The sequence below is a fragment of the Schistocerca cancellata genome, chromosome 7, assembly GCF_023864275.1.
Source record: "Schistocerca cancellata isolate TAMUIC-IGC-003103 chromosome 7, iqSchCanc2.1, whole genome shotgun sequence".
Lineage (NCBI taxonomy): Eukaryota > Metazoa > Arthropoda > Insecta > Orthoptera > Acrididae > Schistocerca > Schistocerca cancellata.
In genome coordinates this window covers 120,038,744-120,110,832 of record NC_064632.1, presented here as the reverse complement: position 1 = coordinate 120,110,832, position 72,089 = coordinate 120,038,744, and the positions used below count along the sequence as shown (strand labels likewise).

Sequence of the window (72,089 nt, the reverse complement as noted above, 5' to 3'; positions counted from 1 at the left end):
TTGCAAGCCACTTATCATTAAGGCGGAATTTTATTTGCACATTCCTTAGACCGGTCGCAAACTAGTCTGACGTTTATCTGGTAATAAATATGCAACCAGTCGCTTTTTTACTATTTATTCGACCTTGAACATGTTTTCGAACCACTGCAGGTTCATCTTCAGATGGAGGTGCTTCAGAAACATCTTGTGGACTAAGAGTAGCTATATGCAGAGCTGGTGTCGAGTGCACTGCCTTGTGGTATTCACATAAGATTGTTTCTTCTAACGTGCGTTATTACGCTATGTACACAAATAAACACAGTATGTAGCTACTCTTGGTTTAGTCTTAACCTGTATTCAGCATTATCGTTTCTTTTAGCTCCCAGTATTGTCCTTAAAATTCTTCTTTCGACATTCTCTAGTTTCTCATGATCTCCATTTCTTGTTAGCACAGCTTCAGGTCTGGCCACTGTTTGGTAGTGTCTTAATTTCGTGTTCCAGGACAACGATTTTTTGTTATAAACGTTTTTGGTCATACGAAACACTCTTTCCATTTTGTGCACTCTAGTTTCTATAGCCGTCTTTTCTTTTGCATTGTATGTAATCCACTCTCCTAGATATTTAAAGGAATCTGTTTTGTGTGTTGTATTGATGTCTACTGCAATGTTTTGAGGAGCATCATAGATGTTTGTCATGAACTTTGTTTTTTCAAAGGATATTTGTTGTCCAACTTTGGCTGCTTGTTTTTGCAGTTCTCTTCTTTGTTCTTGGGCATTATCTGGCGATCATAGAATGAAGGCTTCCACGACCGGATGACATAGCTGCCGGTAAACCTGTCGTGATGTGAGGTCGTGGTCCACGGAACTCTTTCGTTTCTGACGTTTTGTCCAGGACTGCGCTGGACATCTTCAGAGGAACTCTTCCGCTGAGTCTTGCCGACTCTGAAGATGTCCAGCGCAGTCCTGGACGAAACGTCAGAAGCGGAAGAGTTTCTTGGACCACGACCTCACATCCCGAAAGGTTTACCAGCAGCAAATCTAGCAAATCTGTAATCAATGCCATGTCATCTGCGAAGGCGAAACAGTCGACAGTGATCTTGTTTGGATTTCTTCCTAGTTGATGGCCTTCCTCCTTTCTCGAACTACCTTCTCTAACACACAATTTAAAAGACGATTGTTCAAGCTTGTGCCGGCCGGGGTGGCCGAGCGGTTCTAGGCGCTACAGTCTGGAACCGCGCGACTGCTACGGTCGCAGGTTCGAATCCTGCCTCGGGCATGGATGTGGGTGATGTCCTTAGGTTAGTTAGGTTTAAGTAGACCTGCAGAGTCCTAACTAAGGTACGAGCATATGGGATTGGTTCCCAAGTATGTGAGTGGCTCGAAGACTTCTTAAGTAATAGAACCCAGTACGTTGTCCTCGATTGTGAGTGTTCATCGGAGGTGAGGGTATCATCTGGAGCGCCCCAGGGAAGTGTGGTAGGTCCGCTGCTGTTTTCTATCTACATAAATGATGTTTTGAATAGGGTGGATAGCAATGTGCGGCTGTTTGCTGATGATGCTGAGGTGTACGGGAAGGTGTCGTCGTTGAGAGACTCTAGGAGGATACAAGATGACTTGGACAGGATTTGCGATTGGTGTAAAGAATGGCAGCTAAGTCCAAATATAGATAAATGTAAATTAATGCAGATGAATAGGATAAAGAATCCCGTAATGTTTGAATACTCCATTAGTAGTGTAGCGCCTGACACAGTCACGTCGATTAAATATTTGGGCGTAACATTGCAGAGCGATATGAAGTGGAACAAGCATGTAATGGCAGTTGTGAGGAAGGCGGATGGTCGTCTTCCGTTCATCGGTAGAATTTTGGGAAAATGTGGTTCCTCTGTAAAGGAGACCGCTTACAAAACACTAATACGACCTATTCTTGAGTACTGCTCGAGCGTTTGGGATCTCTATCAGGTCGGATTGAGGGAGGACATGGAAGCAATTCAGAGGCGGGCTGCTAGATTTGTTCAATGGTTCAAATGGCTCTGAGCACTATGGGACTTAACTTCTGAGGTCATCAGTCCCCTAGAACTTAGAACTACTGAAATCTAACTAACCTACGGACATCACACACATCCATGCCCGAAGCAGGACCGTAGCGGTCGCGCGGTTCCAAACTGTAGCGCCTAGAACCGCTCGGCGACTCCGACCAGCGCTAGATTTGTTACTGGTAGGTTTGATCATTGCGCGAGTGTTACGGAAATGCTTCAGGAACTCGGGTGGGAGTATCTAGAGGAAAGAAGGCGTTCTTTTCGTGAATCGCTACTGAGGAAATTTAGAGAACCAGCTGACTGCAGTACAATTTTACTGCCGCACAACCTATATTTCGCGGAAGGACCACAAAGATAAGATAAGAGAGGTTAGTGCTCATACAGAGGCATATAGGCATTCATTTTTCCTTCGTTCTGTTTGGGAGTGGAACAGGGAGAGAAGATGCTAGTTGTGGTACGAGGTACCCTCCGCCACGCACCGTATGGTGGATTGCGGAGTATGTATGTAGATGTAGATGTAGTTCTAAGTTCTAGGGGACTGATGATCTCAGATGTTGAGTCCCATAGTGCTTAGAGCCATTTCAACCATACTTTTGGTCAGAGAGTGTATACCGCGGATATTCAACACTGGACATGTCTATGGACCTCCGTTTCTCGATGGTGTATGTTATAGCCCTGTCTCCACGTCCCTGTCTCTAGCTGCCTTCTCTTACGTCGATTAGGACTAAAGTGTAGTCGTTTTCTAACTCCTCTCTGTCTTCGTGTTCTACAGTTTTGACTTGGGCGCGTATGACCAGAGTTGGTTTCGCGCCCTACAACAAAACAGACCAACTGCACAGGTCCACATCCATGCAGACCTCGTCAGTCCATTAGGCTATGTGTTCGGCTCGGCTCTAGCTGGAACAGAGGCGGCGCCATCGGGACGCGCCGGGTCTACGCGGATAGTCACGTCGGCAGGGAGGGAGAAAGGTGCCTCCCCACATGGGCCCCGCCGGCCTTGAACTGGTGGCCGCGAGGCGTCGCTCGCGTAATTATAGCCTGCGCGCCTTTATGCCTGTCGGCCGCTCGCCTAGGTGCCGCTATTTTGAGACGACGGCGCCTTCGTGCGACGTCATCTCGGCCAAGGGGCACTAGCCGCACTTCACACACCTACTCTCTCTCTCTGCCACTCTCCTGTAACACACTGTTGCAGCGCGAGCAAACGGCCCCTCTCTGGAGAAGCGTAAATACAGACCACGAGCCCTCTGATCCCTCGTGCTGAGGCCTTCTCAAGTGAAAAACCAGCTACACGATGTTCGCGCTTCTGCCACAACGAGGGAGTTAATGGTGCTGTTGCCCCTGGCAGCGGTAGTGGTGGAGGGGGGCGGTGGCCGCTGGGATGAGCATGGGTGGATTGCAAGATAGGGAAGGGCAGGCGCGTAGAAGACCCTTATTTCACACTGGACATAACCACAAGAAATCAAACGTTGTAATTTAAGGTAAGTGAAACTGGGCAAGTGCGAATAGGTCTCCGAACAAACTTACTTACGTGTATGTATCCATCCTGGGAATCTAGAATCTCAACTATTTTTGCCTGTTAGCGATATCGAACAAAGTCAAAACATTGGTCCAGGAAATGGAAATGTCGTGTGACTAGGGCCTCCCGTCGGGTTGACCGTTCGCCGGGTGCAAGTCTTTCGATTTGACGCCACTTCGGCGACTTGCGCATCGGTGGGGATGAAATGATGATGATTAGGACAACACCCAGTCCCTGAGCGCAGAAAATCTCCGACCCAGCCGGGAATCGAACCCGGGCCCTTAGGATTGACATTCTGTCGCACTGACCACTCAGCTACCGGGGCGGTCCTGGAAATGGCAAGACTGTATCAAAAATCTCAACAGTAGTTCCTCAGACTAGCGCCCCGCCTTCCCCCCCACCCCCACCCCCCACCCCGACGTAGAAAAAGTAGTGGGCAGGTGACTTCAGTTTATACATGTAGGGAAAGAAGATTTAAGAACACATTTTTTATTTACTTACTGAAACATGACTACACCTCATATTCTATAATGGCATGCAGTAATGTTCGTCTATCATACTTTCTGTTGTGGGTTGGCAGGAGAGCCAACATCGTGTTACTAGAGGAAGCCGAAAGGCACACGTTTTAGCTAACGCAGGCTGGCGTGAGGTCTGGAACAGATCAAGGAAATCAGAATTTAGAGAAAACGGACGTAGCTGGTGGAATACTTAACTTTAATCCATAAATGGTGAACGTCGCTCTTGACGGTACATGATTCAGTATAAATAGTAACTGGTAATGGCGCCTTGCTAGGTCGTAGCAAATGACGTAGCTGAAGGCTATGCTAACTATCGTCTCGAGAGTATTTTGTCAGTGAACCATCGCTAGCAAAGTCGGTTGTACAATTGGGGCGAGTGCTAGGAAGTCTCTCTGGACCTGCCGTGTGGCAGCGCTCGGTCTGCAATCACTGATAGTGGCGACACGCGGGTCCGACGTATACTAATGGACCGCGGCCGATTTAAAAGCTACCACCGAGCAAGTGTGATGTCTGGCGGTGATACCACTTTCCTCCCCCGCAAATCGGCGTACAGTTGTGGCATAAGGCTTCCGCCCGCCGTGGGGAGGACCCCATGTTGACGTATGCGACGAGGTGGGGAGCCTAACAACAGGCAAGGCTGTGCCACCCGCACCCTGCCATTCGTACCGCGGGGAACTAGGAAACGCCTGAAAATCTGCGCCAGGGTGCACGCCAACATGCGGTGTATGCGCCCGTAGAGAGACAGGAGGGGCCGAAGGGTCGACCTCCATCGGGCCGGGGCACCCGACGGGCGAAGACGACACATGGTCGGGAGCGGGCCAGAGTTCCATGTCGGAGGACAACTGGTCACGGGAAGCGATAGGCGGCGCGTGACCCAGGGAGGCGCCCGGCGTTTGCAGCGACGCGTCCACTGCGGGCGTCGCCGGCGGGAGAACAGGCGGCGGCTGCGGCGGCGGCGGCGGCGGCGGCGGCGGCGACGGCGGCGCGTCGCCATGGGGCAAAATGGAAGGCAGCGTCGGTAACACCTGGGGCCGAGGCGAGCCAGTAGATGGGTCCCCAGGGCGCTGACCGGACGGCACCGTCGCTGAAAGCGGCAGATCCCGGGGAGCGGCAGATCCCGTGCGACGACAGAGGCGCAGCTGATTGAGATGCCGACGCACCTCACCAGAGGCCCCCAAAACTAGATACATTGCGCGGCCGAGGCAGCGAAGAATGCGCCATTCGAGCCAACGCCGTGAACCTCGATAGTGGCGGTAGTAGACAACGTCGCCTGGAGCAAAAGCAGGTGTCTGCCGCTGTACAGGAACCTGATGCGGCGGATGTAGCAAAGACATCGAAGTTCGATGAGGGCAACTCAGCTGGCGAGCGACCATCTCGGGGCTGAGAGCGATACGAGGATAAAAAGAGCAATAACGCGTCCTCCCGAGAATGAGACGCTTTCAACTTCAACATCTGTGACTTGAAAGTCCTGACCAATCGTTCAGCGGCACCGTTTGACTGTGGCGAAAACGGCGCGGACGTCAGATGTTGAATACCATTGGCCTTGCAGAATGACTGAAATTCTGCGGACATGAATTGTGGGCCATTGTCGGAAACAATAGTCTGTGGAAGACCTTCAATGCAAAAGATAGCGGATAACGCTTGGATGGTGGCAGATGACGTCGTGGAAGACATCCGGAAAACAAAAGGAAAATTACTGAATGAATCTATAACAACCAACCATCGAGCATTCCTGAATGGACCAGCAAAATCGATGTGTAAGCGTTGCCAAGGGGAAGTGGCTTGTGGCAATGCAAAGAATTTCCGCGGTGGTGCTGATTGTTGTTCTGCACACACCATGCAAGAAGAGCACATATTCGTAATCGCGGCATCGATTCCGAACCAAGTATAGTGCTGACGAGCAAGTTGTTTCGTCCGCACTATACCCCAATGTCCTTGGTGGAGAAGTTGTAAGACAGAGGACTGTAACGAACGTGGGACCACGACCCTGGACTGATCATTATCAGAACGCAACAGCAAAACACCACGTGGTACAAAAAGTCTCTCCTGGTGAGCAAAAAATCGGCGAACCAACGGATCCCCGATCCGTGACTTTGACAAGGGCCATTGCGTAGTAACAAAACGCAGAACGGTAGCAAGGACAGGGTCGGCAGCTGTGGCTGTAGCTACACGACGAAAATCAATCGGAAACGATTCGACCACGTCATCGGTTTCCGACTCAATGAACATGTAAGCAAGTTCGGAGGAATCGAATGCTCTATCCTCAGCAACAGGCAAACGGGACAACGCATCGGCGTTTCCGTGCTTAGCTGTAGACCGATACAAGATATCGTAGCGGTACTGCGAGAGGAAATTAGACCAGCGATTGAATTTCTGCGCTGTACGTGGAGGTACAGGCTTGGTCGGATGAAAAAGCGATGTCAAAGGTTTGTGGTCTGTGATGATGGTAAAGTGACGACCATACAAGAAATCATGAAACTTTGTAACACCAAATACGAGAGCCAATGCTTCTTTCTCGATCTGTGAATAATTTCTTTGCGCAGACGAGAGTAATTTAGACGCAGAGGCAATAGGGCGATCGTGCGAACCATCTTTGTGCGCAAGCACAGCACCGATCCCGAAATCCGATGCATCCACCATCAACAAAAGGGGCTTCTGGGGATCGAATGGCGTAAGGCAAGTATTGGAAAGCAACGCCGATTTCAACTGGCGAAAGGCGCGTTCGCATTCCGTCGTCCAGACGAACGGAACACCTTTACGGCGTAAGTGATGAAGCGGAGCTGAAATGGAAGAGGCATGTGAAACATATCGGTGATAATAGTTAATTTTTCCCGGCACACTCTGTAGCTGCTTCAAATTCTGCGGCGAAGGCAGGTCTTGTATGGCACGGAGGTGCTCGGGACTGGGATGTATGCCTTGGGCATTGAGTACATGTCCCAGATAGGGCAAGTCACGAGCAAAAAACACACATTTGTCTTTCCGCAAGCGAAGACCATTTTGTCGCAAGACCTGAAAGAATGTTCTGAGATTGGCTAAATGTTCTTCTTCCGTCTTTCCGGAGATCACAATATCGTCCAGATAGTTTGCTGCCGTAGGGACCGACGCACAAACAATTTGTTGATATTGCTGAAACAATGCAGGGGCGGATGCACACCCGAATGGCAGTCGTTTGAATCGATACAAACCAAGATGCGTGTTAACCACCAAAACGCGCTGGGATTCTTCGTCCACCGGTATTTGCAAGTACGCATCTGCTAGGTCCAACTTCGAAAAATATTTACCGGGGCACAGTTTGTCAAAAAGATCTTCCGGGCGGGGTACAGGAAAAGTTGCAGTCACTAGTTGTGGATTCACTGTTGCCTTGAAGTCCACACAAAGTCTCAATTTTCCGGAAGGTTTTGGCAAAATTGCTAAGGGTGATGCCCAAAGAGAAGCCTGCACACGTTCAATTGTGATTCCAAATCGTGTAATGTTTTTGCGACCTCATCACGCAATGCGTGGGGAACATTGCGCGCTCTGAAAAATTTCGGTTTCGCGTTTACTTTCAGTTCCAAATGTGCTTTATAGTTCTTAGCGCAATCGAGGCCCGGTGCAAAAAGTCTGCAAATTCTTCAGATAGACGAGAAACGCTGTCGGAAGGCACGGTCTGGTTCACTGATAGGACCTGATTTACTATAGACAAGTTAAAAAACTGAAATAAATAGAAACCAAACAAGTTCACTGCAGAAGAAAAACGAAGGACGTAAAATGACACAAGTTTTGTTTGTCCCTTGTATGTTGCAAGAAGGCTGCACTGTCCTAACACAGGGATCTCATGACCTGAATAGGTAGTTAACTTAACAGTCGCGGCACGCAACAGTGGTGTGCCCAGCAGATTGTAAGTGTCTTGATTGATCAGTGAAACTGCAGCCCAGGTATCGAGCTGGAATAGTATCACTTTGCCGTTAATATCCAAGTCCACAAAAATTTTATTGTCCTGCTGATGACAAGAGCGACTGTCTCGTGCAACGTAAACTGACACTGGTACCAAATCACTTGTGACTTGACGGGAGTTCCAGCGATGTCGACGCACACTATTTGTGGGACGAACACAGTCACTGTTAGAGAGAGTGGCACTGGGTGGAGTGGCATGAACTATATGAATTTCCATGGGCGAAGTGTCGTGGGCCTGAGTATCCTTGGTTCGATTCCAATTCCGGCGTGAAGCAAAGGGCCTGGAATGATTTTGGGTTTCCGATCAGAGCTTTTTCTGGCAAACACTTTGAACATGTCCTTTTTTATTACAGTAAAAGCAAATAGCTTGTCGTGACGGGCAATTCTCACGCGAATGTCTAGTAGCACACCGCGGGCATGATTTTAGCACTGCATTTGCTTGCCGGCGCGGTACACGTGGCTGAGAGCCTGGCGGCAGCGGCGCGGCCAGGCGTGATGGACTGTTTACTGTTCCGTGCAGCTCGCCCGGCGGGCCGGTTAACCTGACACACGGGTGGCGAAGTTTCAAATGATTCCTGAGCAAAGTCAAGTGTGTCCTGCCGACCCAATATGTCCATCACTTGTTGAAGGGAGGGATTGACTAGTTTCAAAATCTGTTCCCTTATACGAACATCAGAAACGTTCTGTGCAATTGCATCACGCACCATAGTATCTGAATAAGGGAGTCCACATTGACACTCAAAAGCACAATCCCTAGTAAGGCCTTGCAAGGTTGCAACCCAATCCCGATTAGTCTGACCTGCCGTACGTTTTGTACGAAAGAAGGTATACCGTTTGGCAACTACATTGACTGATTCTTTGAAATATGCATTTAATGCAGACAAAATTACGTCATAGGACAGAGTTGCTACGTCGCGTCGGGGAAATAATTTGACTGTCACACGGTACGTGTTCACCCCTACTGAGGACAACAAAGAAGGCTGCCGCTCGTTACCTTGAATTCTGTAGGCAGCGAGATAGAATCCAAATTGGCGTGACCACTCCGTCCAGCTTTCCAGTGCAGCATCAAAAGGACGAAAAGTAGGTGCAACTGCGTGTTGTGGCTGCGTTAGTGGTGGGGCGGCAGCTGCCGCATCGTTTTGCATTCCATGTTGACCCTGGACGAGCTGTCCAAGGGCATCCAGTAAGGCCTGCGTCTGCTGATTCTGTAAGCGATAAAATTTGGACAGTACATCTGGAGATGGTGGCGAAGCCATTACACAAGTAAATCAGGGCAGTATAGTTATGAACGCGGTATTGTCTCGTCGCCAATGTTGTGGGTTGGCAGGAGAGCCAACATCGTGTTACTAAAGGATGCCAAAAGGCACACCCACCCACCTTATAGTCCTGACTTGGCGGCCAGTGACTATCAGCTGTTCCCTAGGTTAAAAGAACATTTGGCCGGAAAGCGATTCAGCTCCGACGACGAGGTGAAAGAAGAGGTTCATAACTTTCTGAACAGCACGGCGGCGAGCTGATATGACATGGGCATACAAAAACTGCCACAGTGTCTACAGAAGTGCATCGACAGAAATGGTGATTATGTTGAAAAATAGCTAAATGTTCAAGCTGTAAACTGATGTAAACCATTGTAGAAATAAACAGGTCTATGTACTTATAAAAAAAAATAGGAGACCTTACTTTGGGATTACCCTCGTAAAAAGAAAGTCTACATTATGAAAACTGTTCTCAGTAGTACCAGAGGAAGCTTATGGTCATTTAAATGGGAAAATGTAAGAGTATATGTTAATGGATTAATTCTGAACTAACTGCATTCAGATGACATTTCACTGTTTCTAGCGTTAGTATGCTGAAGGACGTTCAATGGTGCTACAACTTTCATCACACGTCATCAATGTAGAGAGTAGTCTGAAACCTTACCGAATCAGTGTCTTGTTCCTCAATAGCAGGCAGTACAATTCTTGTTGGAACTGAGACAAAAAGTTTCTCAGAATCCATGCCAGTGAAACCATCTTGTTCCTTTGGTTGACGAACGTATGTTCTTCCTTCCCTGTGCAGTTGGTGAGGATGTTTGCTAATACGGTAAGGGTAGGAGGCTGATAGAGTTATAATGTTATGACTTTTCTTTCTAGTGAATGATAATAATTACTGCATTCTATAAAACAGCACTTTTTCAGTTCGTCATATTTGTATTACAACATAATTTCAGGTTCCGTTTCGGCAACGTATTGTCATTAACGAATGGCTAATTGTTATTTATACATTATATTGTCACGTACCTATGAAATGCGAAAGAATTATTTTCTGGTTGGGCCAGTGACTCTGTGTGCAGTAATATTGATTCCACTGTCCATAAAGATTAATTAATGCGCGCAATATTCTTTGTGTCGTATTATTTACAAAATTGCAAAGATACCTTTATTTATATGCTGTGGCAACATATCCTTGTTTGAAACTCAGCACGGGGAGAACAGAAACAAAACTATCGTTCCCCAACCCCTCCCCCCCCCCCCCCCCCCACACACACACACCACGCACATACACGGGGAGAGAGAGAGCGCGCGAGAGCGCGCGGCAACGATTCCGTAACTGCTGCGGTAATACAGTATTCAGCTGCTGAGATTTCTATCGAATTATTCAGTAGCAAGCAATAGCTAAATACAAGTCTTCTTACTTTCCCTGCGGGTTTGTTCAGTATATGACTCGCGCATATGTTGCTGGGTCACGTTGTGTATGTCCCACATGATTCTCTCGTTTTAAAACAAATTACATTTTCTACAAATGTCAGTGGGAAGCTTGTTTGCCTGATACGTTAGGTAACAACAGCCTAATGTTCTTCAAAAATCCTCCAGTTTCGGATGCTTGTTCCATTAATAAAAAGAGAGAATGCTTGTGGGAAAAGAGTCAATTAGTGAGGGCTTGTGGCGTTAAAACTGATTAATACTGAATAATTAAATAAATATTGAAAATCACATTGTATAAGATGTGTCGTGATGTAAATATGGTTGTATAAGAAAGTACTCTGCTCTTTGTGTTTATAGTATCTTAGCAGTCGAAGCATGTATTATCTCAGCAGTTGAAGTATGCTCTAGCCACTCTTCTGTAAACAGCTGTATGAGAAAATGCGAAGTGATCTGTTACAGTGCTCTGTGTGCCACATACAGGGTGTTTAAAAAATGACCGGTATATTTGAAACGGCAATACAAACTAAACGAGCAGCGATAGAAATACACCGTTTGTTGCAATATGCTTGGGACAACAGTACATTTTCAGGCAGACAAACTTTCGAAATTACAGTAGTTACAATTGTCAACAACAGATGGCGCTGCGGTCTGGGAAACTCTGTAGTACGATATTTTACACATATCCACCATGCGTAGCAATAATATGGCGTAGTCTCTGAGTGAAATTACCCGAAACCTTTGACAACGTGTCTGGCGGAATGGCTTCACATGCAGATGAGATGTACTGCTTCAGCTGTTCAATTGTTTCTGGATTCTGGCGGTACACCTGGTCTTTCAAGTGTCCCCACAGAAAGAAGTCACAGGGGTTCATGTCTGGCGAATAGGGAGGCCAATCCACGCCGCCTCCTGTATGTTTCGGATAGCCCAAAGCAATCACACGATCATCGAAATATTCATTCAGGAAATTAAAGACGTCGGCCGTGCGATGTGGCCGGGCACCATCTTGCATAAACCACGAGGTGTTCGCAGTGTCGTCTAAGGCAGTTTGTACCGCCACAAATTCACGAAGAATGTCCAGATAGCGTGATGCAGTAATCGTTTCGGATCTGAAAAATGGGCCAATGATTCCTTTGGAAGAAATGGCGGCCCAGACCAGTACTTTTTGAGGATGTAGGGACGATGGGACTTCAACATGGGGCTTTTCGGTTCCCCATATGCGCCAGTTCTGTTTATTGACGAATAAGCTTCGTCAGTAAACCAAATGCTGCCCACATGCATATCGCTGTCCTCAATCCTGTGCACTATATCGTTAGCGAATGTCTCTCGTGCAGCAATGGTAGTGGCGCCGAGGGGTTGCTGCGTTTGAATTTTGTATGGATAGAGGTGTAAACTCTGGCGCATGAGACGATACGTGGACGTTGGCGTCATTTGGACCGCAGCTGCAACACGGCGAACGGAAACCCGAGGCCGCTGTTGGATCACCTGCTGCACTAGCTGCGCGTTGCCCTCTGTGGTTGCCGTACGCGGTCGCCCTACCTTTCCAGCACGTTCATCCGTCACGTTCCCAGTCCGTTGAAATTTTTCAAACAGATCCTTTATTGTATCGCTTTTCGGTCCTTTGGTTACATTAAACCTCCGTTGAAAACTTCGTCTTGTTGCAACAACACTGTGTTCTAGGCGGTGGAATTCCAACACCAGAAAAATCCTCTGTTCTAAGGAATAAACCATGTTGTCCACAGCACACTTGCACGTTGTGAACAGCACACGCTTACAGCAGAAAGACGACGTACAGAATGGCGCACCCACAGACTGCGTTGTCTTCTATATCTTTCACATCACTTGCAGCGCCATCTGTTGTTGAAAATTGTAGCTACTGTAATTTCGAAAGTTTGTCTGGCTGAAAATGTACTGTTGTCCCAAGCATATTGCAACAAACGGTGTATTTCTATCGCTGCTCGTTTAGTTTTTATTGCCGTTTCAAATATACCGGTCATTTTTGAAACACCCTGTAAGTTTACATATCCTCTACATGGGCAACAAAGTTTTAGAACAGAAACGTCACCGGCAGAAACAGTAAAAAAAAAAAATCTTTCGCATTTCACGGGAATGTGGCAGTGGAACAATCAGTGTGTAAATGACTGTTAGCACCTCACGACAGCAGCAAGCTCCCGAAACACGCTGCGCCAATAAATACTGGAATAAAAACATGACTCAAGCGGAAAAACTTTTATTTTATAAATTACGCAATACGGTCGCAGACTAGAACCAGTTGCAAGTAACATGGACAAATTTAAAATTACAGCATGATTCTAGTTTTAGGGTATTGTCTTTCGTAAACATTTGGTAAAAAATTTTGCGAGCAATAATGTTTATTTAAACAAGACACGGATCAGGCTAAAAGCTGCTAAAACATGCAATTAATAAAATATATGTAACACATCACAATTCACCAACAATCTTCGTAACTAATTTTGAAGAAAAGTTAGTAACGGCCTGTATCATGTTTCCAAAATGACTGATCGCCAGAAGTATCACCTCCAAATAAATGCCACTTCAGCAACGCGTATCCGTAATCCAACCCCTGTGATTTAAAAGTGGAAAGGGGACCTACAGTTTAGATTCCGAAGCACGTGTCGTTTTTGGTGAATTTCCACATCACTGAAAGGGGAGGGCTTGGTTAAATGCAGATCGAAAAATCAGTGGTCCGACTGGAATTCGATTCTCTATGTTTGGTTTCTAATGACGCGGTTTACTATTAGACACCAGACCGAACAGAGAAATAACGCTATCAGGCACATTCTTTAACACACCGAGCACAGTGGTTCACTCCAGCGACAGCCTGACACATGCACGGTCAACAGTATGTTGAATGACCTAACGACTTGCTGCGCTGTACTGAGCTAACCAGGCAGTGTCGCTCAACGTATACGTATACGTCGTGTTTGACATCTGTCGAGTGCGATATGTCGATTGCAGGATATTACAATCGCTTCAAACAAATGCAGTGACCTTGAGCGTGAGAGTATAATCTAATAAATACGCGCCGATAAAAGCTCAGCTTAAAAGCAAAATGTAAATTCGTTTGACATATTATTTACGCCATGAACGCGTAAACAAAATTTTTAGATGAACGTATTACAACGATGACAGTCCAGCGTAAAGGATACCAACCATTTATTCGAATATTTGCAAAAATTGCATACAATGATGTAACTTCCCCACAAAAATATTATAAAAATGAATCAAGTGTAACATCCCCTCGGAAATAAGAATTAAATGAATTTTAAATATTGTAACCTCTGAACAAAATTGGTTCCCATTTATAATCTCCGTGCAGAAATGCATTCACGTTTAATGTACCCACAAAATTCTTTTCTCATTTAATGTTAAGTTCGAAACAGAAAAATTTCTAAACACCAAAATAATAGAAAAAATTCAGTAACCTGGTAAATTTTATGACGACAGCAGCGCTGCGCCACGGGCCCGTACTCTGAATAAAAAAACAAAAAAAATTCCTACCTCAATAAAAACTGCGAATATATCTGCTCTTACCTAAAAATTTTTCGGCACAGCTTCGTGCAATGCTGGCCTATATTTTTTGTGATTCTTGAAGGGAATGATCATGCGTTAGATATATTCTTTAAATTGAAATGAGTGCTTTTTTTTTAAATTACTTTATATTATAAAAATTATTATTGGGGCATTTTTTTTTAAAGAAATTGAATGGCAGTTAACATACATTACTAGATATGCGGCATTACTAGAGAGGCTGCTTCTTTACCTTCTACAATAATACTCATCCTCCAGAGTCCCGACCAGGGCAGACCGCAGACACGCGCCGACTGCTGCCGACTACCGCAGACTCACGCAGACTACTGCAGACTACTGAAGACTATTGTCGACTAGCGACAAGCAACAATTAACTACATACTGCTCTCTGGTCAGAGACTTTCCTATGCCTTGCATATTGCAGGCAGCGCATATAGCGCATACCTCTTACAATGAATAGTAGAATAGAAGAATTGTGCACAATACAGGAGGGACAAAAACAGTGATTACAAAATGTCAGATCGTCCTTGCATATAGAAAACGGTAAGTAGCTACATTTACACAAAACGATCGTGTCTGATAGATGTCTGTTGACGGACGTTCGATGTGAGGTACATATAATTCACACAGAGGTGGCAAAAGGCATGGGATACCTCCCGATTTTCTGTCGGACCTTCTTTTGCCGCGCGTAGTGCAGCTGGGAGTTTGTGCATAAACACTCGATTATGCCCCATAAATGTTCAAATGGCTCTGAGCACTATGGGACTTAACCCCATAAATGCTTGATGAGATTCGTTTCGGCGATCTGGGTGGCCAATCATTCGCTCGAAATAGTCCAGAATGTTCATCAAACGAAACGAGAACAACTGCGGTCCAGTGGCATGACATCGTAGTTTGGGAACATGAGGTCCATGAATGACTCCGAATGCTCTCCAAGTAGCCAAATATAACCATTTGCAGTCAATGATCAGTTCAGCCGGAACAGAGGACCCAGTGCCTTCCATGTAAACACAGCCCGCACCATTACGGGGTCACCACCAGCTTGCACAGTGCCTTGTTGACGACTTGGGTTCATGGCTTCGTGGAGCCTCAAAAAAAAATCAAATGTGTGTGAAATTTTATGGGACCTAACTGCTAAGGTCATCAGTCCCTCACCTTACACACTACACAACCTAAATTATCCTAAGGACAAACACAGACACCCATGCCCGAGGGAGGACTCGAACCTCCGCCAGGACCAGTCGCACAGTCCATGACTGCAGCGCCTAAGACCGATGGCTAATCCCGCGCGGCTTTCGTGGAGTCTGAGCCACCCTCGATCCTCACCATCAGCTCTTATCGACTGAAATCGGGACTGACTTGAACTGACCACGGTTTTCCAGTCGTCATGATCCCAGGAGAGGCGATGAAGGCGACGTCGTGCTGTTGGCAGAAGCACTGCACTCGGTCGTCTGCTGCCATTGCACATTAACGCCAGATTTCTCCGAACCGTCCTAACGGATACGTTCGTCGTACGTCAATTATTTCTGTGGATATTTCAAGCAGTGTTGCTTGTCTGTTAGCAAACACCGCTGCTCTCGGTCGTTAAACGAAGGCCGTCGGCCACTTCGTTGTCCATGGTGAGAGGTAATGCCTGCAGTCCAGTATTCTCGCCACACTCTTCACTGTGGATCTTGGAGTATTGAATTACCTAATGATTTACCAAATGGAATGTCCCATGCGTCTAGTTCCAACTATCATTCCGTGTTCGAAGTCTGTTCATTCCCGACGTGCGGTCATACTCAAGTCCGAAACCTTTGCCGGCCAGCGGTTCTAGGCGCTACAGTCTGGAACCGCGCGACCGCTACGGTCGCAGGTTCGAATCCTGCCTCGGGCATGGATGTGTGTCATGTCCTTAGTTAGGTTTAAGTATTTCTAAGTTCTAGGGGACTGATGACCTCAGAAGTTGAGTCCCATAGTGCTCAGAACCGTTTGAACTATCACATCGTCATAATCTGTGGAGCTGATTCACTCTTGTTGTACACACTACAGCAGGTCAGGTGTACATGGTTGCATAATTTACAACGGTAGCCATGTATCAAACACACGCACACACACACACACACACACACACACACACACACACACACACACACACACACACACGCTCTCGCCCTCTACTGCAAACAGGACATTTTTGTAGGAAATTTAGTCCGTTAAATTTTGTACTGAGATGCGTTTTCGCTAAAGGCCATTTTCGAATTATTCAAGAAAAACGTACGAAAATGACATTAAAAGGCCTTTTGAATAACTAGAAAACTGTAGCCCCGCTTCCCCCGCCCTTTGGCCCCCCCTCCCAACAAGGAACAAGACTCAAAATTTAACTACATTAAATTTCCTACAAAGAGGTCATATTCATTTTCTCTCCAAGACTAAGATTGCGTACAGCGAGCAAAAGAAAATAAAATCTCGTGTGTAGTTTCTGAAGGTGTTGCGGGTTGCATAAACAGCAAAGCTAGCTACAGCTGGATCACCATGTTTACCCAGTGTTCATACTGATCCCACACATTTTAACATCACAGATCGCCTGTCCCCTTTTTTAACAATGGCAAAACTTTAACTACGTAATGGTGATGTGTTATTTCTGTGCTCTGTGTGCCAGACAAATTTCCAACATAAATAGTTAAAAGTTCGGTACGTAACCTCACTAGCACACCCAGCAAATGAACCTCATCACATTTCACGTTAATGTACATGTAACTGTAATGCACCTTGATAATTGCAGCATGCTGTCGAAATATTAGTGAAAAGTGATTGAAGGAACAGAAAATTTCATAAATTTACACTATTGGCCATTAAAATTGCTACACCAAGAGCAAATGCAGATGATAAACGGGTATTTATTCGACAAATATATTATACTGAAACTGACATGCGATTACATTTTCACGCAATGTGGGTGCATAAATCATGAGAAATCAGTAGACAGAACAACCACCTCTGGCCGTAATAACGGCCTTGATACGCCTGGGCATTGAGTCAAACAGAACTTGGATGGCGTGTACAGGTACAGCTGCCCATGCAGCTTCAACACGATACCACAGTTCATCAAGAGTAGTGACTGGCGTACTGTGACGAGCCAGCAGTCGAACATTTTCTGTATCCAGAAAGGCCCGTACAGGACCTGCAACATGTGTTCGTGCATTATCCTGCTGAAATGTAGGGTTTCGCAGGTATCGAATGAAGGGTAGAGCCACGGGTCGTAACACATCTGAAATCTAACGTCCACTGTTCGAGGTGCCATCAATGCGAACAAGAGGTGACCGAGACGTGTAACCAATGGCACCCCATACCATCACGCCGGCTGATACGCCAGTATCGCGATGACGAATACACGCTTCCAATGTGTGTTCACCGCGATGTCGCCAAACACGGATGCGACCATCATGATACTGTAAACAGAAACTGGATTCATCCGAAAAAATGACGTTTTGCCATTCGTGCATCCAGGTTCGTCGTTGAGTACACCATCGCGCTCCTGTCTGTGATGCAGCGTCAAGGGTAACCGCAGCCATGGTCTCCGAGCTGAGAGTCCATGCTGCTCCAAACGTCGTCGAACTGTTCGTGCAGATGCTTGTTGTTGTCTTGCAAACGTCCCCATCTGTTGACTCACGGATGGAGACGTGGCTGCACGATCCGTTACAGCCTTGCCGATAAGATGCCTGTCATCTCGACTGCTAGTGATACGAGGCCGTTGGGATCCGGCACGGCGATCCGTATTACCCTCCTAAACCCACCGATTCCATATTCTGCTAACAGTCATTGGATCTCGACCAACGCGAGCAGCAATTTCGCGATACGTTAAACCGCAATCGCGATAGGCTACAATCCGACCTTTATCAAAGTCGGAAACGTGATGGTACGCATTCCTCCTCCTTACACTAGGCATCACAACAACGTTTCACCAGGCAACGTGGTCAACTGCTGTTTGTGTATGAGAAATCGGTTCGAAACTTTCCTCATGTCAGCACGTTGTAGGTGTCGCCACCGGCGCCAACCTTGTGTGAATGCTCTGAAAAGCTAATCATTTGCATATCACAGCATCTTCTTCCTGTCGGTTAAATTACGCGTCTGTAGCACTTCATCTTCGTGGTGTAGCAATTTTAATGGCCAGTAGTGTATTATACAGTTTCTGACCTTAGCCAATTACAAATAAGATCCATTAAGTCGTATATTAGCAATTAACCCAATCGTGTTTTTGATACTGCAGGTCAAAATGGCTCTGAGCACTATGGGACTCAACGTCTGAGGTCATTAGTCCCCTAGAACTTAGAACTAGTTAAACCTAACTAACCTAAGGACAGCACACACTTCCACGCCCGAGGCAGGATTGGAACCTGCGACCGTAGCGGTCTCGCGGTTCTAGACTGCAGCGCCTAGAACCGCACGGCCACTTCGGCCGGCTCTGCAGGTCACCTAAGTATGTTGCTTCATAGTGAAACCGGTTGTGGCGTACTGAATGCACCTGAAATACAGTTGCGAACATTTAATTTTTCAGGTTCCTTTTTCATAACTTTTGCTCCAGCTTCAATCATTTCTATCGAAACACCAGTGTTACGTATCAACGAAGGTGACTGTAGCTTTCTAGTGGTCTGTTGCAAATTCACCATCCAGTGCTACTGTGTGAAAAAAAGGCCTGTTCGCTTTTTTAGAGGAAAGTTAAAAATTTGAATCTTTCTTGGTAGTTCTTAAAGAAAAGTAGTGCGTATTTTTTAAGTGTGCAAGTAGTAGCTTCAAGGTGATACTGAGGATGGCGCAGCTACTGTGAAAGCAGGAAGAGAAGCGAGGTGAACAGGTGTTTCGGGCGCGCCAGCTGCCGGGGCATGGATTCGCCTTTCGCAGGCCAGGGCTTGGCAACGTGGCTGGCGCATGCCTGGCTGCATACAAACGGTGTGTGTGTGCCTGCCGCCGCATCGGCAACGCAGAAAAGGCAACACAAACTGAGGCGGCGCCGCTGCACCGCAGCCGAGACTGCACGAGACACGGCGTCTTGCTGCCTGACAGGGAACTTCAGATACGAGTGCCTCTTCCTTCTTCTAACTACTGCTCTATTGATTCGTTTTAATCCTAGCAGTGTGCACCTCTGAAACTGTCTCGTGAACTGTACGTCAGGGTCACAGTTACCCTCAATTATTTGCGGAAGAAACTGCCTGAACGTAAATACACTACTGGCCATTAAAACTGCTGCACCACGAAGATGATATGCTACAGAAGCGAAATTTAACCGACAGGAAGAAGATGCTGTCATATGCAAATAATTAACTTTTCAGAGCATTCACACAAGGTTGGCGCCAGTGGCTACACCTACAGCGTGCTGACATGAGGAAACTTTCCAAACGATTTGTCATATATAAACAGAAGTTCACCGTCGTTGCCTGGTGAAACGTTGTTGTGATACCTAGTGTAAGGAGGAAAAATGCGTACCATCACGTTTCCGACTTTGATAAAGGTCGGATTGTAGTCTATCGCGATTGCGGTTTATCGCGAAATTGCTGCTCGCGTTGGTCGAGATCCAATGACTGTTAGCAGAATATGGAATCGGTGGGTTCAGGAGGGTAATACGGAACGCCGTGGTGGATCCCAACGGCCTCGTATCACTAGCAGTCGAGATGACAGGCATCTTATCCGCATGGCTGTAACGGAGCGTGCAGCCACGTCTACATCCCTGAGCCAACAGATGGGGACGTTTGCAAGACAACAGCCATCTGCACGAACAGTTCGACGACGTTTGCAGCAGCATGGACTCTCAGCTCTGAGACCGTGGCTGCTTTCTCTGCTTTCTCCGATGGAAAATTATACATCTGAAAAGCTACCTGTCGGCGCTTAGTGGGCTTCCAGTTGCGGTACTAGAGTGTGAATTCCAGCCGTCCGCCCCTCGTGGTCTCGCGGTAGCGTTCTCGCTTCCCGAGCACGGGGTCCCGGGTTCGATTCCCGGCGGGGTCAGGGATTTTCACCTGCCTCGAGATGACTGGGTGTTTGTGTTGTCCTCATCATTTCACCATCATCCAGGAAAGTGGCGGAATTGGACTAAGCAAAGATTGGATAATTGTACGGGCGCTGATAACCATGCAGTTGAGCGCCCCACAAACCAAAACATCATCATCATCATCAACAATTCCAGCCTTCGTCACCAATGAACAGCAATCAACATGGATGAATGAACCAGGCGCCTACTGCGGAGTACCATAAGCAGAAACATTTGCTGAACGGTCGTTGAGAAAATACTATTGGGAACCCCTTGAATCATCATGGCGGTCAGTTGCTCAACAGTTGACGTCTCTTCCCCAGTACCCATCGCTACAACCGTTGTTCATTCCTGTCATGTTTTGGATACAGCCCTTTTACCATGACGGTATATACTTTAACGACGGCAGCACGCGAACCGTTTACAAATTTACCCGTTTCGGAAATGCTTCCAGCCTATGCCCGAAAGCCAATGATCACACTCATTTGGACGTCAGATAAATTACTTCATTTCCGCATTAAGACGACTGCACTATCCCCCCCCCCCCCCTTAAACGCGTTATATACCCTCTACTATTAGTGATGGCACCTACCGATTGTTAGTGGTTATTGAACGTTCACATCGAACATAGGCTATGGTTATATTAATGTGACTAGACCGTGTACTACTTCGCGCCACAGCCTCATCAGTCCGCAAGCCCAAGAAACCTCAAATCTTTTCGTAAACTTCCAAAGCTATCCCTCACACTATACCTGAGGAACTAGCACACATTTACATTCTATGCAAACAATAAAACTCAACACAGTCTCATCCCCTCATTTTCCACTCATCCATACCAGTCTGAAGTCGAACGGGCATAATACCTGATGGAGTTTCAGCTAGTTTTTTCTGATCAATACGATTTGCACTAATAATTCCTATTGAATGCATGTAATCTACACATTTAATTTTAACTGTGCGTCCTCGAACTGATTCTGGTATGGAGTTATTTCAATTTTTACAGCTTACGGCTGAGTTCTTTAAAAAAATTGTTGACCTTTCACAGCTCGCGGTATTAGGTATATTCTTAAACATCTTCCAGCAGTCATTGGTGTCAATTTGCAGCTGACACATTATTAAAATAAATATTTTTTTTAAATAGAAATATCGACGGAAAACTCTGTGTGTCTTGTTTGGAAGCAAAATTATAACACCCCACCCGTCACTTATCTGGTTTTGTCGTGTGTTCGCCCCAGCTAATTGACTAACAGATCAACAGAGAGTGCAAAACTGCCGCAATATCGGATAACGCAAAAAAAGTAATAAGGCCCTGTGACTCCTTATTGAACTGCGGTGGCTCAAGCAATTGATTCAGAATTGATCACTTTTAATTAAAAAGGGGTGCACATTGATGATATATTCAGCTATTGAACACCAGATGCAAATGTTGAACATAAAATTAATTAAGAAAGTGACCTGGGATTTCAACTACTTGATTGAAAACAGATGCACTCGATTAGCACAGATTTACTTTAACTCACGACCTTCAATCATCACATTACATGACTCTCTTAACACGCAGCGGTAATAAATTGCGTTTGCGTGGAGTAAAGCGCGATACCTCAAAAGTAATTCTTATCGACTGACCCAGGCGTAATGCGAAGTGCGAGAAGAATTCTACAATACACGGCCCATGAAACCCTCGCCGATGGGATCCAACAAATTAATCAGCGGCCAGAGCGGGCGCAATATCACCGAATACAGCGTGGAGGAGCGGCGTCGTTGTGCGGACGTCGGCCGACCTCGTGGTGCTGCAAGGCTGCGCTCGTCTATTCTCTCCTAGCTATCTTGCTCAGTACATAGCTGAACCAAAACTTCCTAAGCTCAATCGTTCCATTTGCTAAGTCCTAAACTGCAGAGATGCTCACTCTTTCTCAGGCAAGCTGAGTAAGGAACGCCACGTCCACACTCTAGGCAAGCTGGGAACGGAAGACCTTTACGGAGACTTATCCCAGTCCGCTCTTCGCCTCGGTTTCCCCTCCAGCAAAATCACTTACGCCAATTGCAGTGCAAGCCGCGTTAACTATGCGTCGCTTCCCAGCGCCGACCAATGCGTGCTCTGGGAAGTGAACAAATTCCCACAAAATTTCCCTTCCTCTCAACTTCTGCTATTTAGCTCCTCCCAGGCCATCCATCAAGGTTAGCGTCTGCACAAAACACCAATTTTTCCGGAATTCTGACTCCCAAGAGAATACTTCAAATTCCTCGGTCCTCTGTTCCCATGGAGGCCAGTGTATTTCATTCTGTCGCTCTTCACCTGATTTACTTCAGACTCTGCAGACCGTGAATTCAGTGTGATGTTGCTATAGTCACAAACACGCATATTTTGGCCTCTTTTGACCGCTCCGCGGCTTTCTCGCATGTTTCACTGAAAACGGGACGACGAAGATTTATCAACAGGTGTACAAGTTCTCAGTCTGCTTCCCAGTACAACAGCATGGGGTCAACCACTCACTCACTGTCACTCATCTTAAGGCAGCTGGAGGCCACACCCCATTACCGCTTTCTCAGAGCTTGAGCCGCCCTAAGCTGCCTATTGTCGCTTCCCTTCGCCGCTCCCCAGCCGGCCACGGTCAACTCGAATACTTCCCTGGGATAAACTAGCCTCCAGTAAATCGACGCGTTTCCACAAAGTTTTCATGTCGTGTGAATTACTTAAAAACCATAACCCAACATTAATTTTTCCAATACGTCCATACTATACCCTCTATAAGATGCATTGTGCCTTGTCAGTCATTTTTGTTCAGCCCTACTGTTCGCTCAACGTGAGTTAGGTGATAGTTAATGACTTCATGTAAGGGGCATAGTTCTTGCCATCTTCAGTTCGTTGATGGTACTTGCTGTTGACAATAGTAATGCCCACTCTTCATGCTCAAAATTGCATTCAATACTGTTCTGTTCCGTTTCGCATTTGTTTTTGCAGTGGTGTGAGTTGTACGTTAACAGTGATACATACAAGTGTGGATAGGTCTACTGATGTAGAATTGGCCAGTTGGGTTTGCTGAATGCAGTGCATTGCAAGAGCGATATTGTGACTATATGTTGAGCTATTCCAACAGCGTCGGCAACCACGTCACAGTACCTTTACCCTGAGTTTTGTGTTGTATGTTTTGACGATTGCATATTACAAACTTTTTCACTGTTGTTGATGTACTTTCACATAGATAAAAGTAATTAGAGCAGCAAACCGAATAAATCATAATTACATTATTATTCTGTATCGATCCAGCACACAGGTCCATTTTACTAAAATACCTAGAAAATGTTGTTGAACAATCTCTGAAATATTGTCGGTGGAGTTACAGTAAAGCCTGTTCACTGTATGGGCACAGAGGAGATGGTATGATGTGGATGTGGGGAAGATCTTGCTTGGGTCGACCGTGATTAAACATCATGCAGGATTTAACGGCTAAGAATTCCATTCCGCAGCTAATACTACTCTGGCAACGTCTGGCTGGCGTCGTCGGTGTGTTCCCCTTGTTGCTTGCACTGCTTTTCACTCTTCATCCCACTCTTTTCTCGGGAGATGCTTTATCATCTTGTGTTTAGAGTCTCCTGATGCATTTAATTTGTGTTCGTCTTTGTCACTGCAAACAGCTTTTTTCCTAGAGTGACAGATATTTAACTAATTTTATTAGAATGTGGCTTCCTTATCTCGATTCCTGTTAAGCGGGAGTGTCAGTGTTTGGTCGCAAACCAATGACAATCTGAGAACTAATTCGAAATAAGATACGGCGACACCTTTTCATATTGGCAGGGAATCTGAGCAGATGGTTCCATCTAATGATGAACTGTGTAACGGAACGTTGTAAAGGGTCTGGGGAATAGCTCCTGCATGTTTTGTAGCGAAAACTATGTTATTGTCATAGCCGAAATTACCAGTCTGAAAAGCTAACGTTTCTTTTCTTTTTGTTTCAGGTAAGATTCCAGTTCCACATTTTGGTGGGAGTGGTAAGTAGAGCCAAATATTTACAGTTACTTTCCGCAATGCTAACTGTAATTTATTTCTGTCGCTGAGTGTTTATCATATTAAAGGGGTAACTTGCATATGGAGGATCCTCGAAAACATAAAGTATGTCGCTATAAATGGAAGCCTTAGCATGTATCAAACCCACAATTGTTAAAAGAGAAGTGGATATGTGATGGTTCTTCTGCATGAAAGGCAAGAAAAACTGATTTATTGTGAGTATTAGAATTACTTGGAGAAATACGTAAAAAGCTGAATGATAGGAGATCTGTCTATGCTACCCATTATATTTTATCTATACGAGTGGAAACAATTGCAGAAGCACCTGCATTTTGGCTCATATTCTTTTCGCGAGTACTGTGTGAACCCAGCTAGCAGGCCATAACGAATACACCACAGTCTAATTTCGGTCTTGAACTCATCTCCTGTAAAGTTCACTGTAGACAGTTTAGTGTTTAACATCCTATCTCCCATCGACAAAAGGTTGTTTGTGACAGAACATAAGTTCATTTTAGTCGAGAGCGGAAAGTGAATTACCAATGGCGTCTGAAGTTATTTAGAACACTCTCGGAACACCTAACCCATCCTATTAGGATGGAATTAAAACTTCGTTCTTCTCAAATACTGGTCGAGTGTCCTAACCGCTTCATCTTTCTCCCCAGGAGAATCCTCTGTTAGTAGTTTGGCTCCTGCTTTCCTATTATTATAGCCGCATGTCTGGCAGGCATACTAACGGTCAGATGGCGAAAGGCTTCCTGGCAGAATGGAGCCCATTCTTCGTGGTGAGCTGCCACGGGGGCAGCAATCAATATTTTTCTTTGTAGTGCTGCGACAAGCTGGCGCTTCAAAGCGTTCCTCAAATGTTCTTTCAGATTCAGATCAAGATTCTGAGTCGGTCATTTTTCAAAGGCAAACTTTTCTCATATAATCGAATCCTGCGAATCGTGTGGAATGAAGGAGTCCTCTATCCCCTTGCTTTGTACCGTAGTTGTACCCAAACTATTATTCTGTGGTGAAGTTTCTGAAGTCGTCACTGTGTCGACAGCTTCAGCGCTGTCCTCCATCGCTTACTGTCTTGAACTCCAGTTTTCACCTCTAGATAACTAATACAACCAACGTCTCTGTATTCTGGTTTGCATGTTAGTATCTTTTTATACGCCTACAGTTTTTTCTGATAGCTCCTTCTTGCAGTACCACGTCAAGTGCTTCCTCTTGTGGTAAGTGCTTTCCTCGCCTGTTTGTTTCTATTACTTCTACCTCCTTAACTCTGCAACATATTCTATGACAACACGTTTGAAGCGCGTCTAGTTTCTTCTTCTGTACTCCTATAGTCGATGCTTCACTTCCATCTAGTACTGTACTCCAGGAGTACACTACCAGTATCATTATATACCAGTACATTTCTCGCGATAAAGACTTACCTGCTTCTGATGAGTCTTTCTTCGCCATCCTTTGTAAAATTTTGTGGTAAATATCGGAATTGTTCCGTATTTTGGCTGCATCAGTGTCCGCAGCCAATGCACATTGAAAGATAATATTTTAGCATTGAACCACAATGTATGCGTTACAACATATTTAATTTTATTTCCAGTACTCTACAGTTTTGGGTGTGAAACCATTTTCAAATGTTTACATGACCAAAATCCATAAAAATGGATTACAATATAATCAAAGAACTCCTCGAATCATTCAACGCTGTAAACGTAGGGAACTGTCCATAATTTAAGGTTTCATATTTTGAGGCGTGGCACTAATCTAGGACAGCAGTGATCCAACGCACCACTTAGGCCTGTACGGAAGTTGTGGGATACACACAGCAATATTTCGCTACCAGCCCATCCAGTGCAAAAGGCTCTGAGCACTATGGGACTTAACTTCTGAGGTAATCAGTCCCCTAGAACTTAGAACTACTTAAAATTAACTAACCTAAGGACATCACACACATCCATGCCCGAGGCAAGATTCGAACCTGCGACCGTAGCGGTCTCGCGGTTCCAGACTGTAGCGCCTAGAACCGCTCGGCCACCCCGGCCGGCGCCCATCCAGTGGCAGCCTGTGTGGCATTTTTTTCGTTTATAGAACGCTTTCATTTCTTTTATCGTGTTTTCGCAAATTTTGGTGTTTAACAGATTGCTATTCTCCTGCTATTATTCTTAGACACTTTCGTTTCAACTTTGTTCATCCTTTAATCCAAACTGGGTACCAAGTAAGCTAATCGTGTCAGTCCATAAATTCTTATGGGTCTTACTTTCTGTAACTCTGACGTGTCTTAATGAACCCTTTTCTCTATTACATGTCATTCCGTTTGGAAGTAGGAAATCGTCTGCACTTCCGCTAAATTTATTTTGCAAATATAAAAATGAATAATAAGAGATATGGAAGATGACAGATATGGTAGATAACTGTAAAATCGTGTTAGTTTTATGTATTTATAATGACTTCAAAACTGATCGTTCTTGTGTCGACGTGACACTGTTGTTGAAGTAGATTTTTTCTGTTGCTGTCGATTGACAGAAAGCAGTCTTAATACGTCTGACGACCAGCAGGTCTTCTACAAAGGTTGTAGAGACGAAAAGAAAAGGAAACTACAATGGTTTTGGGAGTGTTTGGGGGTGGTACTTAGATAGTATACCTAACGGTTGTTCAGTGTGAATAAATTGTTGAACGGTATGATGACGCTCAGAGGGGTAGCTAGCTATGTGTATGGTGGCCAGAATAATACTGGCCCGGTAAATACATGCATCGTTACGATAGGCAACCCAGTTCACATCATCTGCACCCAACGAGGATGATGTAAGTTGGGTTGCCTATCCTAAGGTGCATGAAGTATTTTATGCCCACCCTGTAGAAAGTTGATGGTAACGAAACAGACGATGTTTTCAGAAGTGTGGTTCAAATGGCTCTGAGCACTATGGGACTTAACATCTATGGTCATCAGTCCCCTAGAACTTAGAACTACTTAAACCTAACTAACCTAAGGACATCACACAACACCCAGTCATCACGAGGCAGAGAAAATCCCTGACCCCGCCGGGAATCGAAGCCGGGAACCCGGGCGAGGGAAGCGAAAACGCTACCGCACGACCACGAGCTGCGGACTCAGAAGTATGAGAGGAAAGTAAATTCTTCAGATGCAATAATGTATCGATGTGTATGCATCATTTAGTAAGAATTGGTTTTGCCACGCTGTTACAAGAATATAAGTAAGTTATTCCCCTTCAGAAAATTTTCTCGTCTATTACTACTTTATTAGCTTAAATATTTACGAACCCAATGTGTCTCATGTCAGGACGTGGGCACACAAGCAGGTGACCAGAAATTTATCACAAATTTGCACTCAATGCCAATTAGATTCGACGACGGAAATTATTTTTCTCGGAAGGATTGAGCTAGGCTACCATCCACTCAAGGAAAATGTACTGTACACGTAGCTCGAACATGATCAGATTTCTTCCATTTGTATACAGGTGTATGCAATATAACCCTCTTTCTCTCCCTCCACTTTCAATTTGGTTAGTTTGTTTTTACAATATGCGACAGTGAGATAGAGAAATGACAGAAAAAATCGCATTGGCATTCACGATAAACCCATTCTGGCATTTCTGCGGAGTGGTTTATTAAAACTAGAATGACTGAAACGAGATGTGATCTACATTTCTTCCGAGTACGATCATTTTTCCATTTCTGTCGATGTACCACCAATAAAGCTCTAGTGCTGCAGTGGAGTGCCGGTAACTCAAACCTGAAACTGGAGATGTTTAAAATCAAGAAACCAAGCCGGAGACTATCAGGATAATGTCGGATGTGTTCCCAGTTTTCGTAAAAAAATAATAACGCCGATATCAGCTGAAACAATGCGCCTTTATTTAAAATGTTAGATTGCCTTTCCTTTCACAAACGGTTAATATTACAATATTCTTCACCATCATGGAAACATATTTAACTTTCTTATTAGCACTACTATCCAAAGTTAGTCTTTCTACTCTAACGTTTATGCTATAGATATATGTCTTCACCTTGTTAATTATTACATTCTAATATTTATTAGCAAAAAAATTAATTTCGTCCTTAATATTATGTCTAAAAGAGGGAAATTGAACGGCATATGTATCGAATTTCCCTTCCACACGCTGCGTGTTTACGACTGCTCATATTCTTACAAAATGAATCTTCAACTCTCCAGCGAAATGAGCTCTGTTTTGAACTTCCTTGCGGTTAAAAACTACGTGCCAGACTAGTACTCGAACTCAGAACCTATTCTTTCACGGTGTAATAGATTTTGGTTGAGCCATGAAGTATATGTCATTTAATAAGTACCGGAACACTATGCGGGATAAAGATGCAATATAAACATGCCCGCTCCAAACAGAGATATGTACGAAAAGAAAAATGAACATATATCTGTATTCTAATATTTTCTGAAATCTGTATCAAATTTTTCATACTTCAGCTATCTGCCTCATCCTGTCTGTTATTCTAGGTGGACGTATTGCGTGTATGTCAGACAAAAATGCATATTTGTGTAAAAGTTTTACAATATATCTTCTGGAAAGGGAGGCAATTTCTTTCATTTCTAAATTGCTTCATCCTGAAAATGATACCTGGGTATACCGTAGCATGCAAACTTCGGAACGCACCGTGACATTATTTATAATCGTATTATACTGCTTTATCACGGATCTGGACGGTGCATCGTTTTATGCAAGACAGAAGCGGTAAATATCACACTGTTCAAAGGGGAGTTAATATATCAATCACTTTAGTCTGTTACAGTCGTAATCGTAGCTAGAGACTGCGTAAGTGCGAACTTAAGAGGCGTGAATTCCTGCTCGTGAAAGTAACTGCCGGCGTGACACCTCAAAACCATCCACATTATACGCACCTCCGTATAGCCGCAGTACTTAAATACCAGTATAATGGGCGAGTCTCTTATCTATTGAACTACCTTTCAAAAGTGTAAGAGTTGTTTAAAATTAATACAAAGTGTACGTAATCGCATACACGGGCAGCTGCGCTGAAATTAAATTTAATTTTGTAGCCTGTACTGTTCAGTTGTCGTGACGACATAAGTTCTCCAATCTCTCTTATGGCCTTGGGTACGTGTTTATGAGATAATTAAAGTATTATTATTTTGTTCTTGATGAAACCATTTAATTTCTAGTTTGGTATGCAAAGAAAGACAAGACAAAGAACAAAAATGCGTGGAGCCAAACATAAACCGTTAGTGCACAATTATCTAGGAGTGATTTTTGAGAATGTTTGAGGACTGAAATGATGATAGTTTGTATTCAAGCTAATAACGCCAAGAGGCCCTCCAGAAAATCCCATTGTAAAATGAGGAAGAAAACAAACAAAAATGCAGAATATTTTGAGACTGCTTATGAGAACTCAACAGAAACAAAAGTATTATTTTATACAATACTGAACGGGGGTTCTTTATTTTTGTTATTAAAGTGAACGAAAGAATGGACTTCATGTCTTAATTTTCTACTGTACAAAGCTTAGTTAACAAAAATTTGGAGAAAACGCTTTCATCCGTAACAAACCCACCAAAATACTCGCATAAGCAATATAAATATCACTTGCTCACTTGTTCGTAGTAGATGTAAATTTAAGATTTCAGGGTAACATATTTTCTGTCGTAGTTGTTGCAGTTCTGTTGGTTAATCAATTCAAACGTCAATATAATACAGATAAAATGTCCAGCGAGTCAAAATCAATTTATGTTGTTAAGAAAGCTATGTATTCATGGGAATACAAAACGTATACATTCGTACTGTCACTTCCTTTAAAAGAAATCCTTGCTTAATGTAAATATACGAAGAAAATGTTGATAATATCTAGGATTTAGATTAAAATTTGTGCAACGTTGTAGTTCTTCATATTTCACCACAATAAAAATTTTAAAAATGTAATTCAGTAGGTAAGGCCATTTTCCGCATAAGAAGACATTCCGCGTTCGAGTTCCGGGCTAGCAAAGATTTATACTCTGCCGGGAAGTGCCAGTGTAATTCTTAGCTGTCAGTCCTCTTTTAGGTTCGTAAGGCGACGAAATATCGAGGATTTTTTTACTATTTTCCCCCACAGTTCTTTCAGCTACTTCGAACCATCCTCTTCACCAGTCAGACCCATATCAGCTTTCTAGGCACGGAACAGGCTCGTCGTGAAGTCATTCATCACAGTGACAGATGGACGCCTTGACGTTTCAGAGCAATAATACGCTTATTCGATCGAGCGGATAGGAATACGACGTGGAGTTCAATTGGCGCGCATCTGAGGTGACGTATTGGGTGTCTGCAGCTGTCTTAGCAGCCATCGACATTGCCTGTCTGCGACTCAAGAGATTCTCTCAGTACATGTACTGCGGAACAAATCGAGAATGAAGTACGATACTGTTGCGCAAGGTTGGATTCGGGGCGACAGCTGAGGTCTTCGTCTTTGATGGTTTTCTTGTCGACGATTTGCGCTGCGTGGTCTGCATCACTACACCGTGTAAGAGTCTAGCTCTCACGGAATGCCAAAGCTGCTGAGTTGCCAGCAGGTTTTTATAAGAATCGCTAAAAGTGTCTATGGCCTCCTTATCGTTCTTTTAAATCTATGTTAACATCAAAAACGAATTCGTCATTTTCTACGCAATCTCATTGATGATAATTTCAAGGAAAGCTCAGTTAGCCAGCCGGTGTGGCCGAGCGGTTCTAGGCGCTACAGTCTGGAACCGCGCGACCGATACGGTCGCAGGTTCGAATCCTGCCTCGAGCATGGATGTGTGTGATGTCCTTAGGTTAGTTAGGTTTAAGTAGTTCTAAGTCTAGGCGATTGATGACCTCATATGTTAAGTCCGATAGTGCTCAGAGCCATTTGAACCATTTGAAAGCTCAGTTAAAGATTTCGGTCACTATTTTAAGAAAGCAATTATCTTTTAGCCGGCCGGAGTGGCCGTGCGGTTCTAGGCCCTGCTGTCTGGAACCGAGCGACCGCTACGGTAGCAGGTTCGAACCCTGCCTCGGGCATGGATGTTTGTGATGTCCTTAGGTTAGTTAGGTTTAATTAGTTCTATGTTCTAGGCGACTGATGACCTCAGAAGTTAAGTCGCATAGTGCTCAGAGATATTTATCTTTTCGACTGAGTTCCGGGTTTCCGGATTCCCGGGTTCGATTCCCGGCGGGGTCAGGGATTTTCTCTGCCTCGTGATGACTGGGTGTTGTGTGCTGTCCTTAGGTTAGTTAGGTTTAAGTAGTTCTAAGTTCTAGGAGACTGATGACCGTAGATGTTAAGTCCCATAGTGCTCAGAGCCATTTGAACCATTTTTTTCGAATGAGTTCTCAGGCAAATTGACAATGGGGTACATAATAAACCATATCTGAAGGACACTATCTCATCGAAAGTACCGCCCATTAATGTGGGGTGTATCCACTCATCACCTTCATGACGGCTTGAATGCTGGGTACACTTTCAAAGAGGTATCTGAGTAAAACTTCGTGGCAGATTAAAACTGTGTACTGGACCGAGTATCGAACTCGGGACCTTTGCCTTTCGCCGGCAAGTGCTCTACAGACTGAGCTATCCCAGTACGACTCACGACCCGACCTCACAGCTTCAATTCTGCCAGTGCGAACGGCAACGGTCCCGAGTCCGAGTCTCGGTCCGGCACACAGTTTTAATGCGCCAGAAAGTTTCATATCAGCGAACACTAGGCCGCAGAGGGAAAATTCATTCTGGAAACAACCCCCCCCCCCCCCCCCCCCCCAGTCTGTGGCTCAGCCATATCGTCGCAATATGCTTTGTTCCAGAAGTGGTAGTCTTACAAGGTTCGCAGGATAGCTTCTGTGAAAGGAGATGAGGCGCTGCCAGAATTGAAGCTGTGAGGCAGCTTAGTCGGTAGAGTACTTGACCATGGAAGGCAAAGGTCTCGAGTTTTGGTCCGGCACACAATTTTAATCTGCCAGGATGTTTCTTACCACTGCACTATCTGCTGCAGAGTGAAAATTCATTCTGGAGCTATCTGAGTACATGTGGAGGAATGGCAGCCCATATTTCCTCACGAACCGATACCAGAGAGGATAGTGATGATGATGGTGATGATGGTGATGATGATGATGATGATGATGAAATGATGAGGACAACACAAACACCCAGTCCCCGGGCAGAGAAAATCTGCAACTCGTCCGGGAATCGAACCCAGGACCCTGTAATCCAGAGGCAGCAACGGTAGCCACTTGACCACGTGCTGCGGACAGAGAAGATACGTCAGAAGCTGAGGTCTAGAGCGAAGTCGACGTCCTAGCTCATCCCAAAGATGCTCCAGTGGATTCAGATCGGGACCTCGAGCTGTCCAGTCCATTTCAGGAATGTTGTCGTCCACAAACCCTTGCTCACAAATGCTGCTTTATAAAAAAGTGCATTATCACGCTGATACAATCGTCATCTGCGAACTGTCTTCCACTGTGCGCAGTGGAATACGCTGTAGAATATGTTCATTTGCTTCCGCATTTTGCGTTTGCTTAAGCGCAAACAGGGGTACACCCTAACAAGGGAAAACACCCCTGCATCGTAACACCACCTCCTCCATACTTAGACCGCACATAATCAGGTAATGCGCTGTAGACATTCGCCAACCCAAACCCTTCTATCGGATTTCCACATGGTGTAGCGTGATTCATCACTCCAAATCGCTCGTTTTCAGTCACCCACAGCCGCGTGGCATCGCTATGGCATCAACTGAAGCGTCGCTTAGCGCTGAACTGTTAATAGCACTCTGGAAGTTACTATTTGCGCTGATTTCGGGCGATTTTTTACAACCACCTCCACAATGATCCACGGGTTCTGTCCATCAGTACATGAGGTCTACCTGATCTTGAGTTAACTGTGGTTATTCGTTCGCGTTTCCAGTTCACAGCCACATCAGCAACACTCGACTTGGGCACGTTTCTAACAGTTGAAGTGTCCCTGTCGGATGTGTCACTCCAACGACATCTAATGACTCGTCCACGTTCGAAGTCATTGAGCTCTCCTGACGTATCCATTGTGCTGTTACTGCTTCTCTAGTGACAAGTGATTAGCACACTGGACTCGTATTCGGAAGGACGATGATGGTTCAAATCCGCGTCCAGCCATCCAGATGTAGGTTTTCGGCGATTTCCTTTAATCGCCAGGCAGATCGCGGGATGGTTCCATGGAAATATTCCGAGGTTGTGCTCGGTCTCTAATGACCTCGATGTCACAGGACGTTAAACCCTAATCTTCCTTCCCCCCTTCCTTCCCCCCTTCCTTCCATTGACAACACAATACTCTACCCCTCCTTTTATACTGGCACGTCCGCGTCTTGTCACATCTAGTGGTCAGTTCCGCATTGCATACGGATGTCCTGATACTTGGGATAAAATAGTGCATTCCCTCTAATAATGACTACAGAATCATTAAGAATTTTAGGCTAAGTAACTGACTACACTAACAGGCTATTTAAAAAACAAATTTTCGTCTCCATATAGTCGCCAGCGTTCGTAAGTTGCCTAATGACAAGATATCAATGCTATTGTGTAGCGAGACGCGTCTGAAATTATGAAATAAGACAAACACCAACTGACAGTAGCCGACGAAACAGTAATTCTGAAAACGTTAACGTGGTATGGTTAATACACTGACGCGCCATAACATTATGACCATCTGCTTAATAGCTTGCGGCTTCATACCACCGATTCTACAATTCGCTGGTAGGTTTGTGGAGTTACGTGGCATCAGATGTCTACACACAAGTCAAGTAATCCCCGTAAATAATGGGCCGTCGACTTGTGGACGTGGTGATGGCGCCCGATATCGACCCACAACGGTTCCATCGGCTTCACATCAGGCGAATTTGGTGGCCGAGACATCAACGTTCACTATCATTCTCTAAACTACTGAAGCATGATTCTGGCTTCGAGACACGGACAATTATAGTGCTGAAAGATGACATCGCGACAGGGAAGACATCAGGCATGAAATATGTCTTCGATTGCTAAAACAGGTCACATACAAGCGTTGGAGAATGTTTTCCACAATATAATACTGCTACCACCAGCCGGGACCCATTGCGCGGTGCATGTTTGGAGCCGCCGTTTGCCTCGACGACGGCTTCTCTGGAGACGAACATCGACCTGGTGTAGCAAGAAACATGATTCATCCAAAGAGCAGAGACGCTTCCACTGATCCACGGTCGAATCCCGATGGTGCCGTGCCCACTGCTTTCGTAACTGTGTATGTCATTGGGTCAACATGGGGATCGTCAGCTGAGTAGTTCCCAGTTCAACATTGTATGATGAACAGTGTGCTCCGAAACATTTGTGAGTGCCCCAGAATTTTGTTCTTTCAGCAAAGGTGCCACAGGTCACCATCTATCCTACTTTACGGAGCAGAGAAGCACATTTTGCGAAGAGTCCGGGACGTCTAACCACTTAGCGCCTAGTGCTGGTTCCACTGTTCTTCTACCACTTTCCGTAGACTCTCACGACAGTAGCGTGTGAACATGCGACCAGCTTCGCCGTTTTCGAGATCCTCGTTCACAGGTTCTACGTAATAATAGTTTGCCCTTTGTAAGAGTCATTTATTTCAATGGATTTCCCCATTAGCAGCCCATATATTTTGTAATATGGTCCCCCGTCCATCTCTGCTCCGCTTACATACTTCCCCCACCTCGTTTAGTACACACAACGCCATCAGGCGCCATCCAACATCGCGGCGAGCAAAAACTGGTCCAAATGGCTCTGAGCACTATTGGACTTAACATCTGAGGTCATCAGCCCCTGGAACTTGCTGTTGTTGTTGTTATTGTTGTGGTCTTCAGTCCAGAGACTGGTTTGATGTAGCTCTCCATGCTACTCTATCCTGTTCAGGCTTTTTCATCTCCCAGTACCTACTGCAACCTACATCCTTCTGAATCCGTTTGGTGTATTCATCTCTTGGTCTCCCTCTACGATTTTTACCCTCCACGCTGCCCTGCAGTACTAAATTGGTGATCCCTTGATGCCTCAGAACATATCCTGCCAACCGCTCCCTTCTTCTAGTCAAGTTGTGCCACAAATTTCTCTTCTCCCCAATTCTATTCTATACCTCCTCATTAGTTATGTGATCTACCCATCTAATCAAAAATGGCTCTGAGCACTATGGGACTTAACATTTGTGGTCATCAGTCCCCTAGAACTTAGAACTACTTAAACCTAACTAACCTAAGGACATCACACACATCCATGCCCGAGGCAGGACTCGAACCTGCGGCCGTAACAGTCGCGCGGCTCCGGACTCAGCGCCTAGAACCGCTAGACCACCGCGGCCGGCCCCATCTAATCTTCAGCATTCTTCTGTAGCACCACATTTCGGAAGCTTCTATTCTCTTCTTGCCCAAAATATTTATCGTCCATGTTTCACTTCCATACATGCCTACACTCCATACAAATACTTTCAGAAACGACTTCCTGACGCTTAAATCTATACTAGAACTACTTAAACGTAACTAACCTAAGGACATCACACACATCCATGCCCAAGGCAGGATTAGAACCTGCTACCGTAGCAGTCGCGCGGTTCCGGACAAGCGCTTGGCCACAGCGGACGGCTCGCGGTGAGCAGTGGCGATAATATTTTGGCTGATTAGTGTACTATCAAGTTCTGCTAGAAGCTACGTAAAAAGAAAGTGCTTGCAAAGGTAGAATACTCGAGCAGAATCCAATGAACACCAGTTTATTTTGCACGCATTTCGAGCTACAAGTTCTTATCTTCAGGCGTAAAGGAATACAAAATAACTAATACTTACGTAACTAAAATTATTAACTAGGCTATCGTTTTTTAATGCTCGACAGCTTCATGTCTTAGGCTTACTGCGAGTACGTCCTCTGACTGGTTCTGTGGTCGAGCATCTGTCGACATCTGCAGCACTTTCTTACGCTTTTTGAAGTAAAGTCTCACTTTTCACTACTGTTTAACGCGAAGTTCTTATATAAGACTTCATACTCATTTCGGTAATATGAGTTCTTTCTGAATCACAGTCTTCTGAATCGTTAGCAATAAACCGTGAGAAACACGGGATTCGATATGGTATTTACTACGGAACTATAATGGTTATTAGCAACTTGTGGAAGGTTTCTTTCTCTAGAGGTGTCCCGCGATATTTGTAAACACCGCCATTTTGCAACCATTGAGGTACTGCGACGTGAGTAAATTAGGCTAACCAAATATTATTGCCACAAATTGCACAGCAAACAATCTGAAGACAGCATGTTAAGCAACACGGCATTAGTCGCAGATACGGCTGGAGGTAGGAAAGAAATGTACCTTCGTGCGCTTCCGACAACCCTGGAGGGAACGGCGTGTTTCGAGGACACGAAGGAAACTTGGTTCGGTCTGGCCCGCGGCCCCCTGTTCGCATGTGGCCGGCGTCTGTTATTACTGGCAAGGTCGGCCGGCGGAACTTGGTCTGGCTCTGTAACGCACAATTGCGAGCTATTGGGGCAGGCGCGGCGGTTCTCGTGCACCATCACAACTCTCCGCGTGGGTAACCCATTACGTTCAAGGACGAAAACATAAGGCCAGACGGAAGGCTCTGTAATTCCTTCTTCTACCAGCAAATTGATCTCCACCATCTTCTCAATTACTGCCGTGTTGAATTTCTGATTATTGTTTCTGTCTGCAGTTCGCAACCTACACTGCGCAACACAATCAGTTTTCCGAAACCCCGTAATTCTCTCCCATTGCGATGCAGAAGTTTGAAATTGGGCTCAAAGGCGCCTACAACCTTCCTCTGTAACGGCGAGGCGTCCTGCGACGTTACTCTCTGGCTCGGCGACGGTTCAAACAGCAAGGTACCGACACATGCGAAAAGAAGACCAGAGCTCGGAAATTCATATCAGGTCTAAGGTTAACTAATGATGTCAGTTGGCACCTAATTACGCCACAATTATTCCCAATGCCACCGTGGAAGTGTCACTCGCTGGGCAGGTCGTCACACCCCCACCCTATTACCCAAATTTCACCCCTTCTTTTGACGCCTCTGCGATGGAGGCAGAATCGCGCGACGACCAGCGTGAAATCTCACGTTCTTTTTGGTGGCCGAGGAAAATATTTCAGACATACTGCCAGTCAGAATCGACACGAAGAGGCCTCAGGCGGTTGGCGTAAGGATGTCAATGAAACCATCGCTTTTTCTTGGGGCGTTGATTCCCACACTTTTCGCGGTCAAAAACGACAGCTACAGGGTGTTTCAAAAATGACCGGTATATTTGAAACGGTAATAAAAACTAAACGAGCAGCGATAGAAATACACCGTTTGTTGCAATATGCTTGGGACAACAGTACATTTTCAGGCAGACAAACTTTCGAAATTACAGTAGTTACAATTGTCAACAACAGATGGCGCTGCGGTCTGGGAAATTCTATAGTACGATATTTTCCACATATCCACCATGCGAAGCAATAATATGGCGTAGTCTCTGAATGAAATTACCCGAAACCTTTGACAACGTGTCTGGCGGAATGGCTTCACATGCAGATGAGATGTACTGCTTCAGCTGTTCAATTGTTTCTGGATTCTGGTGGTACACCTGGTCTTTCAAGTGTCCCCACAGAAAGAAGTCACAGGGGTTCATGTCTGGCGAATAGGGAGGCCAATCCACGCCGCCTCCTGTATGTTTCGGATAGCCCAAAGTAATCACACGATCATCGAAATATTCATTCAGAAAATTAAAGACGTCGGCCGTGCGATGTGGCCGGGCACCATCTTGCATAAACCACGAGGTGTTCGCAGTGTCGTCTAAGGCAGTTTGTACCGCCACAAATTCACGAAGAATGTCCAGATAGCGTGATGCAGTAATCGTTTCGGATCTGAAAAATGGGCCAATGATTCCTTTGGAAGAAATGGCGGCCCAGACCAGTACTTTTTGAGGATGCAGGCACGATGGGACTGCAACATGGGGCTTTTCGGTTCCCCATATGCGCCAGTTCTGTTTATTGACGAAGCCGTCCAGGTAAAAATAAGCTTCGTCAGTAAACCAAATGCTGCCCACATGCATATCGCCGTCATCAATCCTGTGCACTATATCGTTAGCGAATGTCTCTTGTGCAGCAATGGTAGCAGCGCTGAGGGGTTGCCGCATTTGAATTTTGTATGGATAGAGGTGTAAACTCTTGTGCATGAGACGATACGTGGACGTTGGCGTCATTTGGACCGCAGCTGCAACACAGCGAACGGAAACCCGAGGCCGCTGTCGGATCACCTGCTGCACTAGCTGCGCGTTGCCCTCTGTGGTTGCCCTCTGTGGTTGCCGTACGCGATCGCCCCACCTTTCCAGCACGTTCATCCATCACGTTCCCAGTCCGTTGAAATTTTTCAAACAGATCCTTTATTGTATCGCTTTTCGGTCCTTTGGTTACATTAAACCTCCGTCGAAAACTTCGTCTTGTTGCAACAACACTGTGTTCTAGGCGGTGGAATTCCAACACCAGAAAAATCCTCTGTTCTAAGGAATAAACCATGTTGTCCACAGGACACTTGCACGTTGTGAACAGCACACGCTTACAGCAGAAAGACGACGTACAGAATGGCGCACCCACAGACTGCGTTGTCTTCTGTATCTTTCACATCACTTGCAGCGCCATCTGTTGTTGAAAATTGTAACTACTGTAATTTCGAAAGTTTGTCCGCCTGAAAATGTACTGTTCTCCCAAGCATATTGCAACAAACGGTGTATTTCTATCGCTGCTCGTTTAGTTTTTATTACCGTTTCAAATATACCGGTCATTTTTGAAACACCCTGTAGCAATGTTGTGAGCAACGAGACGAAGTTCAGGACAACATTTGACACTGCTGAGATCCCCAGGACGATTCAACCATTCTGTAAGTTGACAGTCGATGTTTGGAAAGACATCACAGTTACAGGCAGTGTCCGTAAACCAGTTATGTTGGCCACTGATGCACGGTATATACGGACGGTGATAACCGCTTTAGCATAAGCTAGTGCCTGAAGATGGTGCATTGAAGCGCCGGAAGTGGTAGCTACACAATAAATGACATCATAAGGACGGCTGTACGTATTTCATTTTCTTACAATTCTGTATGAACAAATGGTTCAAATGGCTGTAAGCAGTATGGGACTTAACATCTGGAGTCACCAGTCCCCTAGACTTAGAACTACTTAAACCTAACTAACCTAAGGACATCACACACATCCATGCCCGAGGCAGGATTCGAACCTGCGACCGTAAAAGCAGCGCGGTTCCGGACTGAAGCGCCTAGAACCGCTCGGCCACAGCGGCCGGCCTGAATGAACATCATGGGCCTTCAATGACAATGAATGTGATTGCACTCCTTTAGAGCATAGCGTGACGGCAATTTTTGCTGAGGGTGTACGTATTGGAACCACCAGGGACCGCTCAAAATCATTCGACGAACTTTGAACGTGATCCGAAGCAGCAGAGGGTGTTCATGATTTTTCAGCTGCCCTCGTGTGGTATGATTACGGGGAGGTGCGAAATTACCGCATGCATGAACAACAAAATGGGAAAGGGTCCCTCTAAGAAACCTCATCCCCCCCCCCCCCCCCAGTTATTCACCCAGTATTCGAAAATGAGAGCGCTTAGCGGCTTCCAACTAACTTTACACCTAATTCCAAACTTTCTCAAGCTCTCTGACATCCCCCCTCCCAAACCCATACACGCAAAATAGTTATATTTTCGGGGCTCGTGTAGTAAAACTTCAGTATCAGTCATGACATCTTAATTTATTACTCCTTTGTTACTAACTCTATCCGCAAAACACTTTTCAGACAGTATCTGCACACTACCACCGAATTTATCTGGAAAATTATATCATTGTACGAGACATGGTCCGGGAGGTATGACATTTTATTTATACGTGAGAGTTCGGGTTTACTTATCTAAACAGGTCAACAACTGAAATAAAAACACCTCCCACTCTTTCACAGCCTCACGTTATGGTACATCGAGGAAAGACTGTCACTTATCCAGTTCGTTGATGCAATTTGGTGATCTAAAGCTGTTTAAGAGGGTTTTTTTTATGCCAGCAGTCTATCGACTATTTCTATGCTGCTCTACGTATTTTCCTGTCGTGCACTAATCTTTCATCTCTACGTAACTTTTTGACCCAGCATACTCTACAACTGTTTTGCATATTCTATTCTTTGTCTTCTCCTACCACGTTTCCCCTCTACTTCTCCTTCAATTGTTCCAGCAGGCCGTGGCAAATAACCCACTCACTTTCTGGTAAAACATTTCATAGACTTCGTTTCTCGCATATTCTTTCCTGTATTACTTCATTTCATACCTTATCTGTCCACTCCGTTTTTAACATTCTTGATAGCGCCACTTTTCACTTGTTTTAACTTGAACGGCCGATTAGGACTTCAATAAGCAAATAGTGCCACCCGCGACAGTCTACCGTTTTCGTGCTGGGATCGCGTTTTTAAATAATATCTAACTGAAAGATCTGAAATATGGCGCTATCAAAATAGTTACAAATTAAGCTGATAGATAAAATACGACACTAAGAACTATGGAAAGGAATATGTAAGGAAAGAACTCTAACTTGTCAAGATTTCCGATGGTCCGCGTTTCACTCCAGTACAATGTTATGCTCCAGACGTCCACTTTCAGGAACTTTCTTATTAATATCTCAGACAAGCAGAGCGTTCTTAGCCTGTACCAATCTACCTCTGATATCTCCCTAGCTTCGGCAATCATGTGTAATCTTGCATCCGGAGAACTAAGCAAATGTTTATTTTCCGTTCTGCTACTCTACATCGGTTTCGTCTTTGTTAACACTTCAGCCACGTTCTGTGATAATTATGCCGTTCATTACTTTCAACAGGTCATCTTTGTCTTTTTCACATACAGTCATTACTTTCAACATGTTATCTATTTCTTCCTCACCGTACCATACCGTGTGGCCTAGGAAACGTCTGAATCGATTCTACGAAGGGCGTTCGATAAGTAATACATTTTTTTCTCGTCCAATTTCGGTTGAAAGAAATGCAGAATTTGTTGGCTTGGTTCAAATGGCTCTGAGCACTATGCGACTTAACTTCTGAGGTCATCAGTCGCCTAGAACGTAGAACTAATTAAACCTAACTAACCTAAGGACATCACACACACCCATGCCCGAGGCAGGATTCGAACTTGCGACCGTAGCGGTCGCACGACTAGACTGTAGCGCCTAGAACCGCACGGCCACTCCGGCCGGCGCAGAATTTGTTGTTGGACATAGTAAAATAGTCCCGTTCCAGCCCTTACAGTTTCATGAAGTTCCGATAGCTGGCAGCACTAAACGTAGCCTTCAAAATGGCGTCTGTAACGGAGATGCGTTCCAAGCGAATAGCTGCCATTGAGTTCCTTTTGGCGGAAAACCAGAGCATCTAAAAATTACGTGTCCTTTGGAAGGCAGCTCTGGAAGCTGGAGAGATTGAATAAGAGTCCCTAACCGTTCTTACCACCAACCTGTCGTCTTCTAAAGTTGTGTCCCCAGCGCAGAAGAGAGCTCGTCGGTCGTGGGATCTCCTTTGGTGGAGGCTGCTACGCTGTTAACTTGAATCTGTGACTTTGCTTTCTATGGGATGCCACTTGCTCAGGTTAGTCTCTGCATCTGTAGAAGGCAAGATCCGTAGTACTGTAGTTTCATTATTATTTAAATATTCATACGTTTTACACTGTCTTTTACAACACTCGACATAGCTTTCTTAATTGTATGGCAACGTTTCTATCCAACTTTCGAAATAAGATACACATTTTCTCTTCGTATGCTCTTTTCTATGATTTGTTTTGTTTTGTTTTACTATTATTATTATTATTATTTGCGTAACAACGCATATATGAAAAGAGCCGCGAAATGCCTTTTAGTAATGCTGTGCTATGAATTTCTTTATAATCATTAATTTTCAACAAAACAGAATATTTTGGGTTCTTATTGTTCTGTATCTGGCTTTCTATTAAAGGAACATTTTTCGTTACTGTAACTCACTCTAAAAGTCAACATATCTTCCCTACTTTACAGTTATTGAAAATGAAAATTACTTTGTTATGAATACTGCTGTTACAGTTCGCATGATTGTTCAACAACAAAATTTTGCAGTGGATTTTGGTTATCAGTAAAACACCATTCAGTACCACGACCAGCACAAGAACATGAGACTATTATCGGAGAAAAATACGTTTTCACTATAAGGTTTGCCAGACCAGAACCAAGCACAGCAAGATTCCTATTACATTACGAAGGTAAATTATTTTTTGTACTGTTAGTTATATATATTATCAGCGGCCCACGTCAACCTGCAACACATCATAAAATCTGCTGCTCTGCTCTGCAAGTCCGGAAGCTGAAAGAAATATAATTTTATTTCACTATTACCTTCCCGCTTCTTTGCGGTATGATAGATTTCATTTAATGTAGTTTGAATACGCCGCGGCAGCGGCTCGTTCGTTCGTAGCGCAGCTCGGCACCACGGATAATATTTAAATAACTGAAAATGTCTCAAAAGGATGGGATAATATGCCAAGCAAGCCATTACAAACAATAATGCAAGGTTTCATTTAAATAACTCTATTCAAAACATTTAAATATGTTAACTATTACACACCTTTAAAATGAGTACGTAATGGCGTACATCTCTCATTCTTGACAAAAGAAGGCTACGCTAGCGTACAATACAACGTCACAGGCTATCCTACTCGCTTAACTCCAAGAAAAAGACAGAGAAATTAATGTTCGCTCTGTATTATTTATACTAGTTGCACATTCTCATCTTTGTTTGATATTTATCGTCTGTGGCGGTTTCAGTACTCGCCGACACAGATATTATCTAAAATAAATAATAAAAAAAAATACATAATTTTATACAATAACAAAATATGATACACAAGGTTTTCTCGTTACTACATAATGTCTTTTGCTAATAGACGTTACAACATGTCCGGATCTGAAGAATGCCCGAAACAGTCTGAGTAGCACAGCCGAAATACCTCGTCTCCCAGGCGCGCCAGACTGACCCGAAGTTGTCCGAAGCACTTCGGTTGCAATATCGTTACTCTTATGTTTCTCAAAACTAGCGAAATTTAATAAACAAAAACGATAGTCTCGTAGGGTAACCATGAGAGACTGTCATACTGAAAACTGAGTTAAATACAATGAAAGGTATATAAATAATTAAAAAGAGAAGTTAGGTGTGACGACCAATCAAATGCAAGTTCAGTACAATTGGTGGACTCTCCCACGGGACTGGAACATATTGTACGATCTGTCGTTTGTACCTCTCCACTTTTGTACCACATTCTACTTCACGTGTATCAAGCTACATCAAAGCGAGCTTCAAGCAAAATAAAATACTGGTGGTCACAGCCAGGAATATCACACATCGCAGATACTCATAGGCACTTGCAGAATATCTGTGGAGACGAGGCAGTGAACAAAAGCACGGTGGGTCGTTGTTCCGAAAGAACAGATACCATCGGTGGCCGTGCAGCTCTCTCAGAACGAAATGATAATTAAATCAAGACCCTAAGCTGTCGACAGACGTTGATATACATCAACGGGGACAGTTCAAAATGTGTGCCCCGACTGGGATTCGAACCCGGGATCTCCTGCTTACATGGCAGACGCTCTATCCATCTGAGCGACCGAGGGCACAGAGGATAGGGCGACTGCAGGGATTTATCCCTTGTCCACGGTGGCTCAGATGGATAGAGCGTCTGCCATGTAAGCAGGAGATCCTGGGTTCGAGTCCCGGTCGGGGCACACATTTTGAACTGTCCCCGTTGATGTATATCAACGCCTGTCGACAGCTTAGGGTCTTGATTTAATTATCATTTCATTCGCCCACCAGCTGGGCTGCTCAAACGAGTGTGCGCACTGGGTTGCTCGCCGCCTGACAGAAGACCATTGTAACCTCCCCACAAAAATTAAAAAAAAAATAATAATATGGATAATGATTCTAATTTTAGTGTAACCTCAGAACAAAATTGGTTCCCATTTATAACCTCCCTACAGAAATTCATACACATTTAACCTCCACACAAACTTTGTTTCCCATTTAATGTACCCACAAAATTCTTTTGTTATCTAATGTAAGCTCGAAACAGAAAAATTCCTAAAGCTCGTAGTAAAAAATAAATTCAGTAACCTGGTAAATTTTGGACGACAGCAGTGCTGCGTCATGGCCCTGTAAGATCATTCTGAATAAAAAAGGAAAAATTCTTACCTCAATCAATTTTTCCGGCACATCTCTGTGCAATGCTGGCCGATAGATTGGTCATTTATGAAAGGAAGCAAATGATTTTTTTTTTTTTTTTTTTTTTTTTTTTTTTTTTTTTTTTGCAACAGTCGGTATGATCGTGGATCGGAGAAATTAGTAAATTCTTTAAATTGAAATGAATGGTTGTTAGAAATTACTTTTTATGAGGAAGATTATTATTACGAGAGTTTTAAAACATTTACATGCAACTTGAGATAACATTACTACATATGCGCGAGGCTGCTTTTTACCTTATACAATAATACTCAGGCTCCGGCATCGCTGCACCGCGACCGGCCCAGCCAACACGACACACCAGACCAGACCAGACCAGACTCCAGACTAGCCACAACTTACTGCTACAGTTACACAGTTCCTACTGCAGTCAACACTGCTCTCTGCTGAGCGATTCTCTTATACCTTGCATATCGCAGGCAGCGCATGAGCAATACATCGAAATTACATCTGCTTGGACCTCTTACATAAAATTAAATCTGCTCGGACCTCTTACACCGTAAAGAGCTACGACGGACTGTGTGTGCAGAATTGCTTTCGTGTTACGAGGCTGATCGTGGCAATTTTTTGTTGAACACCGTCACAGGCAATAAAACATGGGCCGGCCGGGTGGCCGAGCGGTTCTAGGCGCTACAGTCTGGAACCGCGCGACCGCTACGGTCGCAGGTTCGAATCTTGCCTCGGGCATGGATGTGTGTGATATCTTTAGGTTAATTAGGTTTAAGTAGTTCTAAGTTCTAGGGGACTGATGACCTCATAAGTTAAGTCCCGTAGTGCTAAAAAAAAAAAGGTTCAAATGGCTCCGAGCACTATGGGACTTAACATCTATGGTCATCAGTCCCCTAGAACTGAGAACTACTTAAACCTAACTAACCTAAGGACAGCACACAACACCCAGCCATCACGAGGCAGAGAAAATCCCTGACCCCGCCGCCGGGAATCGAACCCGGGAACCCGGGCGTGGGAAGCGCGTAGTGCTCAGAGCCAGCCAATAAAACATGGACTCACCACTTCGAACCGGAATCAAAATGCCAGTACACAAAATAGCGACACATCTCCTCCGAATAAAAAGTTCATAGCCTCACCCTACACAGCGACGGTCTTATGGGAGTCTGAAGGGTTATTCTGTTTGATGTCCCCCCCTCACGGTTGAATGACCCACTGAACTGTATTGTGCTACACTCAGAAAATTAGAGAAAGGACTTCAGCGTGTCTGTCGACACAAAAATGCAAACGAACTTATCGATGGCGAGGCAAATGCCCCACACAAGTCTTGGCATGCAACAGGAGCTCACAAAACTTCATTGGACTGTTGGCCCTCGTGCAAGCTTCTTCATCTCCCAGTACCTACTGCAACCTACATCCTTCTGAATCTGCTTAGTGTATTCATCTCTTGGTCTCCCCCTACGATTTTTACCCTCCACGCTGCCCTCCAATACTAAATTGGTGATCCCTTGATGCCTCAGAACATGTCCTACCAACCGATTCCTTCTTCTGGTCAAGTTGTGCCACAAACTTCTCTTCTCCCCAATCCTATTCAATACTTCCTCATTAGTTACGTGATCTACCCATCTAATCTTCAGCATTCTTCTGTAGCACCACATTTCAAAAGCTTCTATTCTCTTCTTGTCCAAACTATTTACCGTCCATGTTTCACTTCCATACATGCCTACACTCCATACAAATACTTTCAGAAACGACTTCCTGACACTTAAATCTATACTCGATGTTAACAAATTCCTCTTCTTGAGAAACGCTTTCCTTGCCATTGCCAGTCTACATTTTATATCCTCTCTACTTCGACCATCATCGGTTATTTTACTCCCTAAATAGCAAAACTCCTTTACTACTTTAAGTGTCTCATTTCCTAATCTAATGCCCTCAGCATCACCCGACTTAATTCGACTACATTCCATTACCCTCGTTTTGCTTTTGTTGATATTCATCTTATATCCTCCCTTCAAGACACCATCCATTCCGTTCAACTGCTCTTCCAAGTCCTTTGCTGTCTCTGACAGAATTACAATGTCATCGGCGAACCTCAAAGTTTTTACTTCTTCTCCATGGATTTTAATACCTACTCCAAATTTTTCTTTTGTTTCCTTTACTGCTTGCTCAATATACAGATTGAATAACATCGGGAAGAGGCTACAACCCTGTCTTACTCCCTTCCCAACCACTGCTTCCCTTTCATGTCCCTCGACTCTTACAACTGCCAACTGGTTTCTATACAAATTGTATATAGCCTTTCGCTGCCTGTATTTTACCCCTGCCAGCTTTAGAATTTGAAAGAGAGTATTCCAGTCAACATTGTCAATAGCTTTCTCTAAGTCTACAAATGCTAGAAACGTAGGTTTGCCTTTCCTTAATCTTTCTTCTAAGATAAGTCGTAAGGTCAGTATTGCCTCACGTGTTCCAGTATTTCTACGGAATCCAAACACGCGGTGGCCGTGCGGTTCTGGCGCTGCAGTCCGGAACCACGGGACTGCTACGGTCGCAGGATCGAATCCTGCCTCGGGCATGGGTGTGTGTGATGTCCTTAGGTTAGTTAGGTTTAAGTAGTTTTAAGTTCTAGGGGACTTATGACCTAAGATGTTGAGTCCCATAGTGCTCAGAGCCATTTTTGAGGATGCGAACCTGCGACCGTAGTAGCAGCAGCGCGGTTCCGGGCTGAATCGCCTAGAACCACTAGGTCACAGCGGCCGGCTGTAGCCAAAAGAGTGGGGAATGATATGATGTATTGTAAACCTGAATAACATCAGCCAAAATGTGTTGCATTACTTACTAAATGTCCCCCTACTTTCAGGCAGTTTGAACATCGGTTAGTGAAAGCTTCTTTTGGAGGTGTAGAGGCAAAAGAGGGACAGAACCAGAGTGGTAAGCATGAGAGACGTCCACATTTCCGTTGACTGATATTTATTCTTCATTTAAGACTTATAAACATACACGAAAATGAATATTCAGAACTGAAATCGGGTGGAAAGAGTGCATAAGTATTCATTGTCAGTTTTCTAGGTGATCAAGGATTTATTAAAAATAAAATCTACAAAAGATATTATGAAAGCCGCTATTGGATTGAGGCAAGCGAGAGAGAGGAATAATACTAACGAAGAGCGACAATGGGGCACGATGGAGTCTTGTCTAGCCTGTACGCCGTAGCAATTTGCCGTGTCACTGCAGATGGCGGCTGGCGTTTGTCTTCCAGTGTCACGACTCGTGTAGATCATTTGTGTGTCGTGAATAGGAATCGTCATAGTCGATTTTCAAGGACTCTCATCAACACTATGGCGTTACTCCTTTAGAGTCAGACTTGCACCAGCGTGGCGCCCACCATGAGATCCTCGGAGATGTACACGGACGCCGAGTGTCGCCTGCTGCAGGACACCTACAGAGCCGAGGCTCAGTGATCCTGCTCGGCCTTGTTTAAAAGCCCGGGTCCAGCAATAAAATACCAGACAGATTAGGCACCAGAATGAGATTTTCACTCTGCAGCGGAGTGTGCGCTGATATGAAACTTCCTGGCAGATTAAAACTGTGTGCCCGACCGAGACTCGAACTCGGGACCTTTGCCTTTCGCGGGCAAGTGCTCTACCAACTGAGCTACCCAAGCACGACTCACGCCCCCTCCTCACAGCTTTACTTCTGCCGGTATCTCGTCTCCTACCTTCCAAACTTTACAGAAGATCTCCTGCAAACCATGCAGAACTAGCACTCCTGAAAGAAAGGATACTGCGGAGACATGGCTTAGCCACAGCCTGGGGGATGTTTCCAGAATGAGATGGAAGTTTGGAAGGTAGGAGACGAGATACTGGCAGAAGTAAAGCTGTGAGGACCGGGCGTGAGTCGTGCTTCGGTAGCTCAGTTGGTAGAGCACTTGCCCGCGAAAGGCAAAGGGCCCGAGTTCGAGTCTCGGTCGGGCACACAGTTTTAATCTGCCAGGAAGTTTCAGATTAGGCACTGTTTTCCACTGTCACCATAGAGGCTGTTCCTAAAAATAATGATGATGTGTGACAAGCGAGTTCTGAAGCAGCTTTCCAGATGTTTTAGGATGCCATTACCTCGCTGGTCTTAGCCACCAGCTATCTCCCAGGAACGTATCCTTATGCCCCTGGCGTCCTATTTCAAATTAAGGAACGTCTCTAACGGCCACGCCGAATTTGTGACGCCCAGTAGTTACAGATTGAAAGGCGTCGCAATAGAATTACCCTGTCCCAAAATTACTCCTGTACAGAGAGAATGATATGTAATTTCTGTCCCACTCTTATCTTGGGGGCACACGGAAAATTTTGAACCGAGTTACCTTTAATTTTATTCGTAGCTTAATATCACAACAAAATATATGTAGTATCACAAATGGTTGGAGAAGTTTTTTGTTTTTATTTATTTATTTTTTAGTGACCCGATTTTTCAATGGTGGTTGTTAGACTAGACTATATTTTGGTGACATGGTCCATCACCCCTAGACGATTGATGCAAAGTCTTTGAAACTCCGTATATGTAAAAATATAAATTTTTACTCAAATATCCAATGGGGAGGGGCGGGGAAAAGGATTCATGACCTCCCCATTACTGACCGGTGGTATGCTGGTAAGCTGACACAGTATGCTCTAACACCGCTACACGCAAGCCTTAGACTCAGGCTGAAGGAGTGCGGCGAGCCAATGTCTTTCCCAGTGCGACAACAATGCAGAAGTTATTTTCTTGGAAACGGCGTGATGAACTGGCCTCCTAATGATGTTATGAGTGCTTGGTTAGTGTTTAGCGTCTTCTGCTTTTATGTACCGTTGCGGCCAGATCTGGTTTGTTGCATCGGTGTAATCTATTTTATATAAGCCTCTTCTTGAAACATCCTGGCAGATTAAAACTGTGTGTTGCACCGAGACTCGAACTCGGGACCTTTGCCTTTCGCGGGCAAGTGCTTTCGTAGAAGAGCTTCTGTAAAGTTTGGAAGGTAGGAGACGAGGTACTGGCAGAAGTAAAGCTGTGAGGACGGGGCGTGAGTCGTGCCTGGGTAGCTCAGTTGGTAGAGCACTTGCCCGCGAAAGGCAAAGGTCCCGAGTTCGAGTCTCGGTCCGGCACACAGTTTTAATCTGCCAGGAAGTTTCATACCAGCGCACACTCCGCTGCAGAGTGAAAATCTCATTTTGGAAGCCTCTTCTTCTCAGCATCTATGTTACTGCTAACAACACCCATATGATCCTTTTTAATATAATCAAGCTTTGGTCTACATCTACGACGCCCCCCTCCCCCTTTCACACTTCATTCCATTAACAAACTGACTATTTGTCGAAGCCCCAGGACGTGTCCTATATACTAATTCCTTCTTTCAGTCGTGACACAAATTTATTTTCTCACTTCGACTCAGTACTTCATCATTAGGTGTCTGCAGCAGAACAAACACTCCCTGAAAAGGTAGTCGAATGATATAGCACTGTAGTGGAAGTACACAAATACACATGACGGGTTTACAAGCAGTATTATGTATTCTGGAGAAGTTGGTCACCAAGGCCGCGGTCGGTCCAGTGTCAGATTACCATCACGGACGGCGCGTTTGACCCAGATGACGGCAGCGGAACGCATAGCGTAAACAACACGGCAGACCTCGCCGGTCCAATCCCGGCCACGCGAGCCATTTCGTGCTCCCCGGAAAACTGAAAACAGATCTGTGACACAAAAAAGTTAACCAGCTGCCAATTTCGTATCACGTTTCTCGCCTCAATAAGAGAGAATTTCACGTAGCTTAGAGGAATGGAACACTCATTATTTCCGAGACGTTCCATCGCCGCAAATTCCAATGAGCAGTGAAGGTAACGGGTCTGGGTGCCTACGTGCTCGAACTCAGGACCGACGCGGCAACGCCGCCGCAGAACCCCACCGTGACCTCAAAGCAGGAGCGGCCGCGCTGCACGCCGACCTCCTTCGGTTGCACTCCTCTTTCGAGCTTCTTTTTCAGTCAGATAGTTATTTAAAAACAGACATACCAACAAACTTCAGTGTATTTCCTCATTTAGTTGATACAAACGGACATGCCGAATATTATATCAGAGCAACAGGGGGCTGGAGATCTCGTTCATTGTCCCACTACGTAGAAACGTCAGTAAGTTAACGTTTTAGTGGACACAGAAGACGCATACCAGCGGGAGAGAATGATCACGTGAATTCAGTTTGTTTGAAGTATTCCGTGACGTCATTCGTACACAGTGTTTAGGAACTACCTCAGGTTTCACTTCGAGGCAGGCAAGGAGTGCAAGGACTCGTAAATGATTACTTTTTTTGTGAACAGTTTCGCCTATCAGTTCATCCCCTCTCTACTGCTCCCCCCCCCCCCCCACAATCTCCAACTCTCTCTCTCTCTCTCTCTCTCTCTCTCTCTCGTACAAACACACAATTACTCACACAACACGTTCCCGTATTATCGAGACGTGTGTACTGTACTTTTTTCTGAAGTTGCAGTAATTTGCATTTGTATACTGTACTAAAGGGATTCATTATTTTGAGTCGCTGAAAGGATATAAAGCGGTGTCGTACTACCGAAGAAGTCACCTGTCTGAATCCTGATAGTGGAATTAATGTGAAAGGATGCGTCGGAGAGTTGGTGGAGAACAGCCCCTAACCATCTGTTCGTGCATCAATGGTCAGTCCAAACACGTACCGAACGGGCTAGCGCTGTGGTTAGCACACTAGACTCGTATTCGGGAGGACGACGATTCAAACCCGCGTCCTGCCATCCTGATGTCGATTTTCCGTGATTTCCCTAAATCGCTTCAGGCAAATGCGAGGATGGTTCCTTTGAAAGGCCATAGCCGATTTTTCTGCTCTTCCTTCCTTAATGCCGGCCGCGGTGGTCTAGCGGTTCTGGCGCTGCAGTCCGGAACCGCGGGACTGCTACGGTTGCAGGTTCGAATCCTGCCTCGGGCATGGGTGTATGTGATGTCCTTAGGTTAGTTAGGTTTAATTAGTTCTAAGTTCTAGGGGACTTATGACCTAAGATGTTGAGTCCCATAGTGCTCAGAGCCATTTGAACCATTTGAACCTTCCTTAATCCGATGGGTCGGATGACCACACTGTTTGGTCCCCTCATCCCAAACCAACCAACCTCTCCCTCCCTTCCTCCCTCCCCTGCCCCCTCTCTCTCGCTCTCTTCCTCTCTCTTTTCCAAACCACGAACATAGTGCCCAAGACTATGTTAACAGTGGTCACTTCATTAGGTAGTGCATTTCGCTCGGTTCCCTTGCTTTCTTAGCTGCAATGTGACAAAATATGAGTCTGTGTAAATATTGGTAATGTTTGGTTGAATTGAGGGAGAGGACCCAACAGCGAGGTCATCGGTCCCATCGGATTAGGGAAGGATAGGGGAGGAAGACGGCCGTGTCCTTTCAAAGGAACCATCCTGGCATTACCTTCGAGTGATTTTTGGAAAACTAAATCAGGATGGCCGGACGCGGATTTGAACCGTCATCCTCTCGATATATTGGTAATGTTCTAGTTCTTACTCTAGGAGAATTAATAATTACGTAGCCTATTTTAAGAAACATAAAAAGCAACAGCCTCTGACAGTATGATTTTTAAAATGGGTGATTGATGACATAGTATGTAGCCAGAACCTCATCACATACGTGGTCTATGTGATGCTTAAAAATGTTAGGATATACTGTGCACTTAGTAGCCGATAATAGTAATACCACATCATACGACTCTTTTTATTATGGAGGGAAAGAAAATAAAGAATAATACGATAAACTGAATTTGTGCTGAAGTGATATTGCAACATAATTCGCTGGTCATACGCCGCGTTCCATAAGGTAAAGACTGAGCAGTACGTATAGTTATTCAATAAAAAAAACTTTCGAATAACACTGCGTAGAGGCAAAAGCGCAACTATTACGCCAGTTTATTAGTACGAAAAGCGAATGGTACGGCTCAATGGAACAGTAGCACAGTGTAAAAAGAGATGGCTTTAAAAAGCACTCCTACGGCGGATTCAGTGACTATTCCTTGAATGTGTGGCATACATATGCGTCAGGCACTAACGTAAGACATCGAGCATGGGCCTAATGTTGACAGACTTCTTCGACTGACACAAAAATTTAAGAGTACAGGAAACAGTTCATTGGCAGGCGTACGAAGGGAAACGCCCCTTAAGCTCGCGAAAACATGCCCAGAATATTGCAAGAGGCGTCTTTCAAGGCGGAAATAACGAGTATTCTACACTCACTCTTCGCTTCTATTAGCTAATTACCATGTTGACGAAATTATCGCAATAATAATTCGCACAGAGGCATACGAGTAATCATTCTTCTTCTGCTGCATGGAACAGGAACAGAGCTTAATATTTTGTACAGAGTGGTTATGATTAAATTCTCGCTACCTGGGCCAGTGCAGACGGAGAACTACTCACCGTATGAGTACACAACTTTACGCGAATGTTGTTCAGACTGTGCGCTGAAAGATCAGGGTTGTTAGTGGTGTTAGCGTCACGACTTGAAGTTAGGCGCCGGTACTGGTACGGCGACGTAGGAGGAACTGAGACCCCGAGAACCAAGGACATGCAGCGTGAACGTCCCACGTTGCTGTGGTCTGCTTCGCCAACGTTGAAACTTCTGTATTAAAATTCTTTTCTGCTTCTATTGCTGAATGAAATGGGAAGGTTCGAGTCCTCCCTCGGGCATGGGTGTGTGTGTGTGTGTGTGTGTGTTTGTCCTTAGGATAGTTTAGGTTAAGTAGTGTGTAAGTTTAGGGAATGATGACGTTAGCAGTTAAGTCCCATAAGATTTCACACACATTTTTTTGAAATGGGAAGTTGAAGCTTCCACGTTATTTAATTCTGGAACAGCTGAGTAAAACTGAACGTACTGAGCCTATTTTCTCTTTACTTATTCTTATCATGTCAACACTGACCCACAATATTCTACCGCAACGCAATCTGACTGCTCAAAAAAATTACAACCTGACTCCAAATAATTAATTCAAAGGAATGGCCCTGATTAAAAAGAAATCTTAACAATAAGCTATACATTTCGTTAAGCACCTATCCCACAAAAATCTTCATTACATGAACTAATGCAATACAGCGAGTGCCAATACTGCCAGTTAAATATAAGATTCTAACTACTGAAGGCACTAACTTATAATGGGGATATGGTTAGCAAAGGAAATATTAATCATATGACATATAAACGTCCGTGACATCCAGTTCCAAAAGATTGTACAATCATCGACAAATTACATTTCCATGACGGACACACGTCCAGATCGTCCGCTCGAGCTGACACTTCAAACTTCTAACCTCCATCACCTCTGGCTATTCTCTCCCAACAGTACTTCCATCACTGCTGGCGACTAACTTCCAATTGCCCAACACTCTCTCTCTCTATTCGTTTAGTCGGTTCCGGCTCTTCGTGACCCCATGAACCAAATCACGCCACTTTTTCCTGTCTTGCACTTTCTCCCGTAGACCTTCCAGGTTGGAACACATTGCTTCTGTGATGCCTTCGATCCATCTCATCCTCTGACGTCCTCTTCTTCTAGTTCCTTCAATCTTCCCCAGCATTAATGTTTTTTTCCAGTGAGGCATGCCTTCGCACTGTGTGTCCAAAGTAGGTCAGCTTTTGTTTTAACATTAGACCTTCCAGGGAGAAATCTGGTTTAATTTGCTCCAATATTGATCTGTTGGTTCTCTTTGCAGTCCATGGAACTCTAAGTAGTTTCCTCCAACACCACAATTCGAAGGAGTCAATTCTTCGCCGTTCAGCCTTTCTAATGGTCCAGGTCTCACATCCATACATCACAACTGGAAAGACCATAGCCCAACACTACTGGCGATTAACTTCCAACAACGAGTCCAACCAGCCACAGAGTCTCTTACAAAGAAAGCGCAGTCAAGAGTTCCAATGCAAAGAGCTACACAGCGCTGCCAACACAGTAGCAGACCACTTACAACGTGTGTCTCCTGCTGTACGGGAGAACGGTGCTTTGGACTCGACAGATTTGATGCACGATGGATTCCCACTTCACATTGCTCGAAACATATCTGGAAAAAACCGAACCACTGGCCGATTGTTCCAATCGGCGTGGCCACCTAAATCACCAGATTTGAATCCGCGTGATTTCTGTCTGTGGGGTTACCTGTAGAACAGGGTTTATCAATGAGTGATTAACAAACGCCGGAGGTTGAAGATGAGCGAAGCGAAGGGCGTAGCCAACATTCCATCTGAGATGTTTCGTGCAGCAATAGATCAATCTCTAGCGCGGTTCCAAGTTGGCGTGGATGCAGTTGGTTGTCACACTGAGCAACGTCTGTAAGCTGGAACGAAACCATGGCACCCAATTAACAAATGTTTCCCTCTCATGGGAAAATTAAAATGTGTTTCTTCCGCTTGTTCTTACAAATGTTTCCACAAAGTTTCATTTCTCTGTAACACTCGTTTTTCATGGCGGCCCTCTCAAGTAGCGAAGATTTAATCATAAACCACCCTCTACTACGGCATATATGCTCTCTGCCATACATTTTATGACGATTCGTAGCCTATAGGTGCAGAAGTAGATGGGAGCAGGTCGTGTGCTGGTGACCGATATATGTTTCATTTAATTGACATTCCAAAACAACTCAAAAAACACAATAAAATACGGCATCACCAACCATAATTGTCTCCAGTCAGTTTTTGACGCATAATACCCAGAAAATCAGCCTACTTATGCGTTACCATGAAACCATAAAGCACATTCGAGATGAATGCCTCTTGCTTTTCTAACAGGGGAGTTGGAGCGACCTCTTGAAAGCTGGCGATAACAGTCTTATATGGATTAGGAACTTAGATATTGACATGTAGTTAGTTTTATATGTATTTTTGTTTTTTTTGTATGCTTGTTATATACATATACTAATGTTATATACCTGTATTTGTACACTGAAAGTGAGTTATACGAATAAATAAATAAAATAAACCACGAAACCAGCATATGAATCTTAAATTACCAGCCATTGTTCATTTGGTTGGCTAAAACTTTCGTCTTGGAAAAATATGTTCTAAAGTTTGGCTCTGAATGACTGGACTAGATGCAATAATCTTCCAGTTGCCCCGTGGCTTGGATACCACATTATTCTATAATGTCACAGCAACTGGATGGCCGAGACTTTCCTTAGGTAAAAGATGCCAAGAACACACCTACAACAGCACTTTGTCTAGTTACATATTGCGTTGTTCAAGGGAAGCTTTGATTTGAAGGATTTATTGTGCTAGATTTTACTTTCTGCGTACATCAAAAGCAGTATCTGAGTTGTGTAAACCATTTGAGATTCTCTTGCTTTCTGCTATTACATCGGCGAGAATTTTCAGCGCTAGTCGACACAGCTTTATGTATGTTATTTCGAGGACTTGCTTCCTCAATTTCACTTTCATTAAATAGGAAGAAGGGAGCACACTTCGATTAAGACGAACTTCGTTGCTCATATGATAGATTGCATCGTGTTTCTGTGTTACGATGTTGCAAACATCGATATTGCCAGAGATTTCGCCTGCAGGATCGTTACTTCAAAACAATGAAACGAAGACCAGACGATATAAGGAGAGAACAATGGTCTACAGCTGCAGAGCAGACGGGACGATCTCATTAAGATTAGCACAGCCAACACCTGCCTGCATCAGTTTCTCTCATATATCTGGCTGCGTCCGTTATTCGGTCTCATGAATGTTGTTTCACTTAACCATTTACCTCGTTTATTTGACATAACCTTGTATGTTTTTTAGATGTTAGTGCCTTTGTGTTGACCGAACGATGATTGTAAAATAACAAAGCGTTTGAATGTTCTTTCATATTAGTTGTATAAGGATACGAGGACGTTCTGCCTAACAGCCGAACTCTTGTCAAAAGTAGCAAAAGAAATACGAGAAAGTAGGCGCTTCCGTCCGAAACGGTATCTAAAATATAAACTATTTTTTTCAAGTTTTGTGTATCACCATATCTGGGAACTAGTGTGAACGTAGATCCAAGGGGAGCAGCGAATGAATGAACAAACATTCCAGAACTTCTGAATAAAATGGTTTTGGCTGTTAGCCTGCGTCATTGTAAAACACTAAAGCAACTGTACTGCCGACGTTTCAAACGACTTGCTCCGGTTCTCTTTGTACGGGTCCCGAAGAGAACCGCACCAAATTGGTCGAAACGTTGGCGATTTATTTGCTTAGGGGTTTTACAATGATGTGGCCTAAGAGCCAAAATAATTTTGTTCAAAATGACACTGGCCTTGGAAGTCTACGAACTGTAAGTAGCCCTGTTTATATGTTGGCAGTGCTGTAGGCTATGTTAATATCGCTGACAGCGCTCTGCGGCCTCGACAAGAGATTCTGTGGTTGGGCGGGCTAGCAGTTAGCGAGTGTATAGGGAAGTGTATGGACATGATTTTCTTACTGGAGACGCTGTGTTGGTAGGACATGCATTGTAAAGTGAGATGCAAGGAAATGTATGATAATGGATGTATGGTTGATAATGTTTGGGTAGTGGAATTATTGACAACTACGAGGGTGATCCCAAAAGTAAAGTCTCCTATTTTTTACCTGTTTATTTCTACAATGGTTTACATCAGTTTACAGTTTGAGCATTTAGCTATTTTTCGACATAATTACCATTTCTGTCGATGCATTTTTGTAGACGCTGTGGCAGTTTTTGTATGCCCATGTCATACCAACTCGCCGCCATGCTGTTCAGAAAGTTATGAACCTCTTCTTTCACCTCGTCGTCGGAACTGAATCGCTTTCCGCCCAAATGTTCTATTAACTTAGGGAACAGGTGATAGTTACTGGGCGCCAAGTCCGGACTATAGGGTGGGTGGGTGATTATATTCCACTGAAACTGTTGCAGGAGAGCAATGGTTTGCCGAACGATGTGTGGGCGAGCGTTGTCATGGAGAATGTGTACGCCCTTGCTCAACATTCCTCTTCTCCGGTTCTGAATTGCCCGTTTGAGTTTTTTGAGAGTCTCACGGTACCTGTCAGCGTTAATTGTGGTCCCAGCGATTCAGCTCCGATGACGAGGTGAAAGAAGAGGTTCGTAACTTTCTGAACAGTATGGCGGCGAGCTGGTATGACATGGGCATACAAAAACTGCCACAGCGTCTACAAAAACGCATCGACAGAAATGTTGATTATGTCGAAAAATAGCGAAATGTTCAAGTTGTAAACTGATGTAAACCATTGTAGAAATAAACAGGTATATGTACTGTACTTATAAAAAAATAGGAGACCTTATTTTTGGGATTACCCTCGTATATAATTTATGGAACTGGATGTCACATGAATAAGGTAAAAGTTTCTAAATACTTTGTTTGTTCTTCAACAAAATCTTTCTTTTGCTAAGCATATGCCACCTAGTAGTTACTCTATAGTAGTAAGAATCTTTTTATTTAACTGACTGTAGTTGCTGTTTGCTGTAATTGCTGTAGTTCGTGTTATGAAGATTTTCTGAGAGGTAAGTGACTTATAAAATGAATGGGGTTTCCACTATCGGGATTCGTGACCGAAATGAATTCAGGCAATTAACAGAGCTGGAGGTAGTTTCATATTTTTTGGATTAGTATTATTGTTAGGAATTCTTGCAATTCACTGACATTCTTTTGTGTTAATTATTGGAAGTCATGTTGTCAATGTATTGCAGTCAGATTGCGTTGTGCTTGTATATTGTGGGTAATAAATGAATAGGTTAAGTTAGAGTTGTCTTTGTCAGGGAAAATTCTGTAGGTCAGTGTTTAATAAAAAATATAATTAAAGACTTAGTTTCAGACCTTATATTCTTCTTCTTGTTCTTCTTCTTCTTCTTCTTCTTCTTCTTCTTCTTCTTCGCGAATGGATAACTTAGGACCACGCGTAATCAACATTTGTTTGCCTTCCTTTTCACCCAGTATTCCTTCATACGCAACGAGTGGTCTGGTTTTCGTTGCGCGGACCACGTATGTTCGTTAGTTTTTCTCTCTTCTTCCTCAAAGCCCTGTGTGTTTGTGGTTTTTCTGATTTCATTTCTGTCATGTAGATTTGAAGACCCTAATTCTCTCCGGTCTTTTTCCGTCTGTTTGTACCAGTTCCGTCTTTTAGTTTTGTTCTTTAAAAATGTATGAATTTTGTGCGTTAACCTGTTTGAGTCCATTATTTCTAAATGCCTCATGAATTGGATTCTTCTCATGCGCATTGTGTCTGTTATTTTGGAGATATTTTTATATATTTCTGCATTTGGTTTTGGATAATGCATACCATCTTTAGTTCTTGGTCATATGATTTTCCTCATTATTTAAGTTATTTTACTTCTAAGTCCCCTTTTAGTATTCTGTGTTGAAGATATAGTGTCTCAGATGCGTAGAGAGCTTCGGGTTTGCTTACTGTTGTGTAGTGTCGTATTTTGCAGTTCCACGAGAGACTCATTTTGTTGTAAACGTTTTTTGGTAACTGAAATGCCGTCTCCATTTTCTGGACTCTTGATCTGACAGATTTCTTTTCATTACAATTTTCTGCAGTCCATTCTCCTAAATATTTAAATTCTTTTACTCGAGAGATGTACTTATTACAAATTTGGAGATCAGAAGATGCATCTTTGATGTCAGTCATATATTTTGTTTTTTCAAATGAACTTTCTAATGCTACTTTTGCTGCCTGCTCTTGTAATAATTCTAGCTGTTTCTGTGCATCGGTAATGTCTTGGGCGATCAGTGCCTTGTCGTCAGAAAATGCTAAACAGTCTAATTCTTTGGCCTTACGTTTTGCCCCCTGTCAGTGTACTGGTGCACCTGTTTTTCTCCATTCTCGAACGACTTTTTCAAGAGCACAATTGAACAGCACTGGGGCAGTCCATCCCCTTGTCGTACTCCTGTGTCTATTTCAAATTCTGTGTTCAATTCTCCCATAAGTTTTACTTTGGATTTGGTCTCCGTGAGTGTTTCTTTTATGATATTTGTTGTCTTTTGCTCTAGTCAAAATTCTGCTAACACTTCAAAAAGGGATTCTCGGTCTATACTTATATTATGGAACTGTGAATCTGTGAAATGGACATAAATGAATAATAATGGGGATAGTCTGCACATTTTTGCACACCTGTGAAATAAAAAATCTGCTGCTGAGCAATACTGACTACCCTGTTGCTCCTCCCCACGCACTGTGACACGTTTTCTATCGTCCTCGGCTTGCTGTGCACAATCTGGTAGAGGCACTACCGCTTAAGTCTATGCCGTTCATGCATGACAGGCCTCCCGAGGTCCTTCAAACCCCGTGCTTTCGCCGCCCTCCAACCACTTTCCGTAGGCCCTCAGTACAGCAGTGCGGCGACAGCTGACCAGTTTTCGCCGTTTTCCGAGACGTGCGTTTCCGGGCGCTAGTCATAACAATCTGTCGTTCAGCACAACGGAAAAATAGCCAAAGTTGCAAATTTTACTTTTATTTACTTGATGACTAGTTTCGGGTCGGAACCCATTTTCATATCATCATACAGGACAGTAAACCAAAATTACAATCAAATAAACAATTTTTTCAGCCTTCAGTTGCAAGGTAATTTTACTCGTTTACCTAGGTTTCGATTCCAGTAACGGAATCTTCTTCAGAACCTATAAATTAAACCACATACGGACATATATTACTCACTAAAATGCATTATCAGTCTAATGATTGAATAATGAAGAAATTGTGATACTTACAAAAAATGAAATTATTTTGTGAGCCAAACACTGGCCATGTCACAGATTAAAAATTAAAACATTAAAGACGCATAATCATAAGATTATGTCAGTCAAAATTAAAACCATTAGGGCGAACGTAGACGGAGCTGCGCCGGCCATAAATCAGGACCACACGTAAGCGGCTTGAAAACTAGGCGTCGTGAGCAGTTACGCGGCGAGGCTCGGCCGCGGCCAAGCGCATGCGCAAGCACAAGCGCAAGCGCAGGCGCGAGACACAAACTGTCTCAAAATTACTTAGAGCAAATATACATATAAACAAAATGTGACTGAAAGCTGTCCTACAATTGGACAAACCTATCTATTGGTATAGCAACATTAAACAATTTACCTGAGAACAAACTACAAAGCCAAGATATAAATTTTTTTCTTTAAATATTATAGTAAGAGGGCGTAGCCCCGCTACAGTAACTAAAAATTAGTGTCAAAACCATGCGTGCTAAGCATAAAATGTCTTTAACATAAAAAAGGCCTTAGCAACTATGTGTCATTCCCAAGCATATAACGAAATACAAAGACACACATGTACAATCATATTATAATAACTGACATAATCTTATGATTATGTGTCTTTAATGTTTTAATTTTTAATCTGTGACATGGCCAGTGTTTGGCTCACAAAATAATTTCATTTTTTGTAAGTATCACAATTTCTTCATTATTCAATCATTAGACTGATAATGCATTTTAGTGAGTAATATATGTCCGTATGTGGTTTAATTTATAGGTTCTGAAGAAGATTCCATTACTGGAATCGAAACCTAGGTAAACGAGTAAAATTACCTTGCAACTGAAGGCTGAAAAAATTGTTTATTTGCTGTACATTTCACAGTTGCTGACACGCTGCAATATGTTAAAGATTTGCAAAATTACAATCATATACAAGGTGTTACAGAGTTATTAGGGGTACATCAAAAATACAGAACGTATGGTTTCAAGGTAAACGTACCAGACAGCCAAAAAGATATTTCCCGAAGCATGTCAAGATAGCAAATATACGTATAACGAAGTGCAAGTGAGAAGGTAGAGCATACAGATAACGGAGAGTCTTTTCGTCCCGCTGCCGCAAGCAGTGCTCTGTCAGGATATAGAAGAACGTAAATATATTTTTAATGGCTAACAGTCGTTCTGGTCCCATGTTAATAAGTTTGTTTCACCACTAATAATTATAAATTATTTAGGTTCGTGCCGTTCTCGAACTCAACGGATCACTTACGTAAAACAAAATGGCAATTTTAGAACTATGCCTCCTCTTAAATAACTTTGTGCAGACGCCCCTGTCTGCGACTACTTGTAACACCGCGTGAAGCGTAACCATTAACATCCCCGCAATTTGGTAGCTCCATGGAACTCAATCGTTACGAAGTAGCTTATGATACATTTGAAGAAATTGCCGACTCTCTTCCGCGCTGAATTGAGGCGTGTGGTGATCAGTCCTTTTGTGCGGTGTGCTTTTGATGTTACAATATAAAGGCAAAATGTAAGACTGATGCACTCATGATTCGGTATATTTCCTCTGGCTTAGGCTAAGCTCCAAAGCAACGCGAGCTGACGCGTGCAAGCACGCGGTCGAAATTTAGAAGGGTTCAGATCAGTACTAAAGCGCATTAAATCATTCCCGCTTTTCCGCGTAGCCTTTTCCGGTTTTAGAAATCTTGTAAGCGAATGTTCAGTGGCGGAGCTACACTATTCATATGAAACTGGCAATTGGACTATGATAATTAGACAAATTTTGCTGGGCGAAATTGGGACATTGTCGTGCTAACACCAGATGAATAAAAATGGATTGAAATACCGGTATCTTAAGGACTGGACAGAGCGCAATGGCCGAGCGGTCTAAAGACGCTACAGTCATAGACTGCGGCTGGCCCCGGCGGAGGTTCGAGTCCTCCCTCGGGCATGGGTGTGTGTGTTTGTCCTTAGGCTAGTTTAGGTTAAGTAGTGTGTAAGCTTAGGGACTGATGACCTTAGCAGTTAAGATTTCACACACATCTGAACAGAGCGCAATGTCTTCTCTTTGCGCCGAAGCTCTCGAAGGTAAACATGTGAAAATACAAAATCCAGAACATTAATGATGCTTATGGACATCTTGTTTTCTAGTGCTGTCGGCACTATGCGACTCTTTGCTTTCTCTGAGTGGACATTCGCGCTTTCGAAATTTTTAGAGATTTCGTTCCACGTGAAAAAATCACTACAAAATCTTCGGATGCACGGAAAAACAACCTTTAACAGAAAACCGCGAGATGACATTTCCTCACATGAGCGTAGTTGATGACGCATTTAGGCTAATGAAAAATTTATTGAGAACCTACAGTGGAATACTACTTATTTACGGAAGAAAGATATTTAACTGTCAGCTAACTTCAACACGTAGAGGTATGTTGAGTGTACTTTTGGTACAGCGTGTAATAAGTGACAAATCATGGGATAGAAATATGCACGTATACAAAAGGCGATGGTATCTCGCGTAGTAAAAGGATAGTACTTCGGCGGAGTTGTCATTTGCACTGAGATGATTTACGTTGAAACGTCCCCTTAGACCAATTATACAAGACTGTGCTTAAAGTGACATACAATATTTTTAGCGCAACGCAATCTGACTTTCAAAAATCCCTACAAAAGAATGGCCCTGACTAACATTAATCTATACCTTTCACAAATCACTTACCTCACCAAAAACCTACGTTACTCGAACTACTGTAATACAGCGAGCGCCACTACTGCCAGCTAAACAAAAGATTCAAACTACGGAAGGCACTAACTACTGATAGGCATAGTTAGCAAATGAAAGATTTTAATAGAGAACAAACAATGTATTTACCTTAATAGTGTTGAAAAAGCATAATATACATAGCAGTTCATAATATCCATTCTGTACTCAAAAATCCGCCATCTCATTTCCCACATCCACCACTGCTGGCGGCTCACCTCCAACTGCGCAACGCTACGCGCTGTTCACATCCAGCTGCCGCTGCCCAACACTACAATGGCAGACAACAATGCAAACTAGCCACAGGCTGCACACAGCACAGCCAGTGATTTTCATACAGAGCGCTACGTAACGTTGCCAATAAGAAAACATAAACAGCCTACTTACAACGTGTGATGTCCTTAGGTTAGTTAGGTTTAATTAGTTCTAAGTTCTAGGCGACTAATGACCTCAGAAGTTAAGTCGCATAGTGCTCAGAGCCATTTGAACCATTTTTTTTTATTTACGTGAAAAGGTTTCTGCCGTGATTGTGGCCAGGTGACGCAAATGAACAGACTTTGAATGGTAGTTGGATTAGACGCATGGGACATTCCATTTCGGAAATTGTTAGCGAATTCAGTATTCCGAGATCCACAGCGTCAACAGTGTGCCGAGAATCCCAAATTTCAAGCACTACTTTTCACCACGGGCGACCGAGACAGCAACGTTTGCGTAGAGATGTCAGTGCTAACACATAAGCAACACCGGATGAAATAATAGCAGAAATCAGTGTGGGCCGTATGAAGAAAGTATCCGACAGGTCGCAGCGGCGATATCTGGCGTAAATGGACTATGGCAGCAGGCGACCGACGCGAGTGCCTTTGTTAACAGGGCGCCATCGCCTGTAGCGCCTCTGCTGGGTTCGTGACGATATCGGTTGGATCCTAGACGAATGGGAAACCGTGGCCTGGGCAGATGAGTCCCGAGTTTAGTTGGCAAGAGCAGATGGTAGGGTTCGAGTGTGGGGAAGACCTAATGAAGCCATGGGCACAAGTTGTCAACAAGGCATGTCCAAACTGGTTGTAGCTTCATAATGGTGTGGGCTGTGTTTACATGGAATGGACTAGGTCGACTGGTCCAACTGAATCGATCACTGACTGGAAATGTTCGCCTACTTGTTCCCAAACAACGACCAATTTTTATGGATGACAATGTGCCACGTGACTGGGAGACAATTGTTTGCGACTGGTTTGAAGAACACTCTGAGCAATTCGAGCGAATCATTTAGCCACCCAGATCGGCCGACATAAATCCCTTCGAACATTTATGGGGTAGAATTCAGAGGTCAGTTCGTGCAAAAGACCGTACACCCACAACACTTTCGCAATTATGGACGGGTGTAGTGGTAGTATGGCCCAGTGTTCGTGCAGGTGCTTCCAACGACTTGTCGAGTGCATGCCACGTCGAGTTGTTCCACTATGCCGGACAATAGCAGGTACGACGCGATATTAGAAGGTATGCCATGACTATTGCCACTTCAGTGTACATTGCCCATTAGTTGTGGATTGAGCCGAACACAGTGTAAAACCGATTACAGTACTTTACAACTATGTTCGAATGAGGGCGGGGTTTTTAAACACGAAGATATCTTTCAAGTATAAATAGACGACTCAGTTAATTAGCGGACAACTATTTTGTTAATGAGGGTGTACTTCAACATGCAAATGATGTGACACGAAGGAAAATTTCATTTTAGTGATAAAGTTTTTCCTATGTATAGTATTCCTTTTTCTTAGTCACTTCCGTGGTAGAACACGGAAACCAATTCTCGCCATGGTCGCCAGGCTCAAAATTTTGGTTTCATACAATTCGGACCCATTATTCCAAAATCCTAGCTTTCGGTTTCACTCATTTTTCGCAACGTCCAACAAAGGAAAAAGAACATAAATACACAGAAAATGCTTCTGGTCACGACGAAAACGCGCGGTCACACAAGCGGCATTTGTCTTATATTAACAGCACGTCAACGCGCGTTTGTCTGGGTCTAGAGACTTTGTGCGTAAACGCTGCGTTTACGCTCTCTCATTTGATTGGTTATAAGTTGAATGTCTAAACGTAGGGTTCGAAATCGCTCCTCAAATTTCTCTCATGTGAACGTAGTCCTAACGTCAACCTGGTAAAGGCGGGAACAATCGACCAGTAGAAACCAATACCGCTATTTTTTATCTGAAAAGACTGTATTTTTCGGCATTCGTTTAGTCTCGGTTGTAATAGGTATCTTTTCTTTTCATTTTTACTAACAACTGATTAAAAAGTGTGCCATATCAATATGCTGTTGCAACATTGGTTAATTTTTTTAAATTTTTAAATAAAACTTTTTTTTTATAAACGAATAATGTTTGTTCGTAAAGTTTCGTTTGCTTTGAAATATCGGATTAATATAGACAATGGGGAAAGCGATCAGTGCAGTTTTTATAAGAACGCCGACATTTACAACTTAGCAGCGAACACATGACATAAGAATCGGTACAGCATTGCTAAACAATAATGTACTTGTTGCTATGTGTTGTGACCTATTAAACGGAATGATTACACGTGCAGTGTGCAAGACTTAAGCACACCTAGTTTGTACGATAGTTTCTCGTTGTCATCCTCGAAGACTGGTTATATTGCACAAAGGTACCATTCCAAGTCTGGGAGTATATTACTACGTGGGGCAGTTATTAAGTACAACGCTCCAGTCATTTTAAAAATTTGCGACATCATATAAGAAGAAAACATTCGTAATATTACTTGCATGAGAAGATGAATTTCATATATCTAGCATCTTTGAACATATTCTGAGCACAAACTTAAATAGGCAAAAATGACCTCAGTGCCTCCCAGCATGGATTTCGAAAACATCAATCACGTGGAATCCAACTCGCACTTTTCTCAAATGATATACTGAAAGCTTTGTATCAAGGCAACCATGTAGATGCAGTACTCGTATTTCTTGATTTCCGGAAAGCATTTGTGGGGTGCCGCACCTAAACTCGTCAAAATTGCGTTCATATGGGGTATCAAGTGAAATTTGAGACAGGAATGAGAACTTTTTTGGTAGAAAGGACAGCATATTGTCTTTTATGGAGAGACATCGTCAGTTGTAGAAATAACTTCGGGTATGCCAGGGGAAGTGTGTTGGGACCCCTGCTGTTCATGTTGAATGTTAATGACCTTGCAGACAATATTAATAGCAAAATCGGACTTTTTGCAGATGATGCATTTATCTGTAATGCAGTACTCTTTGAAAGAAGCTGCATAACTATTTAGTCAGATCTTGGTAAGATTTCGAAGTGGTACAAAGATTGGCAACTTGCTTTAAATGTTCAGAAATGTAAAACTGTCCAGTCCAGGAAACCAAAAAATATGTAGTATACTATGTCTATAATATCAATGAGTCGCTGTTGGAATCGGCCAATACCTGGGTGTGATACTTTCTAGAAATATGAAATGGAATGAGCACATAGGTTCAGTTGTGGGTAAAGCAGGTGGTAGTATCCGTTTTTTTTGGTAGAATATTAGGAAAATGCAATCAGTCTACAAAGGAGACTGCTTACAAATCACTCGTGCGACCCATCCTAGAATATTGCTCAAGTGTGTGGGACCCGTACCAGGTAGGTTCAAAATGGTTCAAACGGCTCTGAGCACTATGGGACTTAACTGCTGAGGTCATCAGTCCCCTAGAACTTAGAACTACTTAAACCTAATTAACCTAAGGACATCACACACATCTATGCCCGAGGCAGGATTCGAACCTGCGACCGTAGCGGTCGCGCGGTTCCAGACTGTAGCGCCTAGAACCACTCGACCACCCCGGCCGGCTACCAGGTAGGACTATCGTGGAGTATTGAACGTATACAGAGAAGGGCAGCACGAATAGTCACAGGTTTGCTTAATCCGTGGGAGAGTATCACTGATGCTAAAGGAACTGAAGTGGAAGACTCTTGATATGATAGACGTAAACTATCTCCAGAAAGTCTATTAACGAAATTTCAAGAACCGGCATTCTCAGAAGATGCAACTGAAAAGACTGCTTACACACTACACTTGTCCGCCCTATTCTGGAGTATTGCTGTGCGGGTGGGGGGTGGGGGGATACGTGAATTGGAGTGGCAATCACTAAAACAAGGGATCTTATCATGAAATTTCAATCACCAGTTTTCTCCTCCGATTGTGAAAACATTCTGTTGGCATCCACCTACATAGAGGAAATGATCATCACGATAAAAAAGAGAAATCAGGGCTCGCACAGAAAAATTAAAGTGTTCGTTTTTCCCGCGCGCCATTCGATAGTGGAACGGTAGAGAGACAGCTTGTAGGTGGTTCATTGAACCCTCTGCCAGGCACTTAATTGTGAATAGCAGAGTAATCACATAGATGTAAATGTAGATTCCAGACGAGATCAGCATGTTATCCAGGTTACTGGCGCAATGTCTGGTTATTAGGAACTGTTCGCCACCACCTCTCTCGTTGCCGGCCAAATATTGACGGTGAAAGATTTATCCACCACCAGGATTCGAACCAGTTACGTTTGAGAGGAACCTCACCGGGTTATGAGCCCTAGCATGTGGGACATTCCATGCGAAAATACAGTTTGAAGGTTGGGAGATGTCATCCTTTTAATTGAAGATGCTATGCGTGATAAATTACATGATACATAGCAGCATATTACTTCAAAGAACTACTTAATGTGGTTTCTGGCGACCTTGTGAAAGATCGCTAAGAATCTCGTTTATTTTGTTGTCGTCGTAAATGGCTCTAAGCACTATGGGACTTAATATCTGAGGTCATCAGTCCCCTAGACTTAGAACTATTTAAACCTAACTAACCTAAGGACATCACACACATCCATGCACGAGGCAGGATTCGAACCTACGACCGTAGAAGCAGTGCGGCTCCGGACTGAAGCGCCTAGAACCGCTCGGCCACAGCGGCCGGCTGTTGTAATATATGAAGCCTACTAAATGTTCGCTGCAAAGCGGCATAAAAGATGTGATAAATACGTCCAGAGAGGTTCTGAAACGCTTAAACGGTACATTCATTATCGTACGGTACGTGAAACCTTATATCGAAACGACCTGTTTTACTGAAAATGCCAAGCCTGTGTGAAACCAAGTAGTCTGTAACAAGGATGAGGAGATATTTACGGTAGGGATTTCAAAGTAAAGCTACGGTGGAACAGAGTACGCAGCGGTGTGGATCCCACGTCTTGCGGAAGTTTACTCTGGAGGTAACAGCAAAGGCAAACACGGCCAAGCGCGAGGGTAACCGTAACACCGCATCTGCTGAGGAACCCTCAGTTAAGGATTTCGTATCGAAATAAACTCGCGCCGACGTATTTTAAGCGTGTCTGTCACTGCACTGACAGCTTAGATACAGCGGTAACAACAAAGGATTGGTTGTACTGATCTTGATACGGGTACTGAGTTGCCACCTGGCACATCCGGAGTAAGTGACTGCTGTGTTTCTCTGAGTGGAGACGCCTATAGTATCAGTATCTCATCGCCATGAGTTGTTTTGTCTGCCTGATTTAGTTCTTCACTAGCTGATACGTCAAGATCCTTAGCTGTAAGTGTCGTACCTATGTTTACAATGTAAGATAAGTTGACACTGGCATGGAAAACCGGTCCCGTCTACTAACTGTTCGCCAATTACGCAAAATTTGTGGCCCCCCAGCGACCCTGTCGCCCATAAGTCAGTATCCACAGAGATATACTTCTTCTAGTTAGGATGTCACCCGTTCGGAAAGGGTTCTTCGTAAATTCGTGTTGCTGTACGGGCACTACATCCGGCCACACTATACGCTGACATGACAAGTCTTGGTATAACGATATGCACATATAGAGATGGCGGTAGCAATGCATGGGGGGGGGGGGAGCTATGTTTGTACCCAGATGACTCACGTGAAAAGGTTTCCGACGTGATTATGTCGCACGTTGGGAATTAACATGTTTTGAACCCGAAATGCCATTTCGGCAGTCGTTAGGAAACTCAGTATTCCGAGATACACAGTGTCAAGTGTGTGCCGAGAATACCAAAGTTCATACACTACCCCTCAGCATGGGCAGCGCCGTGGCCGACTACCTTCACTTAACGACTGAGAGCAGCGGCGTTTGCGTAGAGTTGCCAGCGCTAACAGACGAGAAACATTGCGTGAAATAACCACAGAAAACGAACGTATCCGATAGGACAGTGCTGCAAAATTTGGCGTTAATGGGCTACGACAGCAGACAACCGACGTGAGTGCCTTTGCTAACAGCACGGCATCGCCTGCAGCGCCTCTCTTGAGCTCGTGACCATATCGGATGGACCCTAGACGACGGGGAAACTGTGGCCTAGGCAGATGAGTCCCGATTTCAGTTGGTAAGAGCTGATGGTAGAGTTCGGGTGTTGCGCAGACCCCACGCAGCCATGGACCCAAGTTGCAAACAAGACACTGTGCAAAATGATGGTGGGTCCATATATGTTGTATGCTGTGGTCACCTGGAATGGACTGATCCTTCTGGTTCAGCTGAACCGATCATTAACTGGAAATGCTTAAGCGCCGCTACATGGACACCATTTGCAGCCATTCAGGGACTTCACGTACTTAAATAACGATGGAGTTTTCATGGATGCGGTCTGACCGTGCGGTTCTAGGCGCTTCAGTCTGGAACCTGTGATGTTACAAAATAAAAGTGATGTTGTTATTCAATGGAAAGTTGGAAATTGAGGTTTAGCTTACTGTTTTATCAATCACAATTGGCGTAAGAATCATGGATTGAACATTCTCATAAAATATTGCATTATGAGATGTGATTAGTTTTTACTTGCAGTTTCGCGTGGCTTCAGGCAGTCACAACTAGCGTGCTATTGATTAAGAAATCGCATTATCATCTTTCTAATTACTTCATGATCGTAGATACGATCATACCCGGTTGTGAAGTTATTGTTATGACAAAACAATTTCCTAAGGGACCAGAAAGTTCTTAAGGGCGCAAAAACAACTGTAACATCACACAAAAGGGAAATTCAATATTAAAGCTGATGCAAGAAGACGATAAAACAGTTTTCTTTTTATCAATGTAACACGCACGTTGGACTGCTGATCTTGGTGTCTGTAATATTAGCAAAATGCATAATTAAAATGAAAATAATACTGAGGAGATAATATAAATGAGCACTGCTAAATGATTCAGTATTCCCAGAACAAATATTTATTATAACTAAAACATATATCGTACCTTAAGCTTAATACTACAATGACGGTAGATTTTTATGTCCGTATCATGTCCATTGAGCGCTCTTTTATATAGCCATTGTCTTCTTTGAGTCGCTCGTGCGTCGTCACGGTAAGTTATAACAGTTCTTTACACTTCACTCAAACTTAGACATAACACATTTATATACTTTAGTAAAAAAAAATTAGATCAGACTGCAACAAATCTGCGTCCGTCTTACTTGAGAAAAACAGTACAAGTCTTTAGCGCTCAAGGCTTCATTTCTTCTCCAGCGAACAAAATAGTGAAGGATCGCATATCTATCCGTATTTTTCTGTTTATATTGCCGCCCAAAGACGACGAATTACATTATTTAGAAAATTCCACCGTCGGCATGCGACGCCTCATTATACATTAATCATTATTTATAAACAAGTATTTGCCTTCTGGCTGAAAGTATTAACTACTCGTATTTGCTGTTTTAATGAAGTCAAAAATAGCGAGTATCACAAACCGCGTGACCGCTACGATCGCAGGTTCGAATCCTGCCTCGGGCATGGATGTGTGTGATGTCCTTAGGTTAGTTTCGTTTAAGTAGTTCTAAGTTCTAGGGGACTGATGACTACAGATGTTAAGTCCCATAGTGCTCAGAGCCATTTGAACTTTTTTTTTTTCATGGATGACAATGCACCATATCACCGGGGCACAATTGTTGCGATTGGTCTGAAGAACAATTTCGAAAATTCGATTGAATGATTTGGCAAGCCAGATCGCCCGACATGAATCCCATCGAACATTTATGACACATAATCGAGGGGTCAGCTCGAGCGGAAAATCCTGCACCGGGAACACTTTCGCAATTATGGACGACTATAGAGGCAGTTTTATCTCTGATAAGATTCGCTGATGACATTGCTGTCCTGGGTGAAAGTGAAGAGGAATTACTGGATTTGGTGAATGGAATGAACGCTCTCATGAGTACAGAATATGGATTGACAGTAAATCGATCACGATGTAGATGAACTTAAGGGGGGACGTTGATGAAATTGACCAAAAATGTCAATTTTCGATTTATTTTTTATTTGTTAGTACAACTCATGGACAATAAGTTCCCAAAGTTTCAATGTTGATATCGCATCCGAAGTGCCTGAAAATTAATTAAAAGTGTGACGCGGCCCCCCCGCCACGCCAAGTTCAGAGGGATAACACCCCTTACATTCACAAGGAGAGGTTTCCAAATTGTACCCTGGATCTTTTCTAGCGCACATGCAGGTTTCTGGCCCATCTTGCACTTTTCAAAAAGTGTGTTCATTGTAAAACGAAAATCCAAATGAGTCTCTAAATTCACTCATATGGAAACGATGTCCTAAAACACATTTGCATCTGCTACAGCTGTCTGAATTGCAAATTATGATGCAGTTATTGTATTTAATGATGGGAACGTCAGGAGGATGAAGGTATTAGAAAGAATGGGCTTCAAGATAGGGAATTTTACTCAAGACATCCTGAGAAAAATAGATTTACAGTGCATCTCTGCAACTGAAAAGTCAGTTGAGGACCTCGTAAAGGAAAAAAGACCAACAACAAGAAACCGGAAGAGAGCCCTTGAAGGGAAAGACGACCCAGAGTACAAATGTAGTGCCTTCTGAGGAAGTGACATAAGGAAAAAAAGTTAGTTTAAACTTTAAATTGCGTTTCCTGAAAAGTATGTTTCTTAAAGTTTATGTACCTTTTCCTCAGATTCTATGAATGCTAGAATTATGAAATTTTGTACACATATTTCTGAAAAACTTAATAAACGTTGTCTCAAGAGCAAAAATTCTGAAATTGTGATTGCAAGCTGAGATATGGGGCAAAGTGCTTGGAATTTTGCAAGAATTTAAAACTGTACTTGTGGAATTATAATTTAAAAATTATGAAAATTCTATCTCACCTATTCCAAAAACCTCA

At 43.9% G+C, this 72,089-nt stretch overlaps 2 non-coding genes across 2 annotated transcripts; both read left to right on the top strand.

The window, feature by feature from the left end:
• The first annotated feature begins 43,914 nt into the window (after positions 1-43,914).
• Trnat-ugu (transfer RNA threonine (anticodon UGU)) lies at positions 43,915-43,989 on the top strand. The gene has a single exon. It is a non-coding gene; the product is annotated as a tRNA-Thr (tRNA).
• Positions 43,990-49,505: 5,516 nt separating this feature from the next.
• On the top strand, positions 49,506-49,580 carry Trnas-cga (transfer RNA serine (anticodon CGA)). The gene has a single exon. It is a non-coding gene; the product is annotated as a tRNA-Ser (tRNA).
• The last annotated feature ends 22,509 nt before the right edge of the window (positions 49,581-72,089 follow it).